At 31.1% G+C, this 72089-nt stretch overlaps 2 protein-coding genes and 1 long non-coding RNA gene across 3 annotated transcripts; all 3 read left to right on the top strand.

Annotated features, from left to right (window-relative positions):
• The first annotated feature begins 31350 nt into the window (after positions 1-31350).
• Positions 31351-36483, top strand: LOC135958548 (uncharacterized). Its single transcript, XM_065509450.1, has one exon. It carries the CDS (start codon positions 31351-31353, stop codon positions 36481-36483), a length of 5133 nt encoding a protein of 1710 aa, XP_065365522.1.
• Positions 36484-56513: 20030 nt separating this feature from the next.
• Positions 56514-62229, top strand: LOC135959104 (uncharacterized). The gene is made up of 2 exons (XR_010576499.1): positions 56514-57214; positions 61103-62229. It is a non-coding gene; the product is annotated as an uncharacterized LOC135959104 (long non-coding RNA).
• Positions 57720-62229, top strand: LOC135957492 (uncharacterized). The gene is made up of 2 exons (XM_065508241.1): positions 57720-61185; positions 61259-62229. Exon 1 carries the CDS (start codon positions 59542-59544, stop codon positions 60550-60552), a length of 1011 nt encoding a protein of 336 aa, XP_065364313.1. The 5' UTR covers positions 57720-59541; the 3' UTR covers positions 60553-61185; positions 61259-62229.
• Positions 62230-72089: the final 9860 nt, after the last annotated feature.

Below are 72089 nucleotides of genomic sequence, written 5' to 3'. Positions count from 1 at the left end.
CAAATATAAATAACACTATGCGACAATTGTAGGGTCAGTGATCGTGCCCCGGCGTTTCGCTGGGTCAGGTCTAGGAATCGAGATATATCGATTTGAAATTATGTAGTATGTATCGTATAGGAAAAATTGTATTTTTTTGCCTTTTTCATGCATTTTGACCATCTCAATGTCCGAATATCGGAAAGTTATGTTCAGTAAAGTTGTTAAGCTCAACGCCTACAGCTACAGCATAGTCAATAAAGAAAAGTGGTATTTTTGGTTTTCATTGAGTGGAACCCTGGAAAATGCTATACTCGGAGAAAAAAATAGAGTTGTACATGTTTACTAGAACCATTTCGTAATTTTTACAAGTTTTTTAACAATGTTATGGTTACTGTAATTATGTATATGATTGCGGTAATCCTAATATCTTTATGTTATTATTTATATAATTGTAGCAATCATATATATGATTGTAGTAATTAGGTATATGTTTGTGGCAACCATTGTTATGATGTATTACTTCACCATATTGTCTTATTCTCGGATTATGGTTATCATACTCTGAGGACAACATATTATGATATGATGATTCATCATAAACATGATTGCCATAAACATATATTTATTTACTACAATGATATATATACTGCTTCAATTATATGAATGGCAACTTAAACATATTATGATTACCGCAATCGTATACTTAATTAACATAACCATAATATTGTTATAGAACTTGTACAACTATATTTTTTCTTGGGGTACAGTATTATATGATTTTAATGGAGTTTTGTAAGATAACTAACGAAAAAAATGATGCAAAACTGATTCTCCAGGGCACCACTCAATGAAAACCAAAAATACCACATTTCTTTATTGACTATGCTGTAGCCGGCGTTGAGCTTAACAACTTTACCGAACATAAATTTCCGATATTCGGACATTCAGATGTCAAAATGCATGAAAAAGGCAAAAAAATTAAAATTTTTCCTATACGATACATACTAATTTCAAATCGATATATCTCGATTCCAAGACCTGACCCAGCGAAACGCCGGGACACGTATAACTTTTTTTTACTGATCTAACATTTCCCGGTGTGCAGAACCCTCGCCGATCACTGACCCTACTATTTAAGTGCTTTATAGTTATTAAAAGGAGTGCTTAAAAACTTAAATCTATATAAAAACTTAAACCTGTTTAAAACTTAAATCTATTTTAAAATACATAAAAACTATAAATAAATAAACAGCCTTAAATCAATATACTTAAAATCTATATACCTTTACATTAGGGTGGCCCTTAATAAACGAAAGTTGGTTTTTTTGCCATTCTCACCCCCCAGTTTGGCGAACATTAGTACATTAGAACATTTTTAGGTAAATCGGTTGGGGTTAAGACGAGCCGCAAGCCCTCTGAAGTTTTGAGATGCATTTACAAGGAAGAAAAATACATTTTTTCAGTTTTTGTAAAAATTTTGCCATTAAAAAATTACTTTTGCAATTAAATTTAAAAGAATAGAAATGTGTACGTAATTGTCGTTCCAATGAGACATAAAAAACAGAAATTTGTCGAAAAAGTTTAATGTTATTAAAAATTCGCCAGGCCATTAACGTGTCTCAGGAATTGAATTTGTCCAGCTAAATATAAATTTTGGACAATGATATACATAAATGAAAATTTACTTACTACTAATTAGTACACAGTAATAACATATGCAAAAACGTGTATGTATTTTTTGAAGAAAGGAGCAAAATAAATGCCAAAAAGTTTTATGCGAATACGTGTCATATGGAATTTCTGATAATGATGCCAACGAAGAAAAATAATGTAAACTTGAATGATTATCAGAAGCATTTTTATATTTTATGCAGGAATTTACAACTCTTGAGAATGACTATTGTACAGTTTTAGAGTTGCACGATATTATGACGGTACTTATGAATAGCCTCAAATGTAGAATACATAACACATTTTTTGGCACCAAAGTTAACAGCATTTTGAAACAAAATTTCGCATAATGAACATACAACTTTTAAAACGGAATTAGAAGACTTTTTAAAAACAACAGTTGGCTATTTAGAAAATCGTTGCGACTTTTGTGATGACTCCTCTTTTTTAAAAAGTAGGAATTTTAAATTTATAAAATGTCCTATTTTCTTGGAATGATTTACAAAAGGCTTGAAATATCTGAAGAAATAGATAACGATTAACTATGTATCGATTACTGCTCCTTCGTGAAGCTTATAAACAAATATCAAGAGATTTGTCGAATGATATGGTTCTATTTTGTTTACCAAAGGTGAAAATAATGAACTCGAGAATTTTAGAAAAGTTGTATGTTTCGTATTTTCAATACCAGTAAGCAACGCTTTTTGTGAGAGAATTTATTTCTATTTTAAACAATCTCTATACTAAAGAAAGACACCGAATATCATTGGACCTGGTTATAGCTGAAATATTAATATGAACAAATTTACAGATCTTGTACAAATTTTCAAAATTGTTTACAAATCTCTAAAGGTTTGGAATTGGCCAAATCCGTAAGATCAAAAACGATGTTTTAATATTTAATTTATTACTTTTAATTCTTTAGATTTAGCAATCGATTTTGTGCTATCGATTTTTCTATAGGTTTTGGCATGAGGAAAAAAATTTAAACTCGACATATCAATTTCAGAAAAAGTAAAAAAATAATTTTTCTCAACTTTTTTTTTTACGTTTTTTTTAGTAGGTAATAAAACCTTAAACTTGAAAAGCGAACAAGTGAGGACATACAAATACCGTTTTCAAAGATTTTTAAACTCCCTCAAAGTTTTGAGTTATTTTGAAACAACTGTTTTACGGTAGGTCGTAGTACTTTAGTACCTCTAACTCACACATTTTTGGACCGATTTCAAAATTTTAACAAGTTACGGAAATGCAAAGAATTGCATAAAATTCATTTAAAGCGTTTTTTTTAAACGCATTAAAAAATTAAAATCGGACAAAAACTGACTGAGTTACTGTTCGTTTTGTTGGCGAAGATCACTGAAAAACGGTTTTTTGGAATAACTTCTGAATTTGAGGGTGTTTCTGAAATTTGTTTATACAATTTGTATGTACTCAACAAGACCTATACCCACGCTACACAGTGGGAGAAAACCCAAATTTAGTGGAATTAAATTCGTATCTTCTAAACGCTTGGCCAAATTAATTTCATTTATATGGAAATATTGCAGGCAAGGGGGTAAGCTAATAAAGTAATGCAAAATGGGTACTGCTACTTCCGTAGAATGAGCGGGAGAGGCTGCTAAAATGCACTACCTCGGAAGAAATTCTATACTATTTTCAATTCTAAGAAATTATTTTAATATATCTTTAAAAAAATTTAAATTTTATAAGTAATTTTATTTATAGCAAGTAACTATTTAAATCTATAGATTTTGGACATTTACCCTTTTGCCGGCATAGGTCGAAATATTCATATAAAATTAAACTTTTTTTAGTTTTATTAATAAGTTTATTTTTAAAAGCGAACAAGTAAGAGTGCTATATTCGGCTATGCCGAATCTTATATACCCTTCACCTTTGTTGTGGATGCATTATTATTTTTTATAATTAGTATATAGGTATGTATGTACATTGCCCACTTTCAGCGTACAGCATCCTAAATTTATCAAGAACACAAAAAACAACAACAACGCCAAACGAAACAGAACACCAAAAGAAAAAACAAAAACAAAATACGCAAGGCAATGAAACCAACACACATCCAAACATACGTTTAATTGTATAAAAAACAACAACAACGCCAATAGAAAAACAAAATACGCAAAGCATGCACATTCAAACATACGATTTGTTGTTTTTTTGTCAAAAAAACCAACACACAACCAAACTAAACTTTAGTTGTATAAAAAACAACAACAACGCCAAAAGAAACAAAACACAAGAAAAACAAAATACACAAAGCTTGCACATCCAAGCATACGTTTTGTTGTTTTTTTGTCAAAGCATGCAATACATTGTGTTTTTTGATGAAATTTTCAGAGGTTGTCTCGGATTTTTGCTCATATCTCCGTTATTTATGGACGGATTTTGCTGATTTTAAATAGCAAAATTCTCGAAAGTATGTCTGACAGAATTGTTGAAGATTTGGATCCCGGAGATATCTGGGGCCTTCAGAAAATTGATTTCAACAGACAGACAGACAGACAGACGGACATGGCTTAATCGACTCCGCTATCTATAAGGATCCAGAATATATATACTTTATAGGGTCGGAAATGAAAAATGTAGAAATTACAAACGGAATGACAAACTTATATATACCCTTCTCACGAAGCTGAAGGGTATAATAACAATTATACTGTGCAACAACCAAAATCGGAATGGAGAAAAGCGGGAAATATTTGGACCCGCTGTCATCAAAAAACTGGAGTATGATGAATCACTAGGAAGTAATGGATCCAACAAAAGTTGCTTAACATATTTCGATAACGGTTCCACTTTGTTATAGCTTGCAGATGAAGTTCTGGAGAATGTGGATATAACACAGCGTTAAAACAAATATATTAATATTGACATAAAACGCTTTGCAAATGTTATATTTTTAATCTAAATAAAGCACTACCATATTTAAAAGGACTCATAATTTTATGTCAAATTTGGTATATGGGCATTTGTTCTTAGCAACTTGTAAGTAGTTAGAATTACATAAATTTCATTTTTATATAATGTAATTACCAATAGCACTTCTTATATACAATCTTAAAAAATAAGGAATAAATTTAGTACCAGATTTTACATCGTCCCAACGATAATAATTTCTTAAAAAAAAATTATATAAATTCACCTCGCACTTTTTCGCAGCTGAATTTTTCACCATATGTAGTCTATAATATAGCCTTGATATTGGTAAAAAAAATTAGGACTGCATCTCACAGCATTAGTAACTGGCAATCTTCCGAAAATTCAAAAAGTAAAAAAAAAATCTATTAGAATATGGCTATTGGTTATCACAAACAGCGGAAAATATATTTTTATTTTTCTGATTTACCAAGCCTCATATTCCATCTACATAAAAAAAAGTAAAAATACAAAGACAAACCACTGAAGTTATTAATAAATATTAAATATTTTTAAGTACAGCAACAGATTGAAACTACATAACAATAAATCAAATATGCCAAAGTTTTTTTTATTTTGCGCCACTAAATTGTTGATTTCTCCCACAGTGCGCTAGGCCGTTTTCCAAGTTTTTTTTTCACTGTCGCACCGTGTAATACATACATATGTATGTATACATATATTTTGATTACAATGGATAAAAATATATTTAAAAAAAATTATTTACACAAAACCAAAATTGACATTTTCTCAGTAATTTTTTTAATGTCCAGTTTTTTTTTTGATTTGTCCAGCTTTTTAAAGCCCAATGTCCAGCTTTTTGCAAATCTGAATCTGGCATCCCTACGTTAACCTATTGGAAGGTATGACCAAAAAAAATTAAATTTTTACGGCAGTTTCAAACTCCATTTTAAAATTTTTAAAAATTTTGTTAAACAAATTTCAGAATTTTTTGATCATCTCATTGGGATTTATTGAGAATATAATACATAGGGAATAAAAATATGAAAAAATTATGAATATGTCTCTTATAGTTTTTCCGTACCTGCGTTTTAAATTTTGAGGTTTTCGAGAAACATCAATTATTTGGCCTTTTTTGGCGAATGAGCTCTATTTTCTTACTGTTATGAATTATGAGTAAAACCTATTCAGAATGTTATAGTCCAGATAATTTTAAATATACTCTGAACGTTTTACTAAAATTGGAAAACACTAAACCTTAAATCGTGAAGGTCAGAGGTGAAATGTTTCAATATTTGGAATTTCTCTTGGAAAGATAGAGTAATGTTGTATATTTTTGAGCCGATTCTGATGAAACTTAACAAAAATTTTTTCAGGATGATTTTTTTACTAATGTTCACCAAACTGGGGGGTGAGAATGACCAAAATCAAACATTCGGTTATTAAGGGCCACCCTACTATACATATTATAAAATGTTCAATAAACATATACTTACGTTTTTTTGAAAATACATATGTGTTATTATTTATTTTGTTCCCCTCAAAATATTTACCACAAAACCAGTTTAAACAGTACATTAGAGTGTCCCAAAATTATTTTTTTTGGAATTTCGGAACGCATACGCTCTAATTTGTTTATATATATAAAACTATAGTTAAATATGAAATTTTGTCTTTCTATCATGATTGCAACCCGTGCCGACTTGCATAAAATACAAAAATTGGATAAAAAATGTTAAAGTTATTAAAAAATCGCCAGGCCATTAACGTGTCTCAGGCCACTAGAACAAGAAACGTATGAACAAAATTAACATATTTTGAGAAATATTAAAATAAGAGCTTATTTTTACTTAAAATATACCCCAAAAAGGTACCCTTCAAGTTTAAGGGTACCTTTTTCTACTGCTTAAAGTTACCTTTAACTATAACAGCTAGCTTATGCACATTATGGCACAAAGTATACAGAGGTGACACGGCAAAAAAATATATTTGTCTCTTTCGCTCGAAACAATTTCAACTGGTTTGGTTTTGTGCTTATTTATTGTTTGTTTTAATGCACTGTCTGTATTAAACCGCAAATTTGTTTTCTCTTTCTATTGAAACAATTTCAAAAAAAGCTGATTTTAGTGTTTTTGAACTGTCAAATTTGACGCCTCTGTATACTATGTGATTATGGTTGGGTCTTAATTCTGTTCAATAAGTAAATTTTTTTTTTGCAAATTGTTATGTCGTTAAAGCGTATATTTATTCGAGAGAGAGAGAGAAACAATTATTACAAATTATTACTGGTAATTGTTTCTACTTGTAAGAATTATCTAGTAGGAAATATGACGCCTGTTTTCTGGTGTGCGTTTTTAAATAAAAGCATTTCGGAAGTTAAAATGTAGAGTGTCCAAAAAACCGCCAAGTTTAAAAAACTGGTTTTCGGTTTTTGAAAAAAAAAAAACAGTTTTGATTATTGTCTTTTAAAAAACCCGGCTAAACGGTTTCGGTTTTTGTATTCAAATAAACCGATTAACCGGTTTATATTAAATTTTTATTTAATATGAAAATGGTCTTCTTAAAATTATTTTTATTTGTGGATGCTAATAGGAAATGTGTTAAGATTTGTACTAAATATTCGGAAATTTTGCATTTTTGAATTCTATATTTATGCAATTATTTTATATCTTTTACGAAATATTGTCAAATGCTATAATATTCTATAAAATAAATCAATATTTTTAAAAAAGGTATAAAAATTGTTCATAAATATGTTTGAATGAGCTATAGAAAATATATTTTATTAAAACCGGTTAACAGTCATACAAAAATCGGTTTGACAAAAAACCGAAAAGTTTAAAAAAACCAAAACTAGTGGAGTTTACGAAGATGAAAAACCCGGTTTTCGGTTTTGGATATGAATGTTAAATATAATAATATAATATAAAATGTTCATACAATTAACTATTTTAAAAGCTTTATTTCAAATTAATAACCAAAATGTATAAAAATATAAACGTTAGAAAAATTATGAGAAAACTTTTACAATTGTTTACTTAACTCTCTAGTTCCATGTATTTACTAGAAAAGTGAATGAACAGAACTTAAACTTCTTTGTTAAATATGATTATGAGGATAAATAAAAACGACTATTTTTCGTGAAAAAAGATTATGTGGAGCTAATTAGGGACAAAATTGTTTGCTATATTCCATGTGTTTCTCAATTTTATATTCCATGTGATGCAATTTAATTTAAAAGAATCGAAATGTGTACGTAATTGTCGTTCTAATACGATATAAAAGACAAAAAATGGATAGAAAAAATGTTAAAGTTATTAAAAAATCATCAGGCCATTAACGTGTCTCAGGCCACTAGAACAAGAAATGTAGGAACAAAATTCACATACAGTGAGCCAAAAAAAAACCCCAAAAATGATTTGATTTTTTTTTAAGATAATGAAAATCATAAAATCCATCCATCGATTAAAATTTAAAAGTTTCGGTTTGATGGAAATTGAGTTGAATAATAGATTCGGTACTAGGGTGATCGATTATTCGACATTTTTTAGAAACCGGTTTTCGATATTTTATGAATTTTATTTAATTTCAAATGCAAACAACTACGTTAGGTTTTTAGAAAAATAAATTGGCAAAAAAATCAATAAACTTGTTTGGACTTAAGATACAATATATCTTTGGTAGCTCTAATATATATCTGTCTCTTTTCATCATACTTGCTGAACTACTGTTTTTCTTATCCTTCATAAGGTCTTCGGGTAAAATTTTACCCATTTTGAAATTAAAATTGAATTTTTTCTACAAAAGAGTGGTGATATTTCTGATATTTTATGACTTTAATTTAATTTCAAGTGTCAACAACTACGAAAGGTTTTTTTTAAAAAAAAATCTATTTTCTATTTACGTCAGTAAATATGAAGACCTTATGAAGGTGAAATGATCTCTTAGGAATAAGTAAAACGAAGTTTAAATGCTTTGGAGTATATCGATTTTTTTTTTATAAAACTAGACATTGAAAATCATCTTTTACTCGGTGTATTTGTAGGACATATAGAAAACAAAGCATTGAGTTAGTTTTCAGACCAGATCACTTGTAACATTTTCTAAATATAAAAAGTCTTCTAAAATAGTTGAAGTATTTGTTTTCAATTTTTTTTTTGGATTTTGAATATTTTTTAAAGTTTTTAATAACTACACTAAAACTCATAAAGACACACCGCAACCGACCTTACCAAAAAAACCGGTTATAACCGGTTATTAAAACTGTCCGATCACCCTATTCGGTACTGAAAAAAGAAGATTTAAGTCGGAATATAATGATTTTTATGATCTTAAAGAAATCAAAAAATCACTGGTGTATACTTAAAACAAAAGTTTATTTTTACTTAAAATATATCCATATTTACTTGTATATAAGTTTTTATCTTCATAGGATACAGTTAACCTATTCGCAGGTATAACCAAAAAAAATATTTTTTAACGGCAGTTTCAAAACTCCATTTCAAATTTTTAAAAATTTTGTTAAACAAATTTTAGAATTTTTTGATCATCACATGGGGATTTATTGACAACATAATAGGGAATAAAAATGTGAAAAAAGTATGATAAAACCTCCTATAGTTTTTCGGTACCTGCGATTTTCGAGAAAAACTAATTTTTCGGCCTTATTTTGGCGAATGAGCCGAATTTTCTTACTGTTATAAATTTTGAGTAAAAGTTATTCAGAATATTATAGCCCAGGAAATTATAAATATAGTCTGAAATTAAATTGCTTAATAACAAAAATTTTACAAAAACTGAAAAATTGCATTTTTTCCCCTTGTAATTGCACTTCAAAACTAAATCACAAGTCGGCACGGGTCGCAATCATGATAGAAAGACAAAATTTCATATTTAACTCTAGTTTTATATATATGTATACAAAAATAGAGGGCTGTCAAAAACTTATGGTAGTTTAGAAACTTAAAGAAGTGGCCACTTAAAATCAATACGCACTGTAGTTTATAAGATATCTAAAATCTGATTTTCGGTAGATATCAGATCAAAAATTTTACGTTTCGGCAGCTCGAGGTTGTGTGGCCTTTAAATATGAATACGTAAAATTGAACAAAAATATAAATTTTGCAGGCATTCCGCAGCTGCGGTTTGAAGAGTCAAGATTTTCAGACATGTTTTTAAAGAATTTTCAGAAATATACTTATATAAAAAGAGAGTTTGGAAAAGCGATTGTTGTCATTTATAAGACATCACACACCTGATACAAAGTTTAAGCCAAGTTGTCATTACTCAATGACAAGTCGTCATTACTCAAATACAACTATGTATGAAGTGGTATAATGAGAATAATATTGATGTTATACCAAAACACATCAATTAAACAAATTGCCCAAATCTTCGTCCAATCGAGATATATTGGGCAATTGTTAAACGTAAATTGAAAAATAATGCAGGTACAGTAAATAACCAGATTTTGAAAAGAACAAAGTGGAATAAATATGCTGGAATAACGGTAGAAGTGGGAAGAAAATTTGTGCAGCTATTAATGGAAGACATACAGTTATATTTTTTTTTTTTGGGTGCTGTGGCTTAATTGGTTAGCGCGTTTGATCATTAAGCATGATATGGTATTTGTGGCCTGGGTTCGATTCCCAGCCGCTGCCAATCAACAACATCAGTTTATAATAATTATTAGTTTACTAATAACTAATATTTATCACAGCGCCCTCCTTCGGTGGTATAACACTAAAATGCCACCGAAGTAAAATAATTAAATAAAGGTTCACAGAAAAAACAAAAATTCAAATCCAATCACAAAATTCATAAAGTCAATTGAATATTTTATTGAAAAGGGACCTATCACAAAAATCACAAAATCAAACAACAAAATTTGTAAATATTTTATTGAAAAAAAAAAATTTTTTTTCTTATTAAAATATTTTAACTATCAATGAAACATTTATATGAAATTCCACATAAAATCAAACAATATTTTTAATAAAACCATAGAAACAAATAATTGGTTTTGACTAGATATTCAAACAATATTTTTTATTAAATCAATTAAAATATTAATAACATTTAAATTCAAAATCAATAAATATTTTAATTATATATTATAATATAATATTATAAACAATATTTTCTATATAAACTACTGATATACACAATATTTTCTAAAGAAAATACTATTTTACACAATAGTTTCTAAAGAAAATACTGTTATACACAATATTTTCTATATAAAATACTGTTATACACAATATTTTCTATAGAAAAACACTGTTATACACAATAGTTTATAAAGAAAATACTTTATACACAATAGTTTATAAAGAAAATACTTTATACACAATATTTTCTAAAGAAAATACTATTATACACAATATTTTCTATATAAAATACTGCTATAGACAATATTTTCTATATAAAAATACTGTTATACACAATATTTTCTAAAGAAAATACTGTTATATATAATAGTTTCTAAAGAAAATACTGTTATACACAATATTTTCTATAGAAAATACTGTCATATAAAATATGAACTAGTTTCTCCCACTTACGGACTATCCAGCAAACAGGAATCCAAGTTATATGGATAGATAAACCAGTTTTCACATTCATCTTAATGAAAATCAATCGTCTTACCAATTATGTCGTATTCTCCCAAATTTCTGTCATAGGAAGCTAACAACGTCTGCAATTATACCGGAATGTTTAACAATGATATAATAAAGAATTTTAAGTTCATACATACTTACCAATCTTGAAACGTGAGGAGTTATTGAGCCCTTGAACTCCTAGTCTGTTTCATGACGACCAAAACTTAAAAATTGTGTACATATGTAAATATTTTTTTCAAAATATATGTATAATTTATTTTTATTTTACAGCTGTTTGTCAAAATTCACTATAAATTTGTTTTTGTTTCAAAGTAAACAAACATTTTTTCAATAATTTAAAAAATTGTTTGAGTTTATAAAAAAATTCAAACAAAATTTTAATAAAGAAAATATTTTGTTATGTACAAGTGTTGTCTATTATTTTGAATATTATAAAAATGTATCACAAAATGAAAACGTGCTTGATTTTAAGTACATTATGTTAAAATATTTACAAAACAAATAGACGTTTCTCATTATTAAAAAAAGTTGTTAGCATTGTTAACCATCAAATTTAAAACCAACTAAAATATTTATGAAACCAAATAAAATAAATAATAAAACACAAATCTGATTTCAAACATGCATTTGTTTGAAAATATTTTAGTCATAATTTTTTCTGTGTTGTTGGCTTGACTAAGGCGCCATCTCACTACCAGGGGCGCTGAAACCTGCACTAATAACAAACATAACGTGCAATTGCAGAGTTGTCAATTAAAAGCTTTTCTCCTCCTTTCACCACCTTTTCCTCTACACTCTATCCCCTTTCCAAAGAAAGTAACACATTTAATATAGGCATATTAATTGCCTGAGTGTTACTTCACTTTTTAAAAAAAAAAAAAGTTATGCTCGCTTTAATCCGTACCGATTTTAAGTGGCCACTTCTTTAAATAGAAAATGGCCAATGTTGGCCATTTAAATTCTCCTTTTCGTATTTAAATAGAACTTAAATATGTATATGTAATTTATATTTAAATACGAAGTAAAAATTTGGTCCATAGTTTAATTTTTGCCTTTTTGACCAGGATTTCTGATTAAATGCTCCTTAGTTCATCGGTTAAAAAAAGTAAATGCGGGACATTGTTAAATTAATGATTTCATAACAACACTTTTTTAAATATATAATCACAGGAACAGTGTTGGTAGTTCTTGGTGACAAAAATACCTAAATTCTTTAAAAAAATGGCAAAAAAAAAACATTTCAAAGCCGCGGTATCGGTTTTAAAAAATTGAAAACCGATCGGTTTTGGAATAATTTATTAAATATTAAGATATATATATCAGTTGATAATATAGAAAAATGCGATTTATAAGCAAATAAATGCATATATTGCAAGTATAAGCAATGAATTATTTTTTTATTTGCGAATAACTAACTCACGAAAACAATTCCTGTTTAACGACACTATTTACAAATAGGATCTTAAACATTGCCATATGTTATTAATGTTTTAAGATTTTCTTTCGTTTTTTAAATGTTTCATTGCATTTTTGCATTAACAAGAATTTTTGCATTTAAAACAAGTAAGAAATTATGGTCTATCAAGCTCGATTATATAATATCCTACACTGAGTAAATGAGCAAAAAACTATTTTTTTTAAATTTCAATAGCGGTATTCATGATGCAGAGCTCTTGGTCTGGTAAAAGCGCAAAAGAGCAATTAGTGACACACAATTTTACACATTGTGAACGTACCTTTATAATTTTCTGTCAATAAATTTTATTCTCGAACCATAAATTGCATTTGTAATGCACTTTTTGATTTCTTTCTTCGGATTTGTCCACATTATTTTGTATTATATTTTTTTCTATAAAATTTATTTAGAATTAGTATTGAATTTATTTCCAAAACAAAAATAAAATGTCATGAAATATCAAATACAAAATTACCTCAACTAATTTAGAAAGCAAAAGTGTAAAGAAGTAAAAAAGTAGTTATAATGTATTTTTACGAAATTGTACTTGAATTCAAATATAACGATTTTAAGGGCTGATTTGAAAGTAGCATAATGCTTTCAAATAACAGTGCTGTAATAGCAAGCTGTAACATATGTGTGGGCATTATTAAATAAAAGCTTTCAGTTGATTTGATCGTAAGTTGGCAACGCTGTATTCGATTTCGAATATTCAGTTAAAGAACATTGTAGAAAGTACACCACTGATGGCGTATGTATTAGTAAGATCTAGAATATTCGAATTTTGACAGTTAAAGAACAATCTAGAGTGCAGATGGCAGTGTTATAAATAGTGGCAGAGGTTGCAGTCGTGAGTGAGTTTATCAGAGGCGCTTTTCGAATAAACATCAACTGAGAGCCTTAAAGTGTGTTGTGTTTTTCAAGTAAATTCGTGTACATTATAAATTGTGTCTGTATTTCTGAGAATTTATAAACGTGTATAAAAAACATTGAGTGACTATTTAATTCTGTTGTTGTTGTACATTTTAAATAAATAAAGAGTTGTTACAATTTTTAAACTACTAAACGGCTTTTATTTGCAATCAAAAGTATCCGGTATATTTAAAGGAAATAAACCAGCGTTTTGAAAAGGTTAAAACGTAACAGTATTTTGTTTTTGGTTTTTGCTAAACTGCTCTTTTGCTATTTGCTAGAGAAAGTACTCTACATTGTGAATACCGCTTATAATTTATTTTCGTGAATGATTTTTGGAAGTTGGTTATATACAGTGGTGGCCACGAATTTAAGACACGACTTATAACGAACTTAAATATGATAATTTTTACAACCCTGCAATATCAAATTAGATCATGTTTATTTTTCAGTGTACCCTGTAATGTTAAGAAGAAGTACCGCTATTTTGTTTTGTTTGTTTTTACATTTTGTTGCTATTTTTATTATACTTTCGTAAAAACGTGCTTTTAAAGCTGGACACGAATTTAAAACATATAACAAATATTTGGTTTTTAAGTGACTATTTGGTGTTTTTTGAAGCTAAAGGGTAAGTAATGAATGTTTCATTCCATTTTATGTTGGAATACATCAAATTATTTAGTTAGAAATGGCCAGAGGTACTTGGAGTTCGGATGCCGAGCGAAAACTGATCCAACAAATGAATACTGATGGAAAACAATAATGGAGATTTCCAAGCTACTTAAATGTTCCAGATCCAAGATATACAACGCACTTGAACACATCAAGCAACATGGTACCACAAAAAATGTCAAACAGCACCCTAGAGCCCGAAAAACTACACCTAGGGAGGATAGCTTAATTTATAAATTAGCTGTTAAAGATCCTTTCAAGAGCTCAGGTAAAATTAAAAGTGAGATTTCATCGGGTTTTGGTATTAATATATCGTCCAGGACAATAAGAAGACGTCTGAACGAGAAAAACTTACGTGGGTGTATAGTCCAGCGTAAACCACTTGTGTCAAAAAAAAAATTAAATCCCGACTAGCGTTTTCAAGAGAACATCTCAATAAGCCGATGACATTTTGGAAAAATATACTTTGGAGCGACGAGTCGAAGTTTTGCCGCTTCGGTTCTGATGGAAAACAGTACGTATGGCGTCCTCCAAACCTGCAGCATCACCCAAAGTACACCCTTAAAACGGTTAAGCATGGTGTTGGCAATGTCATGGTGTGGGCAGCATTTTCCTGGCATGGTGTAGGTCCTATTCACAAGATTATGAGTAAAATGGACCAGCACATTTACAAAAACATACTGACAAGCGTCATGATACCATTCGCTGAAGACAACATGCCTCTAATGTGGAAATTTATGCATGATAATGACCCTAAGCACACTTCACGCCTAGTGACGAGTTGCTTAGAGGATAATAATATAACAGTTCTGAAGTGGCCAGCTCAATCCCCGGACCTCAATCCAATTGAGAACTTGTGGAATGATGTTGAGGAGCATGTACGAGCAGTAAAGCCAAAAAATTTGGGCGATTTATGGGAAGAAATTCAAAAGGCTTGGTATGCCATTCCTAAGAAACGCTGTATGGCCTTAGTTGAAAGTTTACCCAGAAGATGCGCTGCTGTGATCCAAAATAAAGGATTTCCTACCAAATACTAGGATTGTTTTATGAAACTGAGTCTTAATTTAGTGAATTAACTTTTATTTTGCCTATGTCCTAAATTCATGACCAGGCTAAAACTTGTATTAATCTGTATAATATGTAAATAAATATTCGAAACAAAATATAGGTAACAAACTATTGTTAATTTTTTTTCATAGCATTACTAGGATCTTTAAAAAAATAACATAAATCTAAAATTTGTTCGATAAGATGTAAAAATTATAAGAAATATATAAGTGACATGTCGTGTCTTAAATTCGTGGCCACCACTGTATAGGGGTTATGACTAATTACGGACCGATCGCTATGATTTATTTATTTATTTCCGTTGAATTTCATGAGAATACCAACATTTTTAAGAGATTTATTCTCGTTAAAGTGATTTTCGAAAGCAGGCCTTATATGGGAGCTAATTATGTTCCGATCATCATAAAATTTCGTGACATGACTTCCGTATATATTATTTGGAGCGAAATTTGTGTAGATACCTATATAAATTAAACAGTTATGACTGTAACTTCTAAACGGTAAGTCCGAAATTTCATATGCTTATAGAGGAAGTGTTGTCGAGTTTAAGTTTTGAACTTTGACCTCATGGGCCCACCAGGGGCGCGACCAAGGGTCCTCAAAGTAGGAGACTTCGGATATGTTACATTTTTAAAACGATGCTATTATAATTATCTCTTATAGCTTTGAAAATTAAATGTTCAACATTTTTACCCACCGTACTCCAGTTAGATAACAGCGGATCCAAATATTTCCTTACTTTCACCAATTTTCCTTTATTGGAGTAACAACACATGTATGTGTCAAATAGAATAATAATAGAAGAATAATAGAATAAAATTATGACTAAGTCCAAAGTTATATGCAAGTTCTATTAATAAGGTTTGTGCAACTCTACAACAATTCAAAAACAAAAAGAAAAACAGGCATTTTGTTTGTGTAAAACTATACTGAACTTGTCAAAAACATTACCAAAACAAACAAACATAATATAATTGTATTTTCAACAACATAGTTTATTTTTTCAGATATATGAAATTCAAGAACTATTGATGATAAATAAATAATAATAATAAACTAAAAAAAACATAAACTAATACATAATAGCTTTACAAAAACTGGCAAAAGTGGTCCACACAAATAACGCTTGATGCGGACAATTTTTTGTAACAAATGTCACTCCAATTTGTCCTCACCATTGGGTCTTTTGGCACATGGAATAAAGAATAAATTTCATTTTATTTTTAAAAATGTAACATATTTCATCCATTTTTTTATGTTTTTAATTTATTTTTTCCGTTTTCAATTTGTTCACGACACTTTTTATTATTTTTAATTTATTTTTTCAGTTTTCAATTTTGTCACGACACGTTACAAAAGTAAACAAATTTGAAGAAAAAAAACAATGGCGTTCTAAAAATGTAAACAAATTTTGACAAACACAGTATGTAAATACAAAGGGACAAACAATTATCAGCTGTTTAGTTGCACAGACCTTATTAATAGACCTTGGTTATATGCATTCGAATTTAAAAAGGCGATTTTTCGCTAATTTTTTGGGAAAAAAGTACTTTGTTAAGTACTAAGTTATCGCAAAAAAATGTCTAAAAGGATGTATAACGAATTTTTACTTTTTGAAAAGCTAACTTTTCATCAAATATTTTAAATGAAAAAAAAAAATTGAAAATTGTTGACACCGAGGGGTCCATTCAAAAAACGTCTATTTTTTATGTAATATTGAACTTTCGGGCAAAAATTCTCAAATCGCATACTCGATATCAAAATATAGTAACCGATTTCAGATGGCCCAATATGTTTTTTAATTATTTTGTAAAGGGTTCCGATAACCCCGACCCCGGTATGGATATTATAGCCAAAAAACTAAAAATTTCCATTTTTTGGATTTTTCAACACTTTTTTGGGAATTGCGGGATTGCTGTAAATAAATTTCAAAATTTGTTTTTATTTTTCCATAGAAAATTCTACTAAAAACTATTCATAAATAAAAATTTAATTTCAATTTGAAAAATTTGTATCTATGCAAAAATTCAATAAAAACCATTTCAATAAAAGCCATTTCAATGTGGCTTTAATTAGGGACCACTTAACAACTCGCAGAGAATTTACCTTACTATTGGTGGAATTAGCGTAAATCATGTCTTTTTTGTTGCCGATATTGTGGAAGAAGTAATCATTGGTGCAGACTTCATGATTAGTCACAGCATTACTTTGGATATGGGACAAAAAGTCATGAATTGGCGAAATGTTGAAATACCACTTGACGTCGGAAATGAGAGCTAGTCCCAAGTAAGAAAGCTAGTATTTGTCGAGCACCAAAAGTTGCCACCGCAGTCAGTATATTTGGTATGAGGAAGAGGAGGATTGTGTAGACAATGGTTTGTGGGTGTTGGAACCAGCAGATGTGAAACGTGGCCATGTAACGATGGAGGCCCTCGTTGAAATGCATATCATGCATTTAAATATATATTTTTAATTTATTACCAATGCGAAAGATCTTAGTAATGTACTCTTGAGTTGGCTAATATCCAATTTTGTGCATTTGAAAGATTTTGTCAGATACAACTAGGGTTTTTATCCCGGGATTTTTAGTCGGGATTCCCGGGAATTAAAAACTGACGAAACTACAAAGAAAACAAGTTAGAACTCTATTTAAAAAAAAAAAGTGAAAAGTTTTTGTTTTACAGTTTTTCCTTTATAATAGTTTTTGTTTTACAGTTTTTCATTTATATCTCGGCAATAATAGAACGCTTGTTAATATTTATTTGGGGTTTTTCGAATGAACATTTAAAAAAGCATATGGAAAACTACACGATCTATAAATAAAGGTGAATAATCTTCAATGCCAAGATTGACCGGTGCGAATTATTCCAGAAAACATGGATAAGATATTTACACGTTTCAGAAATATTTAAGAATTTTGGCATCGATTTGTTAGTGCATATTTTCGAATATTTTACCCTTAAAAGCATATTTTTCCATATATTTATTTTAAGAGCATATTTATGTCATATTTTTGAGTTTTTAGAGCATATTTTACTGTTTAATAGCATATTTTGACTTTATCAAAAACAAATTTTGTCTTACTTATTTTTCGCTGTTGTGTTACAGCTTTGTTTAAAATTCAAAATTGAAAAATAGATGGCTTTTCACCAAAAAAAAATTAAAAAAACAAAATTTTTTTTTAAAAATTTAAAAAAAAAAAATTTTTTAAAAAATTAAAAAAAACAATTCCAAAATTTTTTTTTCCAAAAAATGAAAAAACTGAATAAAAATTTTTGTTCAGCTAAAAATATTTAAATTTTTTATTTTGAAGTATAATTTGGTGAAGGGTATATAAGATTCGGCACAGCCGAATATAGCTCTCTTATTTGTTTTAATATAAAATAAGCATTATTTTAATAAAATCGCCATCTAAATATCAAACTTTAGTTCTAATTCAAACTTAACCGTTCTAAGTGTTAAAGAAATATTGTCTTTTAAATTTGCTCCTATAACATCAGTTAATGTCGAAAGAACATTTTCTATGTATAAAAATGTTTTCAGATCCAATAGATAACGATTTTTATTTGAAAATTTAAGTCAATATTTTGTAATTTATTGCAATAATAACCTTAATTGAAGAAGTGACTTTATATTTATATAAAATATCATCAAAAAATACCTCTCGAGGCCTTTTCATACATTAACCCTCTAACCGGCCAATTTTATTTCGAGGTAAAATAATATACCAGGTTATTGTTTGAAAAAAAAGAAATACGTTGGAATAAAAACAAACAAAAGACAAGTGCACGTTCTTCTTTATCACAATAAGTAAATTGTGATAAACGTATACACGTATTTACCGTTATAACGGGAAAAAATAACCAAATAAAGCAGCATTTCATACATTTAACATACCCGCCTAAAGGCAGCCTTGCCGGTTAGAGGGTTAAGTTCCTATAGTTTTTATGTTGTATTTAGTTTTTGTTATACTTGTTTTAGTTCATGTTATTTTTGTTTATTTTATATTACTTTACCTTTTTAGAAATAAATGTTATTGATTTTTTTAAATTAAAGTATATTTTTTGGTTAAAAATTATATAAAAGTTTGTTTTTTTAAGAGCATATTTTTTAAATTTTAAGAGCATATTTTAAAGTTTTTACTGCATATTTAAAGCGCTTAAAACTATTTTTTTAGAGCATATTTCCGGTTTCCCTGTTGATAACGATTCACTACATCATATTACATATGTACACAATTTTAAACTTTTACTATCAAAAATAACCAAGTTATAACCAAAACTGAAACTAAAGTATCATCAAGTACATGATTTTCTTAAATAAAATAACGTATATGCTTTGAGTAATTAATTAATAAATCGTTTTTACCTTATTTTAGGTAGTATCCTAAATTTTTTTATAATAAACTTGTTGCAATTGAATATTTTTTGCAGTCTTTATGAAAATTTAATGAAGGCCCCTTTTTTAGTTTAAAAAAGTAGTTGTTAGTAATTAAAATAAAAAATTTCAAAATTTATATATAAACTGCTTTTATTTAAAATAAAAAAATTTTATTTTTTCATGAAAATTTATATTGATGATACGTTTTTTTGTTTCAGAAAACAACAATTCACATATCTTAAAGTGTGCTTTGAAAAAAAATTTTTTTTTAATAAAATATATTTCTAGTGTCATCTCAATATCTCAAGTAGTTTTCATTTTATATCGTTTTTTGCTTCTCCTATAAACTTATGAAAAGTGATGTTACGTTATTTTGCATTTTAGGTGAAGATATGTTGTATTGTAAAAATTTACCTTTGAATCCAATAATTTGGAAATTTTCGAGATCAACATAAATTTTATCACTCCATTCCTTTTACTAAAAGGCTTAAGAATTTTTTTTTTCAATTCATTTTGAAAATGATTAAAAGCTAAATAAATCTGAATGAAGAAAAATCATTATAACTTTAAATTTTTAGTAGATTTGAATCAACAAAAATTAATTAATACGAAGCTCTATATATAATGATTATAACAATAAGTTTTTATATGAAATTTTGCTAAAATATTCATAGTTTACAGTATTATTATATATTTCGGGAATAGCCGGGTACCCGGGAATGTAGAGAAAAATTTTACCGATTCCCGGGAATCAAAAAAGGTCGGGAAATTAAAAACCCTAGATACAACAAATGTTATGGATGGATCTCTGTTTTTAGACACTTAAAAAAGTCTGTGGAAAGTATCGTATGTAATTAATGTGGCTGTCATTCAATACACCTAGTGGCATTAAAAACATGCTAGAAGTTAGAACAATTCAATTGAGGACATAATATCGCGGTATATTTTTGTTGTAACTCGAATAGGTTATATAAATTTAAAAATACAAACATTTCTTTTAAATTTTAAGTCTAGCAGTAACAATATAGCTTTCATTTAAATAAATTGTAGACGGATATCTAGAGCAACACAAGCTTGTAACGATTCCGAATGGTTAGGATTGTTTGGGAACGGGACTACCCAAACTACTACGGCTATGCTCGTCGTTTGGGTGGGTGCACTGTTGCCAGATAATTTTGGTATACAATCGTCAAAATGGGACAAAAAAATCGTCAAAATCGGCAAAATATTTCTGAAATCGTCAAAAAATCGGAAAAAATAAAAAAATACCTAGATTTTTGTAAAATTTGTCGGTTTTTTAGAAAAAACTAACAATACAATAAATAATTCACATAATTAAAGAATTAGTGTTGTAAAATTGGTGTTATACACAGAAAGAATTATTGCTAAAATATTTTCTAACAATCGCCTGTCTGAAACTAATTTTATTTTCTATAAATATTTTTATAGATTCTATTAATGTTTTTGTTTGATTTTTATTTTAATACAACACTTGGGATAAGACAAGAACAAAAGCAAATAAATAGGTGTGTTTGTTGTTATCATGTGCATCTTACTCACATTTGGTAATTTCGTTTGCATTCGTGTATTTAACATGAGTTGATATAATTCTCACTTGGTTAAAAATATTTTTTAAATAAGTAGTTTTGTTTTTGTCAAAGACTTTACAAAAATTGTATGATGTATGATAAACATCTAAAAACATTAAATACTGTTTTAGATGTTTATTTATTATTGTTTTCTTTACTTAGCTTTCTCTTTCTTAATTTTCTTATTTGTAATTTTTTTTCTATTTTCCTATTTTTATTTTCTTTTTTTTCTGATATTATTATTTTTTAAAAAAAATTTTATTGGTTCTATACCAATTTAGCTTCAAAATTATTTTTGGGACCAGACAAAAATTTTACTGTTTTAAACAAATTTTTGTTTGAAATTGTGTTGTAAATTCAAACAACTTTTTTATTAAATATGATACTTTTTTTAATTGAAAAAATATGGATTTTTTTTCAATTAAAATTTTGCAAAATTTCTTGTTTGAATTTACAAATTTTGTGATAGGTCCTAATTCAAACAATATTTTGTCTGATTGAGCAAATTTCTTGATTGAATCAGAAATTTAATTCTTTCTGTGTATAATATTTTGAAACTATATGTCCAAGATTTATAGCAGCTGGTGATTACAATGCAAAACATACATTTTGGGGCTCTCGCCTCATTACTCCTAGAGGGAGCCAACTATTAGAAGCAATATCGTCTAACAGACTAGATGCCATATCTAGTGGCCAACCTACTTATTGGCCTACAGACCTCAATAAGATTCCCGATCTAACTGACTTCGCTGTAATCAAGAATATAAAACGAGAATTTATTTCAGTGATCCCTTCGCTGAACCTCTCGTCAGACCACTCGCCTACAGTTTTAACGTTATTAGAAGTTCCAAGTAAATTTGAAAACTATTACTCTTGTTTCCATAACAAGAAAACGAACTGGTTAAAGTATAAAATATTGTATGTTAGTTCACACTTGCCACAGAGCATCTCATTGAAAAATTAATATGAAATACCATCCGCTGTCGATATATTTACAGGTATTTTAACAAACGCTGTTAAAGTGTTTACGCCCCCAGTCACCTTGGGGAATTACAGACAGTCAAAATGTCCTAAAAACATTGAATCTCTTATCAATGAAAAGAGAACTCTCAGACGTCAATGGCAACAATCACGATCTCCGAACGTAAAGGCTAAACTTAATCAGTGCCAAAGAAAACTTCACGTCGCACAGTGTTGCAAATTTAAAAATAGCGGCCAAAACTCTATAACTTTTGACACGGGCGGAATTTTTTAATGCGGTTTTTTTGTTTGATAGGTGACATTTTACCCTTATTTTGGTATATTATTTTGGATATTAGATTATGACGGAATGTAGCTTAAGTATTACACTATACAACAAAATCAAATTTTTTCCAAAATTACAAGGTCAGACCAATAAATTTTGATAGAGGAGACAAAAAAACACACGTGTATCGACGTTTTGAAAGTTCACATCTGAATTTCATTTGAGGGGAGGTTAAAGTTTCCCAACTCCGGCACATTCATATTCACCCTTATCGTGGTTGGTGTAGGCGTATTTAGACGATTGTCGTATTTGTAGGCGTATTTAAAATTCAATTGTATCGTGAAAAATTGTTCTACTACGCCATAAAAGAATCATATTGTAACAGATTACCTAATTTTATTTGATTCTGAAGCAGCCTGTTTAAACAACTGTCAAAAATCACAGCTGTTTAAATTTAAATTTTATTAACGCGGCATAATTAAAAATTAATTAATTTTTTAAATAAATGTGTTGAGTGTGGGCTTGTATTCATCTTTAGAAGAAGATGATGGCGATTTTTTTAAAAGTAACACTAGAACTTATTTTACGCTTTTAGCAGTTTCATCGGCCGCTTAAGACCGAAAGGTTCTCTGTGTTGTACAATAGTGAGCATATCCAATAAATTTTCTGCATCCTCTTCTAATGGTGATAACTTAAACTGTTTCAGTTTTTTTTTTAATTTAAATTTGAAGTCCGCCCATATCTTCAACCAATCTTCACCTGTACGGAATGGTGGTCCAATACAATTTAGGTCGTCTGCGATTTCATTCCACCCTTTTTTATGTTTATTTTATTTAATCCTTTATTAAAGCCTCTAGCCAAATACGTTTTCTTTTCCATTATTTTAACTAACTTAAAATATTGTGCTTGCGTTGTAATTTTTAATCTAAAATGTTTGAAATCATCTGAAAAAAATTGTATGTAAAATTTATTACTTATCACTTTTTCTACTCTTGTCGTGAGTAAATGTTCTAACGACAGTTTTTTCTGTTTTGATAGGCAAATACGCCAAACACGATACCGTTTTAACGGGTAGTTTGTAATAAATTTGTTTACAGAGCTCAATAAACGACACAAAAACGACAACTACGATAAGTGTGATTGTTAATCGGCATAAGAAACCATGTGATCCTATGTAAACTGTTACGGAGAACATTTTTGTAAAATATGTTAACCCTCTGAATCCTCAAGGCATGGGTTTTTTTGTCCTTCTTTTAAAAAAGAGCAAAAAGCTCAATTAAAACAGGGATTTAAAGGGTTAAAATGTTAGCAAAAATATTATCCGTGAAATTTTACTATAAGTCCGTGAATACACCAAAACGGAAAATTCAACCAGAAAGTCAGAAATAAGACATAACAAAAGAGACCCTAGGGTTAATTTCGCATTTATTAAGAATTTTATTTTAAAGTACCCCAAAAATTTAGCACGAAAATATTTTACCTTGAATAGCAAATTTGAATAGAAAGTATTCATTAATTAAATTTTTTAGCTCTAGGCAATTCCACTTCATTACCACACAATGTCCAGCAAATTATTATTTGGAATGAAATATATGTATATAAATAAATATATTATTATTAGTTATTAAATATAAATATTAAAGTGTCCCTTAGAATTTAATTTTTTGAAGTGTTGAAACAGTACCCGCTGAAAACTTTCGCAATGACCTAAAATACCACCAAAATTTTTTTAGCTTGTTTTAAGAAGGGCAACCCGTGCCGACTTTCGATTTAGTTTTGAGGTGCATTTAAATAATTACTTTTGCAATTTAATTTAAAAGAATCGAAATATGTACATAATTGTCGTTCTAATAAGATATAAAAGACAAAAATTGGGGACACTTGGGGTCAAAATTAATGTGTTTTTTGTGATTTTAAAAGTTCAGGGTCATTTGGACCCCAAGTGCTATTAAGGGTTAATTTCCATTTTTGTAATGTTATTGTAAATACTAGACTTCATTTAATATTTTTCCTAATATCATCAAAATCGGCCCAAAAATATAAAATATTTCGTTATCTTTTCATTAGAATTTCCAAATATTGAAAAATTTGACCTTCACGATTTAAGGGACTATAATATTCTGAACAGATTTTACTAAAAATTAATAACAGTAAGGAAATTGGGCTCATTCTATAAAATATGGCCAAAAAATTAGTTTTTCTCGAAAATCGAAAAATTTATATCGCAGGTATGGAAAAACTATAGGAGATATTGACATACTTTGTTCACATTTTTATTCCCTATTATGTTATAAATAAATCCCCATGTGATGATCAAAAAATTCTAAAATTTGTTTAACAACATTTTTAAAAATTTGAATTGGAGTTTTGAAACTACCGTTAAAAAAATATTTTTTTTGGTTATACCTGCGAATAGGATAACTGTATCCTATGAAGATAAAAACGCATATACAAGTAAATATGGATATATTTTAAGTAAGAATAAACTTTTGTTTTAATATTTATTTAATGGCAAAAGTTTAAAAAAAACTGAAAATATGCATTTTTCCCCTTGTAAATGCACCACGAAACTAAATCGAAAGTCGGCACGGGTTGCCCTTCTTATAACAAACAAAAAAAATTTTGGTGGTATTTTAGGTCATTACGAAAGTTTTGCGGGTACGGTTTCAACATTTCAAAAAATTTAACTCTAAGGGACACTCTAAGAAATATATTGTTACGTTTTAACCTTTTAAAAACATTGGTTTATTTCCATTAAATAAACCGGATACTTTTGATTGCAAATAAAAGCCGTTTAGTAGTTCCAAAGTTTAACAACTCTTTATTTATTTAAAATGTACAACAACCACAGAATTAAATAGTCATTCAGTGTTTTTTTATACAAGTTTATAAATTCGCAGAAATACAGACACACTTTATAATGTACACGAATTCACTTGAAAAATACAGCACACTTTAAGGCACTCGTTGATGTTTATTCGAATAGCGTCTCTGATAAACTCACTAAGGACTGCAACCTCTGCCACTATTTATAACAATGCCATCTGCACTCTAGATTGTTCTTTAACTGTCAAAGCTCGTATATTCGAAGCCTAGAGCATACGCCATCTCTAGTGAACTTTCTACAATGTTCTTTAACTGTCAAAGCTAGCAAACATTCAGCGTTGCCATACTTACGATCAACTCAAAGCTTTTATTTAATGTTAATAATGCCCACAGATATTACAGTTTGAGAGGCACTGCTTTCAAATAGTATTTTGCAACTTTAAATAAGCCGTTAAAATCGTTATATATGAATTCAAGTACAATTTCGTAACACTGCTCCCCGCTTAAGCCTGTTCGTCCCGAATAGGCATATACTCATTTCTCCCATAGGCAGCTAGTCGTTTCAGAAGTTCAACCTTAATTCCCGATATCAGTCTTCCACATTTCCGTATTCTATAAACCATGTCTTCCAATTTCTTAACTACCCTATGTGGCCCTTTGCAGTGATTCCTTAATTTGGATGACAAAACCTTATTACGTTGTGAGCTATATCTGGTTTTCATTTGGTCATTTGTCATTTTAATTCGTCTCCGAACGAGTTCATGCATTTCTTTTTCTGCTGAAGCACCTTCACCCATCTGGGAACCCGGCATGATGATCTTTTCACTGCGGGACAGACCAAGCAATCCAACAGGAACCATTCCGTCGTTGAACTGTTCAACAGGGCCACCATTGTTACATGGGCACTTCTCACATCTGCTGGTTCCAACACCAACAAACCATTGTCTATACAATCCTCCACTTCCTCACGGGCCCATGCCAAATCCTCTGACTGCGGTGGCAACCTTTTGTGCTCAACAAAAACTAACTTTTTTACTTGAGACTTGCTCTCATATCCGACGTCAAGGGGTATTTTAACATATCGCCAATTCATGACTTTTTGTCCCATATCCAAAGTAATACTGTGACTAATCACGAAGTCTGCACCAATGATTACTTCGTCCACAATATCGGCAACAACAAAGACATGATTTACGCTAATACCACCAATAGTTAGTTTCACATTAACTTTACCATGGACAGCGGTAGGCTCTCCAGTAGCGGTGCATAGACATTGCAAATTGGTTCCATCGATTTCTTTACTAAATCTGTTCTGATGATAGACTGCGACGCTCCCGTGTCCATAGTAAGGATGTGCTTCCGACCGTTGATGTGCCCACTAGCAGTAAGATTGTTATTTTCCTGTTGCAGTACTGATATGGAGATGGTAGGGCCATCAGGTGTGGATGTGGATGTCCCTCAGTGCTAGCTCGCTTTAAATATGGCTCCTGTAATGCTTGATGATTCGCCAGCTGGTTATTTCTTGATGGTGAAACATATCTGATTCGCTTTCTTGGTGCTCTGCAGTTTCGCTGAATGTAACCCATTTTTCCACAGTTATAACATTTAACTTTGGCTTTAGTTTGTCTCTTACTTAAAGCCTTTAGACCGTCCCTTATAATTCCTTTAAATCGTTGACCATACTTCTATAATTTTCAGCGACAACCTCGATTTTCCGCACATTACACATCTGGGACTTTGAAATTATCTTTGCTGTTTCTTATACCAGCGCGAATGAGATGGTTTCAAAGAATGATGACTTTGGTGTGGCATATACCGCATATTTTATCTCTGGATCGTTGTTGTTTTCCCCTGAATAAGTAAGCTGTAACAAACGCAAAATCTTGTAGTATCTCATTGGTTTTCTGCACTCTACCACGCTATTCCATTCGGTATAATTCTTTTTTATGTTCGCCACCGTACTTACGTTGTAGCGCCTCCATTATGTCATCATAACAATTTCTGTTGCTCACTGGCACGCTTTCAAGAACTACCGCTGCATTTCCTTTTAAGGCCAAAATCAATTCGATAGCTTTTTCTTCGTCTTTCCACATGTTTCTAATGGCAACCGTATCAAACTGGAACTTGAACACATTAAATGGTGTGGTGCCATCAAAACTGGGAGCCTTTATTCTACTCGATGTTTCTGAAATAACTCGGACCGGTCCGTCTTGGCATTGAAGCTTATTAACCCTGGATGGTTACTGTTCGTCGAATCGACGAATCTCATTTACTATTTATCATATAACTTTATTATGCGTGTTCAAATTACTCTCTTTTTGTCAACAACGTTAGTTAATGGCACTGTCCAACAAATTGAGACTTTTTGATTGGAACAGAATAGCGACCCTATAATTCTGAAAGGGCATGTTGAGTAGATCATTTTTGTAGAATAAACTTATAGTCCACGTGGTCGGAATTTTTTTTTACAGAGGGTTAATTTTTTCATTTTTTGATCGAAGGGAGCAGTATACCATGATAAAAATATAGAAGGTAGTTTCAATCAAAAATTTTTTTTTCAAATAAGGTTTTTTGAAGTTTCCTTATTTTGTGAGCATTATAAAAAGAGTTGCCACATTTCTAAAAATGATTTTTATTTTAGAGAAATTTTTTACAAAAAATGTGTAATTTATAATTTAGTATTTAAATAAAAATGTATGTTGTGTTGGAAGTTAATGTCTAAGAGAATTCTTATTGTCAGAGTTATATTGTGGAATTTTATGGAGATCATTTTTGTGGAAGATCTTAACCCTCTAGATCCTCTCCTTATGGGTCAATTTGACCCTTTTTTCGAGAAAATGAAAAAAAGTCCTTTCAAAAAGCACATTTAAGGATTAAAATATTCGACGATAATTTTTGCCGGAAAATTTCAAGGATACCAAAGATGTAGATAAAGCACTTTACGCTTAATTAGCAAAATTGCACGCAACCTTGGGTCTCACATTTTTAAAAAAAATCGCCAAAAATCAATTTATAATCCGACTGCGTGTAACTTTTTATAGGGACGACATAACTGTTAACAAGTTATTTTTATAGTATTCGAAATATTGGTGATATTTTAAAAAACAATTTCGAACCACCGTATGCCCGACATATCTAAAAAACTAAAAAAAGATGGAACAAATTTAAAAAAAATAAATAAACATAAATAACTCTTGACCTAAAAGTGATAATTTACATATGTATATATATTTTTTGTATATCTTCTCTAGGACTATTTATATTTTAAATATCAGCTCATTCGGATCATAAATAGATTTTTTGTGTAATCTTGCGAATTAAGCGTAAAGAGCTTTATTTACAACATTGGTATCTTTGGTGACCCCAACAGAAATTTTCCGGCAAAAATTTTCGTAGAATATTTGAATCCTTAAATGTCCTTTTTAAAAGGATTTTATTTGATTTTCTCAAAAAAGGGTCAAATTGACAACTAAAGATAGGAGCTAAAGGGTTAAGATCTTCCACAAAAATGATCCCCATAAAATTCCATAATATAACTCTGACCATAAGAATTCTCTCAGATATTAACTTACAACATTTTTTTCAGTTAGTATACTGCTCCCTTCGATCAAAAAATTAAAACTTTGACCCACTGTAAAAAAAATTCAGACTAGCTGGATTATAAGTTTATTCTACAAAAATGCTCTACTCAACATGCCCTTTCAGAATTATAGGGTAGGGTTAAATTCGTATCGAATTTCAAGAGAGAAAAATAATTTTTATTTATATATTACATTATTTTTCTTATTTTTTAATAAAATGCTTAACTAAAAATATTTTTTGTATATTTTTTACTTTAAAAATCGTTCCGTTAGAACGTTTTTTAAAAATAGTTCGTCGATTCGACGAAGAGTAACTTTAATGTACTAAAATGAAGAGTAACCTTCCAGAAGTTTCTTGAATGGTTCTAGAATTTTCGTTCAATTTCGCTTCCAGGTTCTCGTTGTTTACTTTAGAAGTTTCTTGAAGTTTCATTTGCATTCCTTCCATCTTTTCCATCATAGCCGTAAACATTGTGCTTAAATCCATGCTGCTTGTTGTTGAACGTGTAGAAACTTCCATTTCTTCCTTATACTCGAATTCGTAAGCACCGATGTCAATATCACGCCGCTTGAATTTGTCTATCTGCCTCTTCTGCAATTCTGCCTTGTTACCTGCTGTTTGTAGCTCCAACTTACTAAATTCTTTCTTGAGTTGTTCAACTTTTAGTTCCTCAAACTTCATGCTTATTATTTTGCAATCCCACTTCTGACACCAATTGTTACGTTTTTTTTTTTCAAAACGTTGGTTTATTTCCTTTAAATAAACCGGATACTTTTAATTGCAAATAAAAGCCGTTTAGTAGTTTGAAAATTGTAACAACTCTTTATTTATTTAAAATGTACAACAACAGAATTAAATAGTCACTCAGTGTTTTTTTATACACGTTTATAAATTCGCAGAAATACAGACACACTTTATAATGTACACGAATTCACTTGAAAAATACAGCACACTTTAAGGCACTCAGTTGTTGTTTATTCGAATAGCGTCTCTGATAAACTCACTAACGACTTCAACCTCTGCCACAATTTATAACACTGCTGTTAGGTCACCGTATCATATTTACTAATAATCTGTATTGTTATTATTTATAGTTATTATTCATTTGATTCATTTGTTTTATTTTCCATTTTTTATTGTATTAAATTTGTTCATATTTTTGTCTCACTGTTGTCACTGTAATTTGTTAGCATTTTTGTTCATACTAACCACTGTAACTTATTTTGTTAATGACCCGTTAGTTTTTATTATATGTTTCTCACTTCAATTCTTGTAACAAGTATGTTGTTGTTGTTCTTAAAAATGCAATATATTTAGTATTTTGTTTTTGCATACATTCATATACATATAGGTACATACTTATTGGTAATAAGTTGAATTGGTACATTGGAAGTGAGAGACAAATAATAATACATACAACAACAACAGTGTAGCCCTTATTTACATGATCAATTGTTAGGCTTAAGAACTTTAATTTTAAATAAAGAAAACATTGTCATAGTTGAATTCAAGCAAGAATCATCTCCTCTTTTATTTTGTCGGTACCACGGTCGCAATTTCTTTTAGTTTCGGTTTATATCACTGCCCAACAAACCTTTTCAGCAACATATAGACAACAATTCGAAATATACAGAATTGCTCTATATCGTTGCCGGTGAAGAAAAAGCTCTTCATCGTACATTTTGGCGCCCAACGTGGGGCACGAAGTTTATCCAAACTTTTGCTAAATTTGTCGTCCTGCCGGTCCGTGGTACATTCCAATTTGTTCGTTGAAGTACATCTTAAATCTACAAGTGTACAGGTCGTGCGTGAGTGGATTGTTCGTTGTTAAACAAACAAAAAAGAAAAAAAAAACAATTTTGTTAAAAAAGAAACTTTGTGGTACAAACTAAAAATAAAAAACAATTTTATTAAAATAAAAACTTTTGTGAAAAATAAAGAGACAGTGTATTTAAAAACATTTTGGAACAAATTGTTGTGGCATAAATTGAACAAACATATAAATTAAAAATATTTTTGTGAGCTCTTTAAAAATAAATTTTTGTTAAAGCATAAACATATTACAGTTGCATTAATTGAAATTTAATCTAACCAAATATAAAATTTGTTGGCTCGGTACATAAAAACAGTTTTTGTGGAAAAATAAATAAATAACAGTGACTTTAATTTTTGCCGCTTATCGTTATATACAAAAATACATAAACAGTGCGTGATTTATTTGGTTCCAGTATATAGTGTAATATTTTCTGTACATCAAAATTTTTGTCGCTCGCAATATTGCGGTACATATATAAAATAAATATATAAGGCTTGTATATAATCATTTTTTGGCGTAAATTATTGGCGTCGATTACAGTGCTAATCACAAATTGTGTCTCCATTTTGTGAATTCTTTTTGGAAATTTTTTGGCTCTCCTAACCCAACTTTTTGAAACTTTCGAGATGACTTTGGAAGAAGTTAAGCAGCAACGGGCTAATACTAAGAAAAGTATAACCCGCATCAAAAACCAAGTTGAAGCCAATGGAAGGGGTGAAGGTAAGACACTTTCGTCAGCCGAGTTGAAGTGCCGTTTGGGGATTTTGGAGTCATATTTCAAGCAGATACTGACGTATCAAACCCAAATTGAGAAATATGATCCTGATGACAATGGTAGGCCCGAAATTGAAGACTTGTACATCGCAGCGAAAATGAATATTCAAGCGCAACTTGGTGAGGATGTCCACAATACAACCATGTCCGACTCTACAATTTGTTTTCCTGTTAACAACAATAAATTGCCTCAGCTCAAATTGCCTACATTTAGTGGTAAGTACAGTGAGTACAAAAATTTTATAACGTCGTTCAACCAAGTTATCGATCGTGAGTTTGGCCTATCGAATATCGAAAAATTTAACCATTTGCTGAACTGCCTCCAAGGCCAAGCATTGGAAACGGTCAAGGCTTTCCAGATTACGAATGAAAATTACCCCAAGGCTCTGGAAAGGCTGAAAACGCGTTACGACAATAGCTCACTGATTTTTATGGAAAATATTACCACTCTATTTGAACTTCCAGCCATGTCCAAATACAATTGCGCACAATTACGAAGTCTCGTTGATAATGTTTCTGCTCTTTATAGCTCCCTTTTGTCTCTAGGCTCAGATAGTGACATTGCTAATTCGATGCTGATCTACATAGTCTTGGAAAAGGTTGATGATGAGACAAAAAGAAAATGGAAAGACTCTTTGGATTTCACTGAACTGCCATCATGGGATGATTGCTCCAAGGTTCTTGAAAGGCATTGCCAATTTTTGGAATCGGTTGACACCAGCCATACAAATGTGGCCCACCGTAAGCCTGACAATCATCAATCTGGTAAGTCCAAATATAAAAGCTCAAAAACTGGCTATTCTTTTTCGGTTTCGAAACGTGTTTGTGTTCTTTGCACAAAAACTGACCACACAATTACTCGTTGCCCTCGCTTCAAAGATATGGATGTCGGTCAACGTTTTGAAAATGTCAAACGACTAGGGCTTTGTCTTAATTGTTTGTCAAAAGGGCATCAAGTTAACAGCTGTTCCTCTACATTCAAGTGCAAATCTTGTTCTCGCTTGCATCACAGTTTGCTTCATCGGTCTCAGTCAGCTTCTAGGCCCTCGTCCCCGACTGCTGAACCATCTACTTCTCGTGCTGCCTTGAATGACTCTCATGCCTCGGTCCATACTCATATGGAAAAATCCTCACCGGAACAGGTGCTTCTTGCTACTGCCATGGTTCTAGTTCGTGACGCTACAGGTCACTATCAATTCGGACGTGCTTTGTTGGATTCTTGCTCTCAATTGAATTTCATTACGGATGAATTTTCTCAAAAATTGCACTTGCCTCGTAGAAAACAAACTACAGAAGTCGCTAGCATTGGTAATACTCATAGTAAAACGAAATATAGGTCGTCAACAAATGTGAAATCTCGAGTTACTGATTTTGAAGTGTCCCTTTCATTTTGTGTCACACCTCATATTTCTTATCAACCTGATGCTGAATTAGATGTCTCAACCTGGAATTTGCCCCCAAATACTCAGCTTGCAGATGAAAACTTTTTCAAATCAAAACGAATTGACTTGCTTATTGGTACAGAAACTTTCTTTGATATTTTGTCAGTTGGTCAAATTAAACTTGGTCCGAATTTGCCAAAATTACATAAAACTCTATTTGGATGGATTGTAGCTGGTCGTTATTTATCAAACCAATCGAACGATACTGGTTCTTCTTGTATGCTCTCGATAGAAGAGGAAGTTGATTTAAAATTACAACGATTGTGGGAAATCGAAGAAATTCCATCTGGCTCAAATACTTTGACTCCAGAACAAGCTGATTGTGAATCGTTTTTCAATAATACTGTCCATCGTGAATCTTCCGGTAGAATTGTTGTTAAATTACCCTTCAAAGAATCCGCTGACACTTTAGGTCTCTCGCGAAATATGGCTCTTAAAAGATTTGCATCTCAAGAGAGACGATTTGCTCGTGACAGCAATCTCAAATCACAATATGTGAGTTTTATGAAGGAGTATGAAGATTGTGGACATATGAGTCTTGTTCGTAGTCCCCGCTTAGATGTGCCTCATTATTTCATCCCTCACCATTGTGTTTTCAAACCTAATAGTACTTCAACAAAATTAAGGGTGGTCTTCGATGCGTCCTGTCCGTCATCATCTCAAAGGTCTCTCAATGACATTCTTATGGTTGGTCCAACGATTCAAGATGAGCTGTACAAAATTTTACTTCGTTTTCGTCTTCATCGTTTCGTTATTACAGCTGATATAGTAAAAATGTATCGGCAAGTGCTTATTGACTCTTCCCATAGAAAATTCCAGTACATTTTGTGGAGAAATTCTGAAGAAGAAGAAATTCGCACTTATCAGTTGAATACAGTTACCTATGGAATGTCTGCTGCTCCCTACCTAGCCATTAAAAGTCTTCACTATCTCGCAGACCAGTACATGGACCAATTCGAACTTGGTGCAAAAACTATAAAGTCATCATTTTATGTTGATGATTTTATCGGTGGTGCAGATTCAATAGAAGAATTGACTAAAATTAAGACAGAGGTGAATGAAATTCTAATTCGTGGTTCGTTTCAATTGGACAAATGGCACTCAAATCATAGAAGTTTTCAAGACGACAAAACTATAAAAGATCTAAATATTGATGAATTAGCTGTGACCAATGCTCTTGGTATTACTTGGGATCAACAAAAAGATGTATTTCTATTTTCGTTTACACCTAAAGTTCAAATTGATGGAAAAATCACCAAAAGAACAATTTTGTCGCTCTCTTCATCACTTTTCGATCCCTTAGGACTCTTAGCTCCGCTTATTATAAAATCCAAAATCATCATGCAAGAATTGTGGATTCTCAAAATTGGCTGGGATGAATCTATCCCTCAAGAACTACATTTGGCTTGGGAATATTTTGTTTCTGATCTCAAAACGTTAAATTCCCTTGAAATCCCTCGTTTTTGTCTCGCTGCTGAATCTCAATCAGTTCAACTTCATGGCTTTTGTGACTCATCAATTCGCGCTTATGGATGCTGTTTCTACTTTCGTGTTAAAACTTATTCAGGAAATGTCTCTGTTCGTCTTTTTACTGCCAAATCTAGAGTTGCCCCGACGAAAAGAAAATCATTGCCAAAACTTGAACTATGTGGCGCACAACTTTTGGCTAAATTATACTCTAAAGTCAAAAATCTTTTCGCAATACCAAATCTTGAAGTATTTCTATGGACAGATTCTCAAATAGTTCTTCACTGGTTAAAGCAACATTCTTCTACGTTATCCGTTTTTGTTGGCAACAGAGTATCGGAAATTCAGGATCTAACTACTGGCTGTATTTGGCGACATGTTCCAACGCATTTTAATCCTGCTGATATCGTGTCTCGTGGTTCAACTGTAGAAGAACTCGCTTCATCTATCTGGTTCAATGGACCAGCATTTCTCACTCTCGGTGCTAGTAAATGGCCTCCTAATAAAATAGATCAACTATCCATAGAAAATCAACAAGATATCGACCGGGAAAAACGCAAAACTGTACTCTCCCTGGAAGCAACATCTAATTACATTCTGGATTCGGTTGAAAATTATAGCTCATATTTAAAAATTATTCGTATTGTTGCGTGGATGCTCCGTTTTTCTCAAAAAACAAAAACTAATATTTTCCATTCTGATTCTTTACAGCCCCAAGAATTAGAAAACGCCTTGCTCAGAATAGTTTTTAATCTACAGCAACATCATTTTCAAGATGATATACAACGAGCTCTGAAGAAAAACGATCCTCAAGGTGCACTAAAGTGTCTCAATCCCTTCATCGATTCATCAAATGGATTCAACTTGCTCAAAGTCGGTGGTCGCTTGGAATTCGCAGCAATTTCTGAAGGTCAAAAGCACCCTATAATCTTGCCCAGCAAAAATCATTTCGTCGACTGTTACGTGCGTCATCTACACATCAGCAACTACCACGCAGGACCCAAGGCTTTAATGTCGTTAATCCGCCAGAGATTTTGGATCATCAATTCAAGAAACCTATGTCGTCGTATCGTTAATTCGTGCCCACAATGCATTCGTTATCGCCCAAGGTTGCTTCAACAAATGATGGGCAATTTGCCCGTAGAACGACTTAACCCTTCAAGGCCCTTCGCCAGATGTGCTGTTGATTTTTGTGGTCCAGTAAACACTTACCTAAGAATTAGAGGGAAGGTACCATACAAGACATATATTGCTGTTTTTGTTTGTCTCGCAACTAAAGCAGTCCATCTAGAAGTTGTATCAGACTTATCAACAGATGCCTTTATTGCTGCTCTTAAAAGGATGATTGGACGAAGAGGTCTACCCACAGATATATTCTGTGACAATGCCACCAATTTTGTTGGTGCAAACTCTAAGTTGGCTCAACTAAAATCGTTCCTTTTTGATCCTAAAAATTCCAATTTTATAATAAATTATTGCTCAAATCAATTTATTAATTTTCGCTTTATTCCCCCCAGGGCACCACATTTTGGCGGATTGTGGGAGGCGGCCGTCAAATCGGCCAAGGGACACCTAACCAGGACCCTCGATAACACAAGGCTCACATATGAGGAACTTGCAACTGCAATGATTGATATAGAAGCAATTCTAAATTCGAGGCCTATTTCGCCCCTATCATCCGATCCCAGTGACTTTGAAGCCCTTACACCAGGCCATTTCCTGATAGGCGCTCCCTTACGCAGTTTGCCAGAACGTGATGTCCCTCCAATTGAAATCAATAAACTTGAGTATTGGGCCCGAATAAGCGCCATAAAACAACATTTTTGGAAGAAGTGGTCCCACGACTACATAAACGAGCTCCAGACCCGCAATAAATGGACTAGCACCAACTCAAATATTTGTACTGGCTCCCTAGTAATCATTAAAGAAGATAATTTACCACCGCAGCGTTGGCTCATGGGTAAAATCATCAATATTGTTCGTGGTAGAGATGATCGAGTTCGAGTTGTCGACATCAAAACAACAAAGGGAATTATACGTCGCCCTATCCACAGACTGGCTTTACTATTTTCTTGAAAGTGTCCTTTCAATGGGGCCGGAATGTTAGGTCACCGTATCATATTTACTAATAATCTGTATTGTTATTATTTATAGTTATTATTCATTTGATTCATTTGTTTTATTTTCCATTTTTTATTGTATTAAATTTGTTCATATTTTTGTCTCACTGTTGTCACTGTAATTTGTTAGCATTTTTGTTCATACTAACCACTGTAACTTATTTTGTTAATGACCCGTTAGTTTTTATTATATGTTTCTCACTTCAATTCTTGTAACAAGTATGTTGTTGTTGTTCTTAAAAATGCAATATATTTAGTATTTTGTTTTTGCATACATTCATATACATATAGGTACATACTTATTAGTAATAAGTTGAATTGGTACATTGGAAGTGAGAGACAAATAATAATACATACAACAACAACAGTGTAGCCCTTATTTACATGATCAATTGTTAGGCTTAAGAACTTTAATTTTAAATAAAGAAAACATTGTCATAGTTGAATTCAAGCAAGAATCATCTCCTCTTTTATTTTGTCGGTACCACGGTCGCAATTTCTTTTAGTTTCGGTTTATATCACTGCCCAACAAACCTTTTCAGCAACATATAGACAACAATTCGAAATATACAGAATTGCTCTATATCGTTGCCGGTGAAGAAAAAGCTCTTCATCGTACAACTGCCATCTGCACTCTAGATTGTTCTTTTGTTCTCTACTGAACTTTCTACAATGTTCTTTAACTGTCAAAACAAGCAAACATTCAGCGTTGCCATACTTCCCAGCAAAAACTATACTTACTTAGTAAGCCAGCAAGTAATATTGGAGCCAAGGCATAACTACTTATTATTTGACTGAAACACTACTTATCTTTGTGCAAGATTTTTAAAAAATTCATGGGTCAAACTTACAAATGTACTTACAATCAGTTAAAAAATAAGTGTAAATTCACAACAAGAATATGTAGCTAAAAAAAAAAACAAAAAACACAAAAATTGAATGCTCGGTATAACGAATGGCGAGAAAAAACAAACGACCAAATTTTTAACATTGATAACCTTATATAGCGAACATTTCGAAATTTGTACGCTCAATATAACGAACAGAAAGTATAAAAAAACAAAAGTATTAAAGAATGTAAAAATAAGAAAGTTATTCGTTACAGTACCGTTTTCAATGGTTATGCATTAAACATATTGAAGACAGCAGGCTTTCGACTTCAATCTGTCAAAAATAGAATGCACACGTTTATATGAAGACGATTCTTTTGACGACAGCACAACTTCACGACGCCACGACTTCGTTTGCTCGCCAAAGCCGTAAACATAGCCATAACATAAGCATTTTTTACAATACTCGATTTGTGGTGCCATAACCATAAACAGCAGTTGTTGATGTTTTCATTTGTTTATTGTGAATTATGAAAAGAAACAAAAGAAAAATATAAATTAAAACTCACCAAACAATTCAGCAACTATGAAAAATAAAAGTCAAATTATAAAAATACAAAAAAATACGTTAATTTATCAATCAGCTGTTTATGGTTATGGCAGAAAATCAAAATTCAGTTGATATCTACGGTTACGGTTATGGTATGTCACCAATAATCAAATACAGTGTTGCCCATAAGCTTGGTTCGAACAGCTGTTTTATATGGTTATGGCTATGGTACGTCTAATTGAACCTTTAGAGTCTAAAGTCTAAAGTTTAGACTAATTTATATTTTTGTCAACTTCAAAACAGAAATAGTGTTGCTAATATAATAAAAAAATGTAAATCAAATCAGTGCTTAAAAAAAATATTTTTTTTTTACTTCATTAAGACAAGTTTCTGATAACCATATTGAAATAAATTATATATATATATTTACTCAAAATAATTGTTTAAATCTTAATTACTTTGGAATTTTGTACGGTTATTTTTTATTAAAGTAAAAAATTAAAGTGACACCACTGAATTATAATTCAGCTGTTTACTTTGAAGCTGTCGTCTTTAAAAGAATTCAGCGGCTGCCGCACGACTTCAACTTCCGCCAGCAGCATTTGTGTTCCTGAAGTCGAGGAGCCTGCTGTCTTCAATGTGTTTAATGCATTACTCTCTTTAATAATAGGTGCTGTCATTTTTTCTATAGTCGTTTTAATTGCTTGTTTCACAATATCAAATGAAAGATTTCGTTCGCATTCTAACCCCCGTAACACGAAGTCTGGTTATGTTAAAGTGACTAATAGTTAAAGTGACAGTTTTCATACAAAAATAATTTTAACCGACCGTATAACTAATAGTTAACACCTAACCAGGCTTCGTGTTAATCCGGGTAAGCGAAAGAAAACTGATTCGTTCACATAAACATGACGTTAGGGAATCCAAAATCAGCTTTCTTTCGCTTACAATGTGAACGAAATCTTTCATTCGATATTCTGAAACAGGCTATAATTATGGAAGTGTTCACGTGAATTAAATATGGGAAACCGTAGAAGAATTTCATTGAAAGGAAAAGTAAAAAATTCAGATGAATGAAATATGGAATAACAAAATTCTCAACATTTTGAAGAAAGTAAAAACAAACATTTTATCGTGACTAAGTGGTTTCCTGTAAATTATCTTCACACAAATTAAGTGGAATCTGGAATCTTCAAAATCTGTTTTTTTTAAATGTTTGTAAAAAACAGCTCATTCAACCTAGGGATCAAAATGCCATACGTTTAGTTAAATTCCAATACAGAAAAAGATGTCCAAAATTAAAAAAAAAAACATCTCGATATAACGAATTTTTCAATTTAACGAATGGGCCTGACAACATATCGTTCGTTATACCGGGATTTGCCTGTACTTATTCTAGTAAATAAAATAATGTGCACTCATTACAAAATAATGCATGAAATAACTAGTTGTCATTACAAAAATTCACAAAATTTTTGCTGGGTTACGATCAATGGTCAACTCAAAGCTTTTATTTAATGTTAATAATGCCCACAGATATGTTACAGTTTGAGAGGCACTGCTTCCAAATAGCATTATGCAACTTTAAATCAGCCGTTAAAATCGTTATATTTGAATTCAAGTACAATTGCGTAACAATATTATTAGTAGTTAAATTCCAATGTGTATTATTTATATTTTACTGGAATTTAATAGCTGAATCTTCACATCTTTATGTTTGCAAATTTTCAAATATATCTATGTGTAAGTATGTGTGTGTATTAAAATAATGTTAAGAAAATCTAGTCAAAAGTTATGTGAACACCTTTTTGTCGTAGAGTGATAATCATGATATTATCATGATATTCAAGTGTATGTGAATGGGCTATTAGCTAAATTATAAATCAAAGTTTCTATAAATAAAATTCTGAAAAATATAATTTTTGATGAATTATTAAAAAACCCTTTGGCAACCTTGCTATGTATATATAGCTCGATCGTAAATATCATAGTCAGAAATAAAGAATACTTTAAGAGAATTAAACTCGAATTTACTTAAGTGTTTACTTTAGGTCCATTCTGACGTTGAAGTCGACTCTAAATATAAAACTAGCTGAAGCTGTTTTTAATCTTCGCCAATTAAAAAAGATAGGCAAAAAGTAAAAAATTTTAAGTTACAAAATATTGGTAGAAATTTTGCAATTATTGAACAGTTATCAATAAAATTAGTACCAAAATATCCTAAATATGATATTAATCCTATCTTTTCCATTTTTCCACCACAAACAACTTTTTTTCGTTAGTTGTCCCGGTTACTTTTATTGTTTATCTTTTTTAATTTTCTATGTCAACTGTTCAGCGGTGCACAGTGGGGCAGAATCGAAATATTTTTGGAAATAAATCTGGCATTTCTAAACGTCTAGTCCGATCGGGATAAAATTTTACGTGGGCGTAGACAAGGAGCATTCGAGTTTAAGTTATTAAAATACAAATGCTCCAGGGTCGTCGATATGGGGGATCAAAGTAGGATACCTTCGACATGTAAAATTTTTAAACACAAGCCATTTTTTTGTTTCTCATCCGATTTCAAAGATTTTAATATTTTTGAAAACTATTCAAAAAATAGTTGTTTTTTGGGCGAAAAGGTGACTTAACTCTTTTTTAATTAAAAAAAACTTTCTTTAAGAACATATAACAATTTTATGTTTATCTGAAAGATATCTTTACGGAGAACATTTTGATATAAAAACCATGTCCTATTCTTCGAATATGGCATATTTTTGAATCTAATTAAGATATTGACTTGAAAAATTAACTTATCTAAACAAAACAAGTAAGAGAGCTATATTCGCCTGTGCCGAATTTTATATACTTCACCAAAATATACTTTAAAATAAAAATTTTAAATATTTTTAGGCAAACAAAATTTAATTTTTTTTCCAGTTGTTTTTTCGAAATTGTTTTTTTTAAATTTTTTTTTTAAATTTAATAATTTTTTTTTTAATATTAGTGAAAAAAAATTCGGGTTAAAAAATATTTTTTCCGATTTTGACTCATTGTAGGTCCAACTACTATGATGTTATATACGTCGTTGCAAAGGTCTTTGAAATATCTATCATTAGATATCCATATTGTCTATAGTAATGATTTAGTAATCCAGATATGGGTAATAATAGGTCAAAAATCGAGGTTGTCCTGGTTTTTTCCTTATATCTCAGCCATTTGTGGACCGATTTTCTCGATTTTAAATAGCAACCGAGCCGGAATTTCGGAGATATTGTGTATCATTCGTATATGTAAGTTATTTGGGGGCTTCAGAAAGTTGATTTCAACACACAGACGCTATCTATAACGATTCTGAATATATATACTTTGTGGGGTCGCAAATGAAAAATGTAGAAATTACAAACTTATATATACCCTTGCCACTCATGGTGAAGGGTGTACAAATATAGCTTGGAATAAATGTGGATCAAATTGTTCCTAATATTTGCAATCCTATTAAAATTTGGATATAAATTTTAGTTTTTGAAACTCAATGAATATGTAATAAAATCTTTATTTATTAACGAAACTCAATGAAATTTTCAATGTTTTTTAAGTTTGTCATTCCAAATAACAAGGTGTAAACTTGTCAAAAGGTCAAAGGCAATCCCGCAATTCCTAAAAATTGGAGAGAAAACCCTAAAAATGGTATTTTTTACAATTTTGCCTATAGGGTCCACATTTCCTTCGGGGCTGGAAAAATACTTTGGCGATGAATAGGAAACACATCAAGGTTTTTGCTTTTTGTTTTCTGATCCCAGCTTTGGGATTTTAGAACATGTTGCCCAAAGTTGAATTTTTGATAAAAATTATGTCAATTTCCGAAGGGCAACATATTCGAAGAACAGGACATGTTTTTTATATCAAAATGTTCTCCGTAAAGATATCTTTCAGATAAACATAAAATTGTTATATATTCTTAAAAAGTGTTTTTTTTAATTAAAAAACAGTTAAGTCACATTTTCGCCCAAAAATAAACTATTTTTTGAATATTTAAATTAAAAATCGTTTCTTTTTGAATCCATAATCGATATTGCTCTAAAATTTTTTATATGTTATTCGTAATTTAGTAGTCTAACTAGCAAAAAAAATTCGAGTCTATTCGGTCCAAAATAACGACCCATATTTTTAAAAAAGCGCACCAAGGTATGGCAAAATTATAAAATTTCAATTTTGAAATGCCTATAACTCGGAAATTATAAGAGATAAATATTGAAATCGGATAGGAAACAAAAAATTGCACGTATTTAAAAATTTTACATGTCGAAGGTACCCTACTTTGATCCCCCATAGCGCCCCTGGATCATTTGTATGGAACATTTTAATATCTTAAATTCGAATACTCCTTGGCTACGCCCACGACAAATTTTATTCTGATCGGAACAGCCGTTTAGAAATGCCAGATTTATTTCCAAAAAATTTTGATTCTGCCCCACTGCCACTTGTCTGGTTTTTATTGTATATTGAATGAAAACATTTTCTACATTTGAGGTGGCACCCAGTTAAAGTCGGTTCAATTTAAAACAAACTTTAATTTTGACTATAGTTGCAAAATAATTAAAAACTGGTTTTTATTTTAAAGATATTTTTGAAAAGAACCGATTTTAGTGTTTGACTATTATTATGGTCCATTGTGTTGTAATTAAATCATCTATAAAATTGTGTTCCTGAAAAATTGTGATAAGTATTCCCTTATTTTGTTTAATTCTACTTATATATGTACATTAGAGTGCTCCAAGATTGTATGGACGAAAAAAACTTTCTAGGTACAGGCCGTCCCCCCTCTAGAATTGTTCTATGTATTGTAGAAACACGTTGTGTAAAATATTAGGATGATAGGATAACGTTAACTGGTGGCGCAACGACGCTGAAGTTTTGAGGTGCATTTACAAGGGGAAAATATGCAATTTTTTCAGTTTTTGTAAAAATGTTGCCATTAAATTATGACTTTAACAATTTAATTTAAAAGAATCGAAATGTGTACGTAATTGTCGTTATAATAAGATATAAAAGACAAAAATTGGTTGAAAAATGTTAAAGTTATTAAAAAATCGCCAGGCCATTAACGTGTCTCAGGCCACTAGAACAAGAAATTTATGAACAAAATTAACATATTTTGAGAAATATTAAAATTAAAGCTCATTTTTACTTAAAATATATCCATATTTACTTGTATATGAGTTTTTGTCCTCGTAGGATACCGTTAACCTATTCGCAGGTATGACCAAAAAAATTAAATTTTTTTAACGGCAGTTTCAAAACTCCAATTTCAAATTTTTAAAAATTTTGTTAAACAAATTTCAGAATTTTTTGATCATCACATGGGGATTTATTGACAACATAATAGGGAATAAAATATAAATATAAAATAAAATAAGAAAAATATAAAATGAAGTCTAGTATTCACAATAACAGTACAAAAATGGAAATTAACCCTTAATAGCACTTGGGGTCCAAATGACCCTCAACTTTTAAAATCACCAAAAACACATTCATTTTGACCCCAAGTACTCTTAAGGGTTAAATTCCATTTTTGTACTGTTATTGTGAATACTAGACTTCATTTTATATTTTTCTTAAGTTTCATCAAAATCGGCCCAAAAATATATAATATTTCGCTATCTTTCCATGAGAAATTCCAAATATTGAAAAAATTGACCTTTGACCTTCACGATTTAAGGGTTAAAGTTTTCCGATTTTAGTAAAACTTTCAGACTATATTTAGAATTACCTGGACTATATTATTCTGAATAGCTTTTACTTAAAAATCATTACAGTAAGGAAATTCTGGTCATTCCCCAAAATATGGCCAAAAAATTAGTTTTTCTCGAAAATCGCAAAATTTATATCGCAGGTACGGAAAAACTATACGAGGTATTGACATACTTTTTTCACATTTTTATTCCCTATTATGTTGTCAATAAATCCCCATGTGATGATCAAAAAATTCTGAAATTTGTTTAACAAAATTTTTAAAAATTTGAAATTGGAGTTTTGAAACTGCCGTTAAAAAAATTTAATTTTTTTGGTCATACCTGCGAATAGGTTAACGGTATCCTACGAGGACAAAAACTCATATACAAGTAAATATGGATATATTTTAAGTAAAAATTAGCTTTTATTTTAATATTTCTCAAAATATGTTAATTTTGTTCATAAATTTCTTGTTCTAGTGGCCTGAGACACGTTAATGGCCTGGCGATTTTTTAATAACTTTAACTTTTTTCCACCAATTTTTGTCTTTTATATCTTATTATAACGACAATTACGTACACATTTCGATTCTTTTAAATTAAATTGTAAAAGTCATTATTTAATGGCAAAATTTTTACAAAAACTGAAAAAATTGCATATTTTCCCCTTGTAAATGCACCTCAAAACTTCAGCGTCGTTGCGCCACCAGTTAACGTTATCCTATCATGCTAATATTTTACACAATGTGTTTCTACAATACATAGAACAATTCTAGAGGGGGGGACGGTCAAAATTCGCAATTTTATTTTTTTGGAGCACTCTAATGTACATATTCATTGTTTCTAAACAACAACAATATTATAAAATTCATGTTTTTATTACTCCACACAATATGTTCTTGTATTTTTCATTTACATTTTAATTCTTTTTATTTGTCAAATTGATAAAGTTACCAAACCAGATGACCATAGAATAAACGCATAGAACGGAAGGAGAGAGTAAAATATTACTCTCTTTTCACACAAAAACATTTTTGATACAAAAACAAAATTCATGCAATACATTCTCATGAATTAAGTTTCTGACAATAGACTTACTGGCATACCTAAACACGGGCGGCATTCGTTTTTTAGTTGTCAAAAATTATCATGCCCATACAATTTGTACGTACCATACTAGGGATGCCAAACCGGACTGGGTTTTACAAATCCCGGGATTCGGGATTTTAGAAATGTAAATCCCGGGATCCCGAGATTTTTTCGGGATTTCGGGACTTCGGGATTTTAGTTAAACGTCAAAAACATCAAATTCAATAATAAAAACTATTATTTCATTAATATATTTAAGTAAACATATAACAAATCAAAAACTAATGCATTAAATTAAAATAAAATGGTCCATGATTTCCCCTAGCTCCATACAATTGTCCCCCGGAGTACTGTTTTAGCTGTCATAAATATCTTGATTATGCGGTAATCCTTATAAAATTTTGCACAAAATAAGTTGTAAGTACTCTGAAATTATACTGTAAAGTACTGCGGAAATCGGGCTACATTTGCCCCTGAAGGGGACTTCAGAAAATAACTTGAATATAAATTTCGTAAAAGTGTAAAAAAAAGCTGCTCCCTGATTCAAATGAAAAAATCTGGCTGCGTTTGGATTTGAAGCGAGATTAGTATTATAAAAATATGCTAAAATTTAGCTTTCTAAGTATTTTGGGTGCTTCAAAAATCTTCCTAAAATATCAAAAATCTCATAATATTTCGGGATTAACAAATCCCGGGATTCTTTTTCACAAATCCCGGGATTCGGGAAGTCCCGATCCCGAAAAATCCCGGGATTTTCGGGATTGGCATCCCAATACCATACCGATATAACGCGACGGCAACGCTATGGCAACGCTTTGGAATTGGAAAATCCAATTTTGACAGCGCGTTTAATAGTGAAGTTAGTTGCAAAACACAACAAATGTAAACAAATAAATAAAGAAGAATTAGAAAATGGAGGTAAGTGTAAATATTTTAAATAGTACACATATGTATATTATTTTCTTTTATATTTACATATACATATATTTTATAGTAGTAGTGTTCGCGTACTGGATAATTTGTAATAATTTGTACAAATTATCACTGGAAGTTACTGGATTCTGTTCGTTTACTTTTAAAAACTGGTAACGAGAGAGCAAGAGAATGTTAAAAGTGACAGTTCATAGATAGAGAACATGATATTTTTTACTGGACATTTTTTGTCCAGTAAAAAATATTGTTACGAAATTGTACTTGAATTCAAATATAACGATTTTAACGGCTGATTTAAAAGTTACATAATACTTTCAAATAGCAGTGTCTGTGGGCATTATTAATATTGAATAAAAGCTTTCAGTAAGTATGGCATCGCTGTTTGCTGCGACCGTATATTCGAATTCGAATATTCAGTTAAAGAACATTATAGAAAGTACACCACAGATGGCGTATGTATTAGAAACCTCTACAATATACGAGCTTTGACAGTTAAAGAGCAATTTAGAGTGCAGATGGCAGTGTTATAAATAGTGGCAGAGGTTGCAGTCGTTAGTGGGTTTATCAGAGACGCTATTTGAATAAATATCAACTGAGTGCCTTAAAGTGTGCTGTGTTTTTCAAGTGAATTCGTGTATATTATAAAGTGTGTCTGTATTTCTGTGAATTTATAAACGTGTATAAAAAACATTGAGTGACTATTTAATTCCGTTGTTGTACATTTTAAATAAATAAAGAGTTGTTACAATTTTCAAACTACTTAACGGCTTTTATTTGCAATCAAAAGTATCCGGTTTATTTAAAGGAAATAAACAAACGTTTTGAAAAAGTTAAAACGTAACAATATGAACATAAAAAAACTTATGGTTGCAAATATAAACAAAACTAAAAAGTTGAAAATTAACACAATTTACAAGTTTGCAAAGAAAATATGTAAAAAAAAACAAACGTTATGAATTGAAAATCAGCAAAATCGGTTCAGTGGAACCAGAGTTATGAACCAAAATGTGAGACAACCTAAAAAAAACATGATAATTTTAAAATAGTTTTTGTTATTTGTGCAAATATATTGCAGATAATACCATAAAATTACACACGTTATTTTTATGTTAAAAGGAAAAATATTGTTACGTTTTAACCTTTTCAAAACGCTGGTTTATTTCCTTTAAATAAACCGGATACTTTTGATTGCAAATAAAAGCCGTTTAGTAGTTTAAAAATTGTAACAACTCTTTATTTCTTTAAAATGTACAACAACCACAGAATTAAATAGCCACTCAATGTTTTTTTATACAGGTTTATAAATTCTCAGAATTACAGACACAATTTATAATGTACACGAATTTACTTGAAAAACACAACACACTTTAAGGCACTCAGATGATGTTTATTCGAAAAGCGTCTCTAATAAACTCACTCACGACTGCAACCTCTGCCACTATTTATAACACTGCATTACCATCTAGAAAGCTCTTTAACTGTCAAAGTTCGAATATTCTAGATCATACGCCATCTGTGGTGTACTTTCTACAATGTTCTTTAACTGAATTTTCGAATACAGCGTTGCCAACTTACGATCAAATCAACTGAAAGCTTTTATTTAACAATGCCCACAGATATGTTACAGTCTGCCATTACAGCACTGTTATTTGAAAGCATTATGCTACTTTTAAATCAGCCCTTAAAATCGTTATATTTGAATTCAAGTACAATTTCGTAACACTGCCCCCCGCTTAAGCCTGTTCGTCCCGAATAGGCATAGATTCACTTCTCCCATAGGCGGCTAGACGTTTCAGATGTTCAACTTTAATTCCCGATATCGGTCTTCCACATTTCCGTATTCTATAATCCATTTCGTCCAATTTCTTAACCACCCTATGTGGTCCTTTGCATGACAAACCCTTATTACGTTGTGAGCTATATCTGGTTTTCATTTGGCCATTTATCATTTCAATTCGGCTCCGAACGAGTTCATGCATTTCTTTTTCTGCTGAAACACCTTCACCCATCTTGGAACCCGTCCTGATGATCTTTTCTCTGCGGGACAGACCTATCACTCCAACAGGAACCATTCTGTCGTTGCACTGTTCAACGAGGCCCTCCATTGTTACATGGCCACTTCTCACATCCGCTGGTTCCAACACCAACAAACCATTGTCTATATAATCCTCCACTTCCTCACGGGCCCATACCAAATCCTCTGACTGCGGTGGCAACCTTTTGTGCTCAACAAAAACTAACTTTCTTACTTGAGACTTACTCTCATATCCGACGTCAAGGGGTATTTTAACATTTCGCCAATTCATGACTTTTTGTCCCATATCTAAAGTAATGCTGTGACTAATCACGAAGTCTGCACCAATGATTACTTCGTCCACAATTTCGCAACAACAAAGACATGATTTACGCTAATACCACCAATAGTTAGTTTCACATTAACTTTACCTTTAAGGATGTGCTTCCGACCGTTGATGTACCCACTAGCAGTAAGATTGTTATTTTCCTGCTGCAGTACTGATATGAAGATGGTCCCTCAGTGCTAGCTCGCTTTAAAGGTGGCTCGTGTAATACTTGATGATTCGCCAGCTGGTTATTTCTTGATGGTGAAACATATCTGATTCGCTTTCTTGGTGCTCTGCAGTTTCGCTGAATGTGACCCATTTTTCCACAGTTATAACATTTAACTTTGGCTTTAGTTTGTCTCTTACTTAAAGCTTTTAAAACTGCCTCTTTTAATTCCTTTAATACGTTGACCATACTTCTATCATTTTCAGCGACAACCTCGATTTTCCGCACATTACACACCTGGGGCTTTGAAATTATCTTTGCAGTTTCTTGTACCAGCGCGAATGAGACGGTTTCAAAGAATGATGACTTTGGTGTGGCACATGCCGCATATTTTATCTCTGGATCGCGAATACCATTCACAAATGCCTCTATCTTCAAATGCTCCAAAATCGGATGGTTCTCCCCTGGATAAATAAGCTGTAGCAAACGCTCGATTTCCATCGCAAAATCTTGTAGCGTCTCATTGGCATTCTGCACTCTACCACGCAATTCCATTCGGTATAATTCTTTTTTATGTTCGCCACCGTACTTACGTTTTAGCGCCTCCATTATGTCATCATAACAATTTCTGTTGCTTGCTGGCACGCTTTCAAGAACTACTGCTGCATTCCCTTTTAAGGCCAATATCAATTCTATAGCTTTTTCTTCATTGTTCCACATGTTTCTAATGGCAACTGTATCAAACTGGAACTTGAACACATTAAATGGTGTGGTGCCATCAAAACTAGGAGCCTTTATTCTACTCGATGTTTCTGAAATAACTCGCACCGGTCCATCTTGGTATTGAAGATTATTAACCTTTGTTTCTAGGTCATGCAGTTTTTGATCAACACCATTTTCTAAATCTGACACCTTCTTGTCAATACCATCCACTCTGCTGTTAAAAGCTTCAGACATTTCCTGAATTTTCTCATCTGTAGCTCTAGAGGATTCTTGAAGTTTCGCTTCCATTTCAGCTAAGTGTTTGATAGTTTCTTTGACTTCAGCTTTAACCTCAGCACGAAGTTTCTCATTGTCGGCAAGATGTTTCTCGTTGTTGACTCTAGAAGTTTCTTGAAATTTCATTTCCATTATTTTATTTTCTTCTTTAACTTCTTTAAATTGTGCCATCATAGCAGCAAACATTGTGCTTAAATCCATGCTGCTTGTTGTTGCATGGGTAGAAACTTCCATTTCTTCCTTATACTCGAATTCGTAAGCACCGATGTCAACATCACGGCGCTTAAATTCATCTATGAGCCTCTTCTGCAATTCCGCCTTATTACCTGCTGTTGGTAACTCCAACTTACTCAATTCTTTCTTGAGTTGTTCAACTTTCAGTTCTTCAAACTTCATGCTTATTAATTTGCAATCCCACTTCTGACACCAATTGTTACGTTTTAACCTTTTCAAAACTCTGGTTTATTTCCTTTAAATAAACCGGATACTTTTGATTGCAAATAAAAGCCGTTTAGTAGTTTAAAAATTGTAACAACTCTTTATTTCTTTAAAATGTACAACAACCACAGAATTAAATAGCCACTCAATGTTTTTTATACAGGTTTATATATTCTCAGAATTACAGAACAATTTATAATGTACACGAATTTACTTGAAAAACACAACACACTTTAAGGCACTCAGATGATGTTTATTCGAAAAGCGTCTCTGATAAACTCACTCACGACTGCAAGCTCTGCCACTATTTATAACACTACATTACCAAAGCTCTTTAACTGTCAAAGTTCGAATATTCTAGATCCGGGATCGGCAACTCCTATGCACTGTGCATTGTGGGCGTTACTAAAGTTACACAGACTTCTCACACGCATAGAAAACACAATTCAGTCTCATATGAGTTGTCACAGAAGAAGGTTGTGTTGTCGCTCGTTTCTTGCTTTTGTTTATGAATAAATGTTAATGCAGAGGTGGATAATTCATATTATTGTTGTACCTTTTTTAGCATCTACACTACATATTAAGTAGTTTTTAGAATTATAAACTATTTTAAATGTTTTTTCTCTCACCTTTAGATGCTTAATTGGGTTTTTAGAAGTTTCTTGTAAATTATTATTTTTTAATACACAATAATTGCTAGACAAATAGGTTAGTTAACATGTTCAGTTTTCCATGCCTGTTTTGTAGTGAAGATGAGAGTACAACTATTTCTCATTTCTTGTTTTTTCGCTCTTACACTTATACAAGTGCAAAATGTAGTAGTATATGTCTGCCGATCCCGGTTCTAGATCATACGCCATATGTGGTGTACTTTCTACAATGTTCTTTAACTGAATATTCGAATACAGCGTTGCCAACTTACGATCAAATCAACTGAAAGCTTTTATTTAACAATGCCCACAGATATGTTACAGTCTGCCATTACAGCACTGTTATTTGAAAGCATTATGCTACTTTTAAATCAGCCCTTAAAATCGTAATATTTGAATTCAAGTACAATTTCGTAACAATATAGTTATTACATTAACCTGCACAAATATCCAAAATAATCTGTACTGAACCAAAATTTTACACCGATCAGTAATTTGTATCCAAGAATCGTACTACAAGATTTTTTAAATATTGGTCCATAATTCGTCATAGCTCCCGTATAAGGTCCACTCTTGTTAAAGGCCCATAATAGGTCACAGCTTCCATATATTGAACCAAAATAGTACACAGATCAGTAATTTTTAAAATCATACTACTGAATTTTTTGAATATCGGTCCATATTTGGCAACAGCTCCCATATAAATACATAAAAATCACGTTAAAATATTTTATGACAATCGACTCATAATAGGTCATAGCTCCAATATAAGTCCCACAACCCAATATCTTGAAATTTGTCTAAATATATTTGTATACCCTTTTTTATACTCTGTTTCTTCACTTGAGGTTAAAAAGGAAAAATGTTGATCCAAACATATTAACTAATTATTAACCCCCATATTCATAAAAATATCAGTTTTAAATTCTGATATTGTAAAATAAAAATACAATTTAGTTAAAACACATTTTAGGCCTAAAATTGCTTTCTTATAAATTCGTATTCATAATGAGCATTTTAAGTAAACAGTATTTTAATATTTTTTTAAATTCTGTGATGGTAACACTATAACTTTTATGTGCCACATCAATCATAGTGCAGCAAAACAATGAATATTAAATAATAAAGTACTCGTACTATTTTTTTTTTCAGTAAATAAAATCTGAAATTACAGATTAAACTTGTTGTTAAACTTACACAAACATATTATTTATTTATTTATTTATTTAATTTATTATAATTAAAATTACAACAAATCTTAAATCTAAAGCACTAGCAACTAAGGCTATCGGCTTTTGTTCATTAAAAAGGAATAATTATGTATATACAGATGCTAATGATTAAATTTGTTTATGTAAAGATAGATTTTGTAAAAAACTAAAGACTGCGTTAATGTTATTATCGGATGGAGTTATTAGCAAGTTATTAATATTAGATGAGTTACAGATTGTATAACGTAGGTTAGTAAGAGCTGGACAGTCAACTAGGATGTGAGGTATGGTTAAAGGTGAGTTGTTACAGAATGTGCAAACTGGTTGGGTAGATTTTTCCAATAAGTATAGGTGGGTAAGTCGAGTGTGAGTTAGACGAAGCCTTATGAAACATTTATTTTTAAGGCAGTTAGTTGTAGTTGGAAGAATGATAGGTTTTTTATCGGGGTTTATAGATTTATAAGGATGATTATAGTTCCTCCATTTGCTTTGTATGAATTTGTTTAATTTTTCAGTAGGGCATCTAGTCAAAAAATGTTTGGACTGAGGTGTAAAAAAATAGGTGGGTTCGAGGTAAACAGATTTTGCAGCTTTGTCTGCGGCCTCATTTCCTGGAATGCCAATATGGCTGGGTATCCAAAATAATTTGACTTTATTTCTAAGTTTCAATAGACCTTGTTGAATAAAGATATTTATGTCTTTTTTATTTGTGGAATTTGAGGCACCTTGAAATACAGAGAGACTGTCTGTACAAATTATGTGTTTATTTGTTGAATTTTCACATAATTTTAATGCTTCAATTATTGCTACAGCTTCGGCTTCAAATACTGTGGCTTCTTGAGCTAATATTCCTTTTTTCTGTGTGTACCCTACTTCATCTGTGATTGCAAAACCAACATGATTTGCAGATTTTGAGCCATCTGTGAATATGAAGTGCCAGTTTTTTGAGTTGTATGTGTTGTATATTTCAGAGAACATTGACCTGCGGCCGCTCTTAGGGGTTTTCTCCTCCATGGAACGCGGCAGGTGGCTTCGCTACATGAAGCTTTCTAATATGAAAATATAAACTGTTACTAGGATTTTGATTTGTTCCAAAAATTTTATAAAAAAGAGTTTATCTATATACATATATAAAAAAGTAACGTTACTGACTGACTGACATATTCATCATCCCACAGCCCAAACGATTGAAGCTAGAATCATGAAATTTTAACTGTGGGTTCCTCCCTCCCCAAAACGATCCACTAAGAAGGGATTTTTGGAAATTCGAACATTTAGGGGGTAAAAAAGGGTAAAAACGGGTAAATCCGGTAATCTTATATCTTCAAAACTAATAAAGTTACAAAAAAACTTGAAATTGTATGTTACTCCATTTAAAAAATAAGCTGACAGGTGTTTCGTACTTTTTCGGGAAGAAAACGGGTAAAAACTGTATTTTGGTACTTTTTTGGCACCCTATGTATCTTTTAAACCAATAAACATAGAAACAAAATTTAAATCGTATTCTTTACTTATCAAAAAATAAAAAATATAAGTTTGGTTCTTTTTGGAAATTCGAACCCTTAAGGGATTAAAATTGTGTTTATTTTTGGTACTTTTTCATAAAATATGCTTTTCTATAATTTGACATAGACATTCGAATATTTTACTATGAGCTCCCACCAATTATTAAAAAATTAAAATTATTTTAATAATATTTTACCACCGCAATGGGTATAAAAAAGGTACCAAAAAGGGGATAAAATCGGGAAAATACATTTTATTGCAAATTATTAAGCCGATTTTGATAATTTTTTAACATTGGATCCTGGATTCATACAAAAATTAACTAACAGGTTTTTTATTTGGAACTCGAGTGCCTTGGTGTATTTTAGGCCAAATCCGGGTAAACAGTTTGGTACTTTTTTTAAAACATATTTATTATTGGACACATTAACACAGATTTTAATCGATTTAGACATGTCTGTAGTATAAACAACTTTTGCAAAATTAAATAGGAAATTAAAAGGGAAATTGGTACTTTTCTCCTAATGGTACCTTTTTAATATTTTAAATTATTTTACTTATCGACATTAAAGTTAGCTGATATGTATCTGAGTGAAGTTAGTGTTAGAAATAAGGGATTATATTTAGGTACCAAAATGTGAGAACTGAACTATAGGTACTTTTTCATTCTTCTAGTGGTACTTTTTGAATTTTCTATTAAAATGGACTTAGAAACATGAAATTAAGTTGTATGGTACTAAGTGAGTGAGAATTCTAGGGGGAGACTTTTTTGTACTTTTTCTTTATTCGAATGGTACTTTTTGTAATTTCTTCACCAATGAACCTAGAAGCATGCAATAAAGCTTCCATGGGCCCGAGTGGGTGGGAATCCACAAGTGGCTGCTTTTTGGTACTTTTTATATATTCTAATGGTACTTTTTGAATTTTCTATAATAATGAATATGAAATTAATAATGGATATAAAATTAAGCGTATATGGTCCTAAGTGAGTGAAAATTCAAGCGAATACTTCATGGTACTTTTTTTTATTATAACGGTACTTTTTTTAATTTTCTATAATAATGGACTTAGAAACATGAAATTAGGCATACATGGTCCTAAGTGAGTGAGAATTCTAGGGGGAAACTTTTTGGTACTTTTTATTTATTCTAATGGTACTTTTTGTAATTTCTTCACCAATGAACCTAGAAACCAGAAATAAAGCTTATGTTGAACCGAATGAGTGGGAAACCACAAGTGTGGACTTTCTGGTACTTTTTCTATATTCTAATGGTACTTTTTTAAATTTTCTATAACAATGGACTTAGAACCATGAAATTAAGCATATATGGTCCTAAGTGAGTGCAAATTCAAGGGGATACTTCATGATACTTTTTCTTTAATTTAATGGTACTTTTTGTAATTTCTTCACCAATGAACCTAGAAACATGAAATAAAGCTTATATGCCCCAAGTGAGTGGGAAACTACAAGTATATATGGTCCTAAGTGAGTGAAAATTCAAGGGGATACTTCATGATACTTTTTCATTAATCTAATGGTACTTTTTTAAAATTTCTATAACAATGGACTTAGAATCATGAAATTAAGCATATATGGTCCTAAGAGAGTTAGGATTCTAGGGGTAGACTTTTTCGTACTATTTCTTTATTCGAATGGTACTTTTAGTAATTTCTTCACCAATGAATTTAGAAACATAAAATAAAGATTATATGGACCCGAATGAGCGGGAGACTTAATAGTACTATTTCGTTCTTCTAATTGGGGTGGCGCAGCGCACCGGGTTAGATAGTCTAAAATAATATGTGCAAAGTCACATAGTGTCCATGGACTTTATGACACTACCAAAATGACATAATGTCCATGGACATAATGCCACTTAATGGGGTGTCATAATGTCCATGGACATTATGTCAATGGACACTGTGACATGCCACCTATATATAGGACATTGGAAACATTCATGCATATAACAATCAAGCTACTTGTTCAAGAAATTTTGTCTTTAAATAAACAAGTCAATTATAAAAATTAATCTTTATTTAAATGCGACTTCTCTCTATGAATACTCAAAAACAATTAAAAAATAAGAAATGTGTTTAACAATTCTTTACTAAATATTGAAATTAATAAGGGGATATTTCATTGGCAAAAAAAACTTAAAAAATATTTAAATATATTAATATCAGTACATACATAGTTACTAATGCAATTAATACATAAAGAGTAATTATGTATACAAATATCGTAAGTGTTGATATCGTATAGTGAGAGTTGAATATTAAGATAATTATTCTCATTTACTAATTCGACTAAAACTGACAATTCCTGCTGTGTAAGAACGCCCCGTTCAAAAACGCCAGCACTTGTAATCGACAAACCATACAAACAACATCAACTACAACAGTGAACAAAACCAATAATTAAAAAATCACAACAAAACCATCAAAACAATTTACAATTGTTAAAAATAAAGAAACATTTAAAATACATAAGTTATAAAAACACTAACAACAATACAAACATTTAAAAGTGCAACGCACAAACAAATACAAAAACATAAGTGAACAACTGCATTTGTTCAAGTCTGAATGAATGGTGTCGGTACTCACATCCTTGGCTTTCCCTTTTAGGACCGTTTTATCCTACATCTGATGACAGACGACAACTGGAAGCGCTAATGTCATCAGAAATTATCTTTTTACTTATTTTTATATTTTTGTATATAATATAAATTTTTTGTTGTTGTAATTTGGCGAATCGTTGCCATAGCTATTTTTTCTATCGTATTGTAAAGTCGAGTTTTTGATTGGATTGTTAACACTAGTGGTTTTTTAACTTAAATTTTGGAAATATAAATTGTTATTTAATATAAATTGTAATTGGATTTAATTTGTAAATACCTAAACATTGAAAAAATAATCGAAATAAAAGGGAAGTGATATTTGATCACATTATTTGAACAACAAATAAAACAAATTTTCTGTCTTTTTGTTAGTGCCATATAGTTGGTGCTTTTTTTCTAGCCAAATAATTGGATATTTGGCCAGTCCTCCTGGGCTCCAAATCCGCTCCAGTGCACATCATCGGTAGATTAACATTGGTCCTTCGAACCGGATTAGAGGATTCTTGGATTTTTTGGTGAAACAGAGGTTTTCCTTGGAAAAAAGGTGAAATTTGTTTTATTTTAATTTTATTTATTTGTCTGGTACAAAATTTTGCTTTTGGCACAAGATAAATAATTTGTGTTGTAAGACAATACAGTGCAAAAGGTCTGTGAATTAGATAAGTACTAATTCACACTGTATTATCGGTCTTAGCACAAATATCTCACAATAGATCGATATTGTGAATGAAAGGTGTGTGAAGTTGATAAATTAGTTGATACACAAACCAATTTACTGAAATTTTTGTTGGCAATACCATATTGTTTAACTAACATCTCTGCATTTGATCATAAAACATTATTTCCCACACACAACCTAGTTGTCATTTTAATGACATTTGGAACATCTGTTTTTTGTTTAGACTTTTTTTTGGACATTTTGATGTTTTTACATTTACATATCGTTTTGTTTGTGAAATTTATAAAATTTTGTTTACTAAATTATAAAATTTAAAACAATAATTAATAAAAAAGTGAAAATAAACAAAATATCAGCGACATCAATTGTCACGAAAAATATACAAAAGAAAATAATTCAAAAAACAACTTTTAGTTTTAACTTCTTTCTACACACCATTTTTTGTTGCCGTCATATTTTTGAAAACAATATTTATTAGAGAAGAGTGTACAAATTTCATAAAAATTATTGCACAATTAACCAGGAAAAGGCATTGGACAAATTGGACTAATCGTATGAAAACGTGTAATTGTCTGCTGATTAGTAAATTACAAAATGAATTTGGTGTCTAAATCTGTCACGACTTGTGAAACGATTATCGAAAAATACATTTCAACAATATTTGTGGATTTTGCATAATATTCCATCCATTTGGAATACTAGGAGGTTATTTAGTCTGAGTTGGAATTATAATTCTTGCTGCTGTAATCGGTACAAAGCCAACAAAAGTGAGTGGCAACTACCAACCAACCAAAAGGTCTTCTGTGTGTAATATTAAAACTCCAGCAGACTAGCAGCTACTCCAACACAACTTTTGGAAAAACAACAAGACGTCATAGAAACCCGTAATAAGCCTGGTTGCAACTGTTTGGAAAACTACAATGGTAATCAAAATAAGATCTTAAAAATTATTGGTGAGTTTTTTGTCGTTTTTATTTTTAATAAAAGTTGACATTTTTTTTCGAAATTTTTGTTGCAATTAGGTTTTAGATTTTTGGTAAATATCATTTTACCAGTTTTATTGATTAAAAATTGGATAAATGCTCGTTAGATTTGTGGCTACCTCGCAAAGTGAAATAAGTCTGAAAGAAAATAACAATTTTTCTGGGACCTTTCCAATTGTTAGCGTTATCATAACCAACAAACATTCCTTGTGGTTCACAACAGTTGCTTGTTTGCAACGACAATAAGTTCTTTTGTTAGTAAAATAAGTACAATAAAAATAAGAGAGAAAACAAAACAGTAAACAAACCATTGATTATTTCAGTGATAAATAGTTTTGTAAATTTTATATTTAAATGCTGCTTTGTTTTTAGTTCTTGTTGTTTATAGTGAACTCTTATGTTTTTGCACTTCGAATGTTTTGCTGAAATTTGTTGATATTTTTATTTCATATGGTCAATTTGTTTGGCATTTTACAAGGCTTTGATAGCATTTATTATTTTTTTGGAAATTTTGATTTTGAATTTTTTTTTGATGATTTTTGTTCACATTTTTAAGATTTTGCTTGATTTATTAAAATAAAATATTGGAATTTAGTTTCTTGTGTTTATTTAAGTTTCTGGCAACATTTTAGAGAATCAGACAAGTTTCTTTCAGACTTTCGTCCCCGTTTCTTTTTGGAAATTACGATAATTTTTGGAACTTTTGTGAAACAATAGTGTTTCATTTTACGTTTCTGGCTTTATTGTGAAGCTTTAAGAGTTCTTACTTTTTTGTTGAGATTTCTTGTTTTGGTTTTTTGAAATTTCTAACATTTTTGGAGCTTTGGTGAAACAATAGTGTTTCATTTTACGTTTTTGGTATTTTTGAGAAACAATCGAGTTTCTTTTGGAAATTGTTTACATTGAAGTTTTTGGACAAACTTTTTTTAATTTTGAGACCTTTTATTGGTTTTAATAACATTTGGCACTTTTCGAATTTTAAGATTTTTGGTTTATTTGAATTCATCTGGCAATTTTCAAGTTTTTTATATTATTTATAGTGCTTCAAATCTATAAGTTTGAGGATATTAGTATTTGCTTCGGTCGTTTAAAAATTTTCTGCAAGTTACATTTTCGAATTTTTATTTCTTATTTCGGCAGCTGAGATGAAATCGAACAATTTAGTAAAATTTGAAAAGCTGGCAGCTTTATTTCTTGAATTTAAAAATGATTATAATGAAATGCCACAAGAAAGTCAAAATTCGTTTAGCATTGACCTTCAAAAAGATGAATTTAAAGATTTGTGGGAAAAGGTTAAGGCAAGTTACGAGACTTTTGTTACTAGCAACAACGTTGAGGATTCAGATGAGGATTGTGACCAGGCAAAACAGTTGTATAAGGAATGTAGATTAGCCTACATAACTATTGCGGCTTCAATGGGTGAACTGTCTCAATCTTTTATAAACAAGTCAGTTTTGAGTTCAACTCATTGTGCGTCTGGGAACAGTGGAGACTCAGCTACTGTGGTGAATCGCACTTCTAGCCATCACATGAAGTTGCCACCTTGCACGATGGAAATATTTAAGGGCGATTATGGATCTTGGCCCTCTTTTCGCGATATGTTCACAGCCGTTTATATCAACTGTGATGATTTGTCGGGAGTTGAGAAATTGTTTTATTTAAGACAATTCACATCTGACGATGCTTTGGAAATTGTTAAGGATTCGCCTTTGACAAATCAAGGATTTCAAAATGCCTGGAATAATCTAAGTGAGGCTTATGAAAATAATAGGATTTTGGTCAACAGCCAACTTAAGATTTTATTCAACCTTCCCCCCGTTAAAACTGAATCAGCTTAGGATATAATAAGGCTTCAAAGGGACATCAATAATTGCATTTCTGTATTGAAATTACATGAGATCGATATATCTACATGGGATCCTATTTTTGTATACCTTTGCTCTATTAATTTGCCCGTATTAATTTTGTCGTTGTGGGAACAGAGCGTGAAAAATAAGAAGGATATTCCCAAATGGTGTGACTTAGACAATTTTTTAACTTCTCGATTTCAGTCTTTGGAAACTGTCTTTGACATAAGCAATGGTGGTCAAATAAAGACAGATTTGGAGAATTCTTCTAGAAAAAGGTATACAGCTGTTAGAGTTTACCAAACCCACGCATCCGAAAAATCTTGCCCGATTTGTTCGAAAAATCATATTTTAACTAATTGTCGAAAGTTTCTGAATAAGGATCAGGCAGGAAGATTTTTATTTGTTAAAACCCGGAAACTTTGAATTAATTGCTTGAATGAAGGCCATATGTTAAGTGAGTGTAAGAGTAATTCTAGTTGTTTAAAGTGTTATCTTAAACACCATACTCTTCGTCACAAGGAAGTTAATACATCTGAACCAGAAAGTACCAATAGAAGTGATGATATTCCTTCTGTATCAGGGAATAATACTACGGTACAAAGTTGTTTTGCTACAACTTCGAAAAATATATTGTTGGGTACTGCTATGGTAAATATCTCTCAAACTAGTTTCATTTCGCATAAACTACAAAATAGTTTGAATTTGACAACAAGAGCGACAAATGTGTGCATTTCGGCACTAAATGATTCAACACCTGGTCCAGCTTTGAGAGAATGCGATCTTACATTGGGCTCTCCTATCGATAGAGGTTTTAAATTGAATATGTCGGCATTTGTACTTCCAAAATTAACTGGTAATTTACCAAATGAATATATTGATGTTTCAAATCTAAGCTTTTCCTTAGATTTTCAATTGGCAGATCCAAGTTTTTCTACCAGTGGATCTGTTGACATTTTGATTGGAGCTGATTTTTACCCAAAAATAATGAGTGACGGTTCAAGGCAGAAGGTGATAGGGGACATGATAGCTCATGAGAGCCATTTTGGATGGATATTGTTTGGTCCCGTGCCTTCAAGTAGAAACAAATCGACTATTCGAACATTTTTCTCGAAATTAGGTTCGAATAAACACATAAAAAATAGATTGGAACATTTTGAATCGCCAGACGCTCAAAGAATATCACAAGTGAAAAACAGCACAAATAAAAATCGTACTGAATGGAGAAAAGATTTTATAAGGAACATACAACAGTGCAATAGATTTGTACACCATAATTTGAAAGTCGATGATATGGTTTTGTATCGAGACGATAATTTTTCGATAAATAAATGGCATTTAGGTCATGTGGTTAAAGTCTACATGGGTGAAAATGATAACAAGCGACTTGCTGAGCTGAAAACCGATCGTGGACTAACAACAATTCCAGCGGAGAAGCTCCTAGTTCTTCCCACACATTAATTTTCGTTATGCTTTGAAAGTGACTGGTCTCCGTTTATCGCTATTGCGCGGGCAGTTTGGCTCATGACCATACCTGGCGTACCTGTTAAAGTACACACCATATCGAAAACCACTACCAGGAGTCCTCGATGGACCAATGGTCATGAGAGTGAGAGACCTAGTACGTCTCAAGCCCTTGTTTTAACTAAAAACAAGGACCGTAACGCCCGCCGCTGATGGAGCCGAAGAACAAAAATGCAGGGACCGTGATGATCATTTAGCATAGAAGTTCCCATTATGGATATCAACTCGTAGACGACAAGGAAAAACTATTTTTTTTTTTAAATTGATGGTAACCACGGTTCCAACTCAACTTTTACCCATATTTTGTTGAAGGACCTAGATCGTCCGCCAACCTAAAGAGCAAGGGACTTCGTTCGTCTAGTTATTTAGAAACCTCGTTCGTCTCAATCTATAGTACCTAATGGTTCAAGGGACTGTCACCAATTCTATAGATCATGATACATTAACTACATAATTTTATATTTTTTTTTTTTTTAATTATTTGCAGTACGTTACAATGTTGGATTGAATTGAGTACCGCCTTTGGGTGATTAAACAACGTACCCGAAAATTAATTGTTGGAGCTTTTTGGTTTGGAGATATATTATATCATGAATTCTTTTTTGAAATATAATTGATATTTGAATTCTTTTTTTGTTTTTAGAATTTTTTTTTTCTTTTTTTTGATACAGTTCTGAGTTGCAGTACTGCAAGGCCGCCGGGATGTTCAAGTCTGAATGAATGGTGTCGGTACTCCCATCCTTGGCTTTCCCTTTTAGGACCGTTTTATCCTACATCTGATGACAGACGACAACTGGAAGCGCTAATGTCATCAGAAATTATCTTTTTACTTATTTTTATATTTTTGTATATAATATAAATTTTTTGTTGTTGAAATTTGGCGAATCGTTGCCATAGCTATTTTTTCTATCGTATTGTAAAGTCGAGCTTTTGATTGGATTGTTAACACTAGTGGTTTTTAAACTTAAATTTTGGAAATACAGTGGTGGCCAGGAATTTAAGACAAAAATTGTTTGCTAAATTCCACGTGATTGTCAATTATTTTTTCAAATATTTCCACAAATATGTATGCATGAGGACTGTTTTAACACACACGTGTGTTTTATTCGACTGTGTCAATTCATACATATTCACCACGAACACATAAAATTTTTCTACAACTTGATCAAAAAAAATTTTTTTTTAAATAAAGATATTTTCTCACATTTATATCATTATAATTTTATTATTATAAAATATTCGGACCAAATTTCGTATTTTTAGTTCCATTAGTTTCGGTCATATCATGTTATTAACAGCGGATGTTCGCTGAGGTGGGTCAACGTATTTCCACATATCTTTGTCCATATATGTTTTACCGATTTTTCCAAACATTTTTCAGAAACTAGAAACATTAATAATAAATTTCATACCCTTAGAGGTCCTTTTATTTTGGCTCTATCGCACTTAAAATTCAGTTGATGAAAAAAATTCAAGTATTTGTCTTAAATTGGTGGCCACCACTGTATAAATTGTAATTGGATTTAATTTGTAAATACCTAAACATTGAAAAAATAATCGAAATAAAAGGGAAGTGATATTTGATCACATTATTTGAACAACAAATAAAACAAATTTTCTGTCTTTTTGTTAGTGCCATATAGTTAGTGCTTTTTTCTAGCCAAATAATTGGATATTTGGCCAGTCCTCCTGGGCTCCAAATCCTCTCCAGTGCACATCATCGGTAGATTAACAGCATTATAAAACAAAACGTTTATCATCAATAAACTAAAGAGAAACATTAAAATAAAACAAATTTTAAAGTTCTTTTAAAATTAAAACTACAAACTCCCTTCTCCACCAAATCAAGTAAGTATATTCAATTTCTTGAATTTTGCTCATCAATATTTGCTGATATACACCGTCGCTATTGTACCCTACATTTGTTACATTTCGTGTAAGAAATTGTTAATAATCTACTTTGGTCTCACCAAATAGATACAACAAATCCAACTTACGGCTTGGAATTTGTTTATGGTCCTTTTGTAACCGTTTACAACAAAAATACACAGTGTAAATATCAGCTAATATTGATAGTTTTTTTTTTTATTTATTCACTAATTCATTTATAAAATACATACAATGAGCTCACCAATTTGTACTAGATTCGTCCATGAATCTCAAAATTTAATTGATGTATGGCTGAAATTTTCAAGTCTTAGTACTAATGACTTGACTGAGTCTCTACTCGAGACAAAACTTCAAGCCCTTGAAGAAGATTGGCAATCTCTTCGCCGTTCCTATGAAGGTATTTATTTAGCTCTCAATGAAGTCGTTGATATACACTTCAAAAAAGAAGCAAAATGTAAATTCGAGAATTGTAGAGAACATTATCAGCAAACAAAAGCTGAAATGATGGATTTCATTAAAGTTTCAAAAGCATCGTCCGAAAATGCTCAAAGAGGTAATGGTCCTGTAGGATTCCTCTGTAGGAGATCCATCAGCCTACTACTATGTCCAACGGAAATTCAGATTTTGGAGTTAGTGTTCCTCCGTGCGATGCCCCAGATTTTCATGGCACTTATGAAAAATGGCCCTCATTCAGGGACATGTTTACAGCTGTTTACATCAGCAAAATTAGAATGCCAGATGTACAAAAATTATTGTACCTAAGAAAAATGTGACGTCAACTCACGAATAAGTGTCATAGCACCAACGGTTAGTCAGTACGGTGTATTATCTAATATTTCACCTGGTAAATATTGTCTGGTTCACATGATGAAACCCGACTAAACCCTTTAGCGCTGACTAATCATTTCCCACAGTCTGTGAGTCTACGTCGCAACTCAATACTTTTTGTATATATCTGTAAGTTAGTTTGTTAAGGGAATAATAATAAAAGTTCAGTTTAATAACACAACCCAAACGAAGTAGTTTAAATCACATGGTGATCCTGCCAGTGTGGAATTAAAAGTAAAAGTGTTTATTAATAACACTATACAACAAAATCAAATTTTTCCAAAATTACAAGTGTAATTTATTGAAAACAAAAGTGTTAAAAACTAAAAACTTTTTTTAATTGACAACTCAAATTGGAATTGAAAGTAAAAGCGTGTATTAATAATTTATTGAAAACAAAAGTGTTAAAAACTAAACATGGAGCTACTGATTTGGACAAAATTTAAGTTAATTAAACAAACCAAAAAAAAGACAAATTTAGTAATAAGCAGTAACCATATTTTAATACTTTCAAACAATATTTTAATATCTTTTGTAATTAAAAAGTAAAGATTTCTGTTAAAAATTGTTTTTACATCAAAACATTTTTGTATTGAAAATAATATTTTTTATTAAAATAAAAACAAATTTATCATTTGTAATATCAGTAAAGTTTAAAATTATACAAAAAAATATATACATACATATATTATTCAATTAATAATATTAATTCCACAGTTCAAAAATAGAATAAACCTAAATATTAAACAACAAAAAAATATTGATTATAATTCAAATTCATGTTAATATAAAATTATTGAAATTTTCAACAAAAAACAGATGATTGAAAAAAAATTATGGAAAATACATATTGTTTTTGATATTTAGCGGAATAAATATTATTTCTCCACCATGACGGATATTTATATTTGAAACTAAAAATAATTTTAATATTTGATTCAATAAATGAAAATTTAACAAAAAAATATATTTAATATAAAATATTTTCGAGTCTCTCTTAAAAATGATAAATTGATAGTTCGATTAAATAGAAATTTTTAACAATATATGGAGTGGCAAAATATACTTACCAAAGTAAGGTTAATAAAGGAAAACTTCGATAAGTCCCATAAATGTCTGAATACCGATAGATTTACGACGGACGAAACATTGCTCAAACACATAGAAACTTTAATAGATTCTCTTGAAAAAATTAGAATTTTATTTAATGTAAATTATACTAGACTAACAGCTTCACATAAAATATCAGTCATATATTTGTGCTCCAAAAAAATTCCAACTGAAACAATACCATCCTGGTCTCAAATGGAACAGTTTCTTATTAAAAGACATCGAGTAGTGGAACGGATTGTAGGAATTACGAAAGATAAGATTAAACAGACTCAATTTGATAACTCCCAAGACTCTCAAAGTCTCAATACACAGCACTCTAAGTGCATTTTATGTGAAAGAAATCACAATTTACGAATTTGTTCGAAATTTATAGTCTTTTCTCTAAAGCAACGAAATAGTTTTGTTTTACAAAACGACATTTGTAAAAACTGCTTATCTCTATCACATAGAGTTTCTGATTGCATTAGACGATATAGATGCAATCAATGTGGTAATAAACACCATAGCATGCTTCACATGCAAAGAAGTTATAATTCAGATTCTGCGACAAGCTCTTGTCATGATGAATTAATAGCTAATAACCAAATTGTTGATCGTTCTGATCAAGTGGAAATACCACACTTTTCTAAGGCTACTCATCGAGCAGCTACTACATAGAATTTCTTGCCTGTAAATCAGCCAAATACATTATTGCCGACATCTCTTGTCCAGTCAACGACCAATACACAGACTCTCTTGTCTGTAAATGATAAATTGATAGTTCGATTAAATAGAAATTTTTAACAATATATGGAGTGGCAAAATATACTTACCAAAGTAAGGTTAATAAAGGAAAACTTCGATAAGTCCCATAAATGTCTGAATACCGATAGATTTACGACGGACGAAACATTGCTCAAACACATAGAAACTTTAATAGATTCTCTTGAAAAAATTAGAATTTTATTTAATGTAAATTATACTAGACTAACAGCTTCACATAAAATATCAGTCATATATTTGTGCTCCAAAAAAATTCCAACTGAAACAATACCATCCTGGTCTCAAATGGAACAGTTTCTTATTAAAAGACATCGAGTAGTGGAACGGATTGTAGGAATTACGAAAGATAAGATTAAACAGACTCAATTTGATAACTCCCAAGACTCTCAAAGTCTCAATACACAGCACTCTAAGTGCATTTTATGTGAAAGAAATCACAATTTACGAATTTGTTCGAAATTTATAGTCTTTTCTCTAAAGCAACGAAATAGTTTTGTTTTACAAAACGACATTTGTAAAAACTGCTTATCTCTATCACATAGAGTTTCTGATTGCATTAGACGATATAGATGCAATCAATGTGGTAATAAACACCATAGCATGCTTCACATGCAAAGAAGTTATAATTCAGATTCTGCGACAAGCTCTTGTCATGATGAATTAATAGCTAATAACCAAATTGTTGATCGTTCTGATCAAGTGGAAATACCACACTTTTCTAAGGCTACTCATCGAGCAGCTACTACATAGAATTTCTTGCCTGTAAATCAGCCAAATACATTATTGCCGACATCTCTTGTCCAGTCAACGACCAATACACAGACTCTCTTGTCTGTAAATGAGGATGATACTTTGTTACCGACAGCTCTAGTCCAAATTATGCATTCTGGAAAAACGCACACTGTTCGTGCCCTAATTGACTCAGGTTCAAAAACGTCACTTTTGACTGAAGAAGTATCCAAAAGGCTAGGATTGATAACTAACGGTTCTAATGTGAAAATATGTGGGCTGGGTGACTCAGTAGTTGTAAATTGTAATGAAGTTTGTAACATCACATTATATTCTGAAAGGAATAAAATGCAGCTTAGCTCTAAAGTTGTCATTGTCCCACATATCACGAATCTGATGCCTTCACTATCATTACCCATTCCTGATATTTCCGATGTCAGTAAATTAGATTTAGCAGATCCTAATTTCCTAGCTCCTGCTCAAATTGACATGCTCTTAGGTAGCGATGTAATCCCGTATATAGTTCTAGATGGTATGAAAAAGAATATATTAGGAAGTCTGATCGCTCAGAATTCTATATACGGTTGGTATATATTTGGCCCACTGAAATTACTCGGTACTTCTCTAGTGACCTCAGATGGTTCATCCGAACCAAGATGTTACAATAAATTAATTCCATTAAGAAAAGATACTACACACGCCAATTCATTGGTTATTTAAAACATTTATTTGCAAAGAAAATATTCAGATATTACGAAAATTTATTTTTCGGCTCTCGATAATAGTGTTGATTGCTATCATTATTTATTGAACCATTATATTTTATCAATATTCCCCAATATTTTCCCCCCCGCAGGTTGGCATAGGCCCTTTAAAACTAATAACATTCCTGTTCTCAATACTATAACCAGTCATCTGAAGGAACGATTAGAATTTTATATATATAAATTCAGAGCAAATGAAATCCTGTATCCTAAGTTCTTTGTCAATGTTGCGCCGCTGCAACAAATGAATCAACTGGCATTCCCTTTGTCAAAAAATATTCAGAATAATATCCATATCAAACAAATACAAGCTCTTGTATATCACATATATCTTATATGTTTACAGCCGAACGAGATACTTTTTTGACCTTTTCAAAACACACATTTTTAAAAAACTACTCTTCACGTAGACTTTTAGTTGTTTTCCCCTCATCTGCCCACAACATCTTATACATACATAAAATTGTAAATTTTTTACCCCTATTTAAATTAAAAAATATTGTGGCCGCGGGATTTTGCATATTTTCGCATATGGATGTTTTACATAGACATCCAAAGAAAAATAATGAAAAATCGCATTTTGCCAACATACCATTTTTTGAGTTCTTTATTTACTTATCGTACAAATTAATGCTAATAAAATGGAACAACAGAAAGAACGAAAAGTCAAGTGTTTTGAAGAGAAAACAATATATTCAGCAACGATTTCGGGCCTAAATGTTACTTTTGGTAGATAGGCCAAAAGCAGGTGGTTGCGAAAATTCGAACTTTGGAACATAGCGTGGAGATTTTTCCAAAATGTCGATCTTTCATAAAAAATAACAGGAATCGATAACGACATTTTGCAAAGATATGCCACAATTATCCACGCTATAAATTCTGTATTTGAAACTGATGCCGTAATGTTTGTGGAATATGCTGTATAGACAATCAAGAAACTTGTTGAGGAGTATCCCTGGTACTACCTCCCTCCATCGGTACACAAAATTCAGAACCATGGAGCTGAGGTGAACAAGCATGCATTAGTGTCTATAGATGAATTATTGGATGAAGCAGCTGAAGCGAAAAATAAGGATATAATACAGTTTAGATTGCAACATACACGAAATATATCGTGCCTTGCTACAAATATAGATCTTTTAAATAGGATCTTTTTAACTTCAGATCCATTTATGTATTTGGAGCTCGAAACTTACCAACACAGAATACAAGTAGTTAAAGTCAAAAAGTTTTAAATTTGCTTAATACTTGATATATACATACATATTAATATGATATTTTACCTTATTAATTACCTTATATTACTTAATAACACTGTGTGTAATTTTTTAAGTCATGAAAATATAACCATATACGGACACCACTACGTGATAAAAGACCACTTTTGCCCAAAGTCATGCACTTTTTTTATGGAATTTTGATTTATTCTCTGAGGCATAAAGAACTTTTATCATAAAGAACAAAAATTGTGAACATATAAAATCAAAAATTATATAATACCTCATATTGTATTATATAACTTTGTATAACTTTTTAATTTAGTTTTTTTTCAGTGTATATTTCAAATGAATTAAAATGGAATAAAAATTTACAAAAATTGTTTAAAACGAACGAATTTTCATACTTTATTTCAAAAATCCTCAAAATAAATTATTAAGCCAATTAATCCTTACGAGATCAAATGGCTATTGTGGCTACAGTTGTTTATATTTTTTCCTAAAAATTTGCAAACTTTAAGTTCCTCGGGCATACTATGCCCCAAATTTTGAAGACCCTAGCTTTTTTAGTTTTGGAGATATTGATTTTTGACCGCTTCTCCATATAAGGGAAACCACTGTGCAGTGGCTTAAACTAATTCGGGTACGCTGAATTCAGAGGTGCTAACCGTTTTTTTTATGTTAGCTCGTATTTTCGAGATATACCGTTTATTTCGAAAATGGAGGAGGTTGTACAACATATATTCGCGATACTCAAAAACGGTTTAGTTCCTTCAATAAACTGAAAAAACCGGAATACCGCAATAAAATTAATTTAAGAAAGGCTTTACATGTTTTTAATCTTGGCAGTCATTTTAGAAATATAAATTATTTTTTGGTAAACAAAAATAATTTTTTAGAACAATTTCGAAATTTTTGGTTTTTAAAACGGCATTAAAAATTGGAAATTGCATACATGCTCTTAATTTTTTTTACACATACATAAAACGAAGTTCCAAATAAAACAAGTACTAAATGATTAAAATTAACAGCTAGCTTCATTTTCAAATTGTTCATGCCGTTTTAAAAAACAAAAATTTCGAAATTTATCTAAAAATTATTTTTTGTTTGACAAAAAAAATTATATTTCTAAAACGACTGCGAAGATTAAAAACATGTTAAGCCAACATGTTAAAGGCAATTTTATTGAGGAATTTCGGTTTTTTCAGTTTATTCAATAAACTAAACCGTTTTTGAGTTACGAGAATATATGTTGTGAAACCTCCTCCATTTTTGAAATAACGTTATATCTCGAAAATACGAGCTAACTTAAAAAACGGTTACCACCACCAGGTGCTCTGCTTGACAGTTTTTTTCAGCTAGCACAGTGTTATTTACGTTTACTATATTGAGGTAAAACATAATATGATAAACATTAATATGTAAGACTGTATTATTTAATAAAAAATGTTTTTAAGCTTGTTTTTGCTACACCTTTTCTATTAATGAACTTAAAAATGTCATCAATAAAAAACACAAATTTTTAATGTAAAATGTTTAAAAAACCAAAAGATCAACTTTGACGTTAAATACCTGCACAACTGCTGAACCGATTTTAACGAAATCAAAACTTTATAAAAGTTCAAAATCTGTTATCTGCACATTAAACAAATAGTAAAATATCTCAATCTGTTCAAAAGTTACAGAGTTTTGGCCAATGAAAAACGATTCTGACGATACAATATTAGTTGGCCTTCGATAAATCCTTCAGAATTCGCTCCTCGATCATATCTGGCTTTCATTTTGTCACTGCATACGAATTTACGGAGTTCGTTAAGATCCTCTTTAGATTTTTAATTGTCTTCATCGAGAGCTGGAGTCATTAACAGCTGATCTGTACGCTAGCAGAAGTTTTGGTATGTGTTCATCCCTGTCCTTTTAATACGCACTGACCACTTTTCTTAAACATTCCGGCAGAGTACGATTAAATCTTTCAACTAAGCCATCATACTGAGGATGAAGCGGAGTTCTGGTTTCTCTTCCCAGCAAAAACTTTACTTACTTAGTAAGCCAGCAAGTAATATTGGAGCCAAGGTATAACTACCTATTATTTGACTGAAACACTACTTATCTTTGTTCGGGATTTTTAAAAAATTCATGGGTCAGCTTACAAATGTACTTACAATCAGTTAAGAAATAAGTAGTAAAAAAAAAATAAATATGTAGCTAAAACAAAACACACAAAAAATATTGCCTTGTGTTGGAATCGAACAGTCACATTATTTGCTTGTGTTTGATAGTCAAGCTGCTAACTGACTGCTCCATGTACGAGTTATTTTATTGTAAATTAACAATAGTTTTAACATCAACATATAAATGAATATGATATGAACAAAACAAATTAATGGTTTTGACAGGTGGCGAACCACTAACCTCCCGTTTTCCAGTCAAACACACTACATAGCTGTGCTAAATGCAAAAGTTCATTACCAACCTGTATAAAAATAAATACTTATTCTAGTAAATAAAATAATTTGCTGGGTAACCACCACTCATTACAAAATAATGCATGAAATAACTAGTTGTTATTACAAAAATTCACAAAATTTTTGCTGGGTTATTCCGTATACTTCTCACATTTCCTTGAATATCCAAAATTTCTACCCTGGTTAAAGTGTAACTCCAACGGAACACCATAGCGGCACACCCAGTTTTTTACAAATACACCTGCAACCGTTTCCGGCATCGCGCAGTTGGGGAACTGAGAAAAAAGTGGAAATAAATCTGTAACTTCTAAATATCATGCGGCTATAGAGGAGGTGTTGATTAAGTTTAAGTTTTGAATTTGGGCTTATAATACCAAAGGAGGGCCGAGCACAATTAAATATGATGCCAAATTTTAGTTTGCGATCCGATTTTAAAGATTTTTATATAAATGGAATCTATTATACGAAATCTATAATAGATAGTCATATATTATTACTTATAGTTTAATAGTTATATTCGCATTTGAAAAGTAAAATTTTATTTTTGGTACATACTTTGCTCTGCTTTTTTGCTAATAACGGATCCAAATCTTACCGATTTTCTTGAAATAGCTTTTTTTGAATTAACGAAAAAATTAATCGTAAGAAAGAATTGTTTAACCCTCGAAGTGGCACATGGTTCTGGCCAGACATATTTCATTTTCATGCTTCAATTTAGCATACTTCTATTTTAGGTACATGGCTGTAATTTCAGGTAATCTCCCAAAATATTGTTGGCTTTCGATGTATAAATTAATAATTGAAAAAAGTCCTTGGAACAGGATAAAAAAGCCAAATAAAAAATCTTCACCTTACTTTTGGTACATGGTGTCTGGCCAGACCCCTATGCATTTTGTATGAACGCATAGGCAAAGCAAAGAGAGTAAAGAGGGCAAAGCACATGGCACGAGTTGGAAATTTGTATTTACTTTATTCTTTTATGCTTCATAGAAAATGATTTGGAAATTGAACCTAACGAACTTTATGATAGTGATGAAGACGTAGATGAAGAAGAAGAAAGTGGAAATGATGCTGAAGCAGCAAATGAAGTCGACTCAGGCTGTTTATATGGTAAAGACGGTACTAAATGGAACGAAACTGAACCCCCTGCATCTCGTTTGCGCCAGCATAATATCATGCGTTTTCAATCTGGAACAAAAACAAGGCTCACTAATTCAGTTGAGGTATTCAAGCTATTTTTCCAACCAATATTACGTTCATCATTAGTGAAACAAATCGGCATGGGCGAGAATCAATTAGAAAATGGAATGAAGAACATCCAGAGTCTACCCAAAGAAAATGGATTGATTTGACAAGCTCTGAACTAGATGCATTCATTGGGATTTTGTTGGCTTCTGGTCTCAGCCATAATAATATGCAAGACTCCAGTATATTGTGGCGTTCTGATTCGCTGCGCATATTCCGTGCGGCTATGGCGCACAAACGATTCATTACTCTGTCCAGATATATTCGTTTCGATAATAGTCGTACGCGGGCATTCCGACAGCAAACAGATAAAGCAGCTCCTATACGGGACGTTTGGAATTTTCTCAATGAAAATCTGCAAAATTATTATGAACCTTATGAAAATATCACCATCGATGAGCAGTCGTTTCCGTATCGTGGGCGCACAAAGTTCACCCAATATATCCCATCAAAACCTGCAA

This window comes from Calliphora vicina, chromosome 4 (assembly GCF_958450345.1).
Source record: "Calliphora vicina chromosome 4, idCalVici1.1, whole genome shotgun sequence".
NCBI lineage: Eukaryota > Metazoa > Arthropoda > Insecta > Diptera > Calliphoridae > Calliphora > Calliphora vicina.
This window is presented reverse-complemented; position numbering and strand designations above follow the sequence as displayed.

Excerpts from the sequence above, each read along its gene's own strand:
- LOC135957492 (XM_065508241.1), top strand. The coding sequence starts at position 59,542 with ATGTTAAGTGAGTGTAAGAGTAATTCTAGTTGTTTAAAGTGTTATCTT.
- LOC135958548 (XM_065509450.1), top strand. The coding sequence starts at position 31,351 with ATGACTTTGGAAGAAGTTAAGCAGCAACGGGCTAATACTAAGAAAAGT.